The following is a 72,089-nucleotide window of genomic DNA, read 5'->3' as shown; positions in this document are numbered from 1 at the left end:
AAAATTATGTAAAACATTATATTTAATAACCTTACCTTGCATCAATGCTCTGCAGATAGTAACAAAATTTGGGTCAGCCACAGATATCAATTGACTACATAGCACATGATTCAATATTGCAAAAATTTCATTAACATTTTGGCAATCATACAGTAATTCACGAGCAATACAATATAACAATAATTCATATTTACTATGAGGATTTATTAAGAATGCAGAGTCTATATTAGCGACTAAATCCTGATGTTTCCAAAATAAATTTGGGGTATGCATGATTGTCATTTCAACTTTACCCATATCGCATTTAGGGTTCACATGAGGCTTAAAACTTTCTAATGGTTCACTGAAAAAAAATTCTAAGGATTCATTGACATAAATTTCCACAGACTCTCTAATACTAGAATTGAGCCTTTCAATTTCGACATTAGCCTAAAAATTGGGATTACTAATGAAAAGTGTGAAGTCATTGATGACATCCTCACACCCAAACGCTTTTTCATCAAGATCGCCATAAAGTGGATTATTAAACATGAAGTTGTCCTCGAACCAGCTTAGACAACCTTCATGATTCTTCATGAATAAAGAGTTGTCAGAAATGATGTGAGACAACTCTTTATGATTTTCTATATCAGAAAGTGAAGAAAGATCAGACAACTCGTCGATCTCTCTAATGAAGGTGGGTTCTGTATTTATCTCTTCAAAGATTGGATCAGAAATGAATGCACTCATAGGAACCTCAAATTCAGGTGAGGATTCTTTCACGATTTCCTCATTAATTTTAATGATAAGATCACTAACGAATTCATGAGAAGGGTTCGCTAGGGAATCCTTCATGACAGAATGGAATTTCCATAAATCCTATACTTCATGCCTCGCGATGAACACCACTGGGTCCCTTAATTTGAGATGCAACAATCTTAAGGGTATCATGAGGGGAAATGGGGATAACAGACGAAGATGAAGAAACTATAATCGAAATAGTGGATTTGCCAACGGATGATGAGGCAAAATATAATGGAGGCAGATCTTTTGAAGGAAGCAACTTGATCTTTTTGCCCTCAAAAGTGAAGGAATAAACATTGGTTTTACCATGATGTATGACATTTTGATCATATTGCCAAGGTCTTCCTAAAATTAAGTGACTTGCGTCCATAGGAAGCACATTACACCAAACTTGATCAAAGTAGGTGTTGCCTATCGAGAAATTGACTAAACACTGTTGGTCGACACCAACGTCGATACTCTTTTAGAGCCACAACATCTGATATGGACGAGGATGAGTTTTATAACTCAAGTTTAACTTGGTCATGGCTTCAATCAATATCACATTTTTATAACAACTGGAGTCAATGATAAATCGATATACATTTCCATTGATGGTACAAGCAGTCTCAAAGATGTGAGTTCTTAGCCATCAATCATTTGTTTCTTGTCGCGGTTCTAAACAAATCCACCTAGTGATGAGTGCTTCACCTCTATCAGACAACAACACTTCCTCGTCCACAAATTCCTCTTTTGGTTCTTCTACAAAGGATTCAATCTTCAGATCATAAATGGGGTCAAACTCAGGAATGAATTGAGCATCCTCTTCCTCATGAATTCCTTCAACGAATAAGGCTTTGCCACGACACTCAGTGGACTTATGATCATGTTTTTCACAAGTATAGCACTTTATGGGGGTACTCGAGCTAAAGGTTCTTGCCTGATTTCCTATCAAGCCATTCTGGTTTGTAACCCTAGGTGGGTTTGACACATTAGGGTGATGGTAAGGTGGGATATCTTTCACATTGAGGACCGTTGGGACCCGCGCTATTGGTCTAGTCACAAAACCAGGCCTAGCTAAGGTCTTTCTCTGGGTAGACCTTTCCCATTGGCTTGCTTTTTGATGTGCCTCAGACATAGTCCAACACTCTATAAAATTCAACTTATCTTGTAATTGGAAGTTCAGTCCTCCAATATACTTCAATACGAGCTGTTTTTCACTTTTACAAATGTCATTTTGTGCAACAAGATCATGAAAATCTTTGGTGTCTTAGTCCACCGAACGGGTTTCTTGTTTTAGGCTTTGGTATTTTTGATATAGTTCTCTATGATAGTTCAGAGGTAGGAATTGAGCATGGAGTTTCTGCTCCATGTGCACCCAATGCTCAATTGAGGCACGACCCTGATGTATGCGTATTTGCTTGAGCTGACGCCACCAGGCTGCAGCTTGACCCTTCAATTTGAGGGATATCAATCCCACACGACGATCCTCCGAGACTTCCTTAAATTCAAGGATTTTGCGAACTTCGCTAATCTAATCTAAGAATTCTTTGAGAGTTTTAGTCCCCTTTAATTATGGGATATCAAATCATAAGCCAAAATCTCAATAAGATCTCCTCAGTTGTGGGTTATCGCTTCTCTCTGGACTTCGTCGCTGTGACTCAAAGTCATCATTAGAATCATACGATTGAGTCTCATGAGTCCCTCAAGAACTGCGTGGACTTCGCTCAGTTCATCGATCTTGAACTCTAACATTTTTAGCCATCTGGCGAGTTAATTTTTTAACTCAGTGATTAGCCTCGATAAGTTGTCTTTATAAATCTTGCACCTCATATCGATGGTCACGATCATTATTTCCTCTATTAAAGTTATTTTGACCTTGATCACCCATTCGACCCGCCATGGTGAATGATATCTAAAATTTTTTTGGACTTCCCACTACATTAGAAATCATGTCAGATTGAGAAATCCAGCAACTCTCGCTCTAATACCAAAATGATGTGGACTCGGTAAGCACTGATCCATGATCTAAGATCCAAACGGATCTTAACACGTGCGGAAGCTTTTCATGAAAATGAGTCTGAATAGGACTCAAAAAATAGGGTTTTCATGACTCGTGCGCTTGTTTTTGACAGAAGTGGTCCAAAGAAAAGTTGTGCATGACTTGCATGCCTTTCTAACGAATCCAAAAGCACTGGATTCAGATCAAAGGTGTTTGTTCCATGGACTCAGGACTGGGATGGACAAACGAGCTTATGACAAACTTCCAAACTCCACGGATAGTCTGTTTGAAGAGGTTTTTGACCATTCAGACAGTGAAGTTTACAAAAACCACCAACAGAGAAAATGTAGGTCAGATCCAGACCTTTTCAATGAACTAAGATTTGAATTTTTATGAGTTTTCTATGAGTCTCTACAATTTTTTGAACTTTTGAAATGGTATATGATATTTGTTGTAAAATGTAATTTAGGATTCGTAACATACATTCACATCAACATAAATTTCAGACATACAAAAAAAAGATTCAGATGAAACTCAGAATAATAACTAGGCTCAACAGTATATCAACTAATTAATTCAAGTTTTAGATGCTCAAGTTATGGAGGAGAGATATCAGGAAAACTAGAAAACCCAAAAATATAAAATCAGGATGTTAACACATGTTTTAACTTCATGATTTTTTAACAGCAACAGAAAGATTGATATTTTTGATTCACCTAGATGAAGATTCAGCCACAACTTTAAACATAAAAGTTTTAGATATACATCTTAGATTTCCATAAAATTAAAGAAAATAAATTTTCATTAAGGTAGTCGAGAGGAATTAAGAAAATACGGAACACTATTCACAGTGTTCTGGATAGGACAGGGCTTACAAACTCTGTCCAATCGACTTCTTGATAGGGACTTTTCAAGACCCTGCCGACCGAATCAGGCTGCTACCTCAACAACAGTGTTGAAGGTCTGTGTTTTGGCTTTCTAGAAAACCCAAGAACACCAGAATTGGACTAGTATCTAAATAAATACAATTGAATCTTTGGAGTTGTCTCAAACAACTCGAGAATCAGGTAACTTGTTTTTTGACAGAAACCGAGTTAGATAAAACCAAGATGTTCTGAAATAAAATATGAATGTGAATCACACTCAGTAACAAAAAACACCTCAAAACATTCACTCAACCAATCATAAAATAATTTCTTAACTGGCCGCAATGAACAGGAACAACAATGAGGATAAGCAACAACAAGGAAACTTACAAAAAAAAAACTGGATTTGAGTTATCTTGTTTGTAGACAAATAAGAGGGTGCAACTATGAAGCAACAACCACTACCATATGATCACGAGCAGAAGGAAAGCACATGCTTCTCTGAATGTACCGCAACTTCGAACCAGAACCAACACCTGCCAAAGTTCGATCTTCACCAAAGGGATTCTAAAAAAAAAACTCACAAACTCGAGCTTTTCCATCAGCCAAAGGGCTTGATGTCGTCAGCAGGAAAATTGCTAAGAATTTTAGTGGCTTAACCAAGTTGAATCACGTAAAATAGTAAACAACAAACTTGTAGGACAAGATCTTAGCTTTCTAACAAGCTAAAGATAATGCAATTTGGACTGGTATCTAGAGAGATACGATCAAAATACTAAGACTATCTTCACCCTTCAAACAATTCTTCCCCACCAAGAAAATTTTGAAATTTCTAGAACAAAATTCACCTTCCCTTGGTCAACCTTCCTTTATTAATAAGCTTGGGGAGGAGACACAATAAAAAGGAGAATGACCTTCCCAAGCACAACACAACTCACAATTTTGATTAAGCTAATTTTGGCTAAGGACCATTAAGAAGTCCAACAACCATATTGACTTGGAATAGTCAAGGCTGGATTTGAATGAGGTCCAAAATGGTCTACTCCAAATGGTGCCAACTAGGGCTCCATTGAAATGGATCAAGATCCAGATCGAGCAGCGAATTGGATCCTGCATAAAACTGTATTAGAAAAATGCAATTATGAAAAATAAAAACTACTTGCATTCCCCATACACCCTCTAGTGCCACAAAAGAATCCTATAGGGCACCAGACCTATCCAGATCTGTAGAATCTGACTCCTGAAAAAATAAAAAAAAGATTACATGAAATAACATCTATAGACCAAATATCCCAAAAAAATATGACTTCATGAAGACGCAATAGAATCAAAGCATCTAACAAAGGAGCACTGCGAGCATCGACTAAACTATAGATCCACTAGGACAAGGGACGTCCTGCATGCATGTTGATCACCTCGGGTAGCGATGCTTAAACCGGGTATGGAGAGTTGGATTGGGATCCAACTCCACTTCTGAACTCTGAATCTTAGGATGCTCTGCATCAACTTTCTCAGTTAGTTTTTCGCTCTATTCTAACGTTTACCATTGTTTCAAAACTTTTTTCTTTTTCTTTAGATATTGGCAATTAATAGCCTTATAGTGTTTTTTTAGAAAGGCAAGCTAGGATTAGGCAGACCCCTACCAGTTATACCAATGTTTTAAAACCCGCTGACTCATCACTCAGCTCATCTTTGAGTGACTCATGAATCGGCGGAGTCATGTTAACTTTATTTTTTATATAAAATATATAAATATATGTATATATTATCTATATTTTATAATATTTTACCAATATATTATATATAATATACATTATATGACATTTTTTATATTATATTTGATGTATAATTTTTTTAATACATGTGTAATCATGTTTTTGTATATAATACACATAATATTTATATTATGTTTTATATAATATATGTAATTATATATAAAATATATTATATATGTATATTTATGCATGACTCGATTGAGTCAGCCCATCACTCTACCGAGTTTTGTTAAAGTTAGGTCACGCCTATTTTTTGAATCGTTGACTGGGCAATCCGGGTCGAGTCAACCGAGTCACTTAGTCAACTTGGTGAGTTTTTAAACTATGAGTTATACAACGATACCATTGAGATTCGAACTTGCAACATCCCAACATAAGGTGACATGCACTAGCTGCTCTTACCAAACAAACAGAGCCCTCATTGGTTTTTGTTTGGTTGTTGTTAATGTATCATGTATATTTCTCTGTTGTGAATGTTTCATTTAATATTTGGCACCAAATTTATTGCTTAGGGTTTACTATGTTTAGGCTTTTTTGCACACACACACACACACACACACACACACACACACACACACACACACACATATATATATATATATATATATATATATATATTATGTTGTATAGTCAAAACGTGGTTAGGTAGACCCCTACATGTTCATTGATCCAATACTTGTGATTTATATACAAAAAATCACCCTTCTGTCAATGGGTGTCAGTCTGAGTGTTGATCTTTCTAAATCATGATCATTTTCTTCACGCTAAGTGTGATACATTTTTAATAAAAAAGTGAGCTTTACAATAACTATAGGTAATGCTAACTCTATCAAAATTGTACAATATATGTAAGAGGTCTATAGACAACTTCCCTCTTGGATCCCTTCCTTCCAAGGCTTGTAATACTTGATGGTAGACTTTCATTTGAGTTGTTTCTATGGTGACTTTCCCTTTCACTCATGCATTTTTAAAATTTTTTTTACCATGTTGGTCATTCCATATCTTTTAACTTCTCATACTTTGGAAAAGTATTTAGCTAGTAGTTTTTAATGATTTGCTTCTTTGTAATTTATAGTATTTTTAATAAACTACTCAAATGTCTTATGCTTGTTGTGTATATCTTAATTATCTCATGAAGGGTATTATGTATAGATGTGATACAAGAAAGCTTGCAATCTTAAGTCACTAACCCCAATGCCTCCCCCATCCCTACCTCCAAGAAATGATGCAATTGAGGTAACTGAGGTATAATTATTAACATCCCAAATTATGTGTGTACAACTAATGGTACTTACATGTACATGTCAATATTCAATTTCAATTATTGATGAAAACATGGTGATGAGAATAGAAAAGGTATGTAGCAACCAAAATAGTGTAAAGTGCTTTTGTTTAGCGAAAAAACATTGATGGTCATTGAAGTGAGCATATCACATGTTATTTGGTTGTTATGTTTGTATATGGACTCAATTAAATATAACGTGAATGTATCACTTATTTTGATGATGCAATAACTAAAAAGATTCATAGAGTAACTTCAAAAGTACCCCATGCAAACTGCCAAAGACCATTTATTGTATCCCATATTTTTTGCATCTCAAAAATGATGTTTTTATTATTTTTGTACCGTTTAATAGAAACTAATCATTAAACATTGACATTCACAACAAATGCTCCAAATGACAAAACATCGAGAAGGGGCTCGCAATTGCTTGGAGACTGACCAATTATCATATCCATTATGTGAATATGAAAAGGTATGTTTAACGTTTACGTTTACATAACATAAATTTTCAACTGCACAACAACCTTAAACTCGATTTATGTTGTAGATCTTGATTCCTGATAATTAGAGCAATTACCATTTGGTTCTTTAAGAAATTGATATGAATGTGAAAGAGTTTATGTTGTACAATTTCATGGGGTCTATAGATCTTGCCGATCAAAATGTTGAAGATATGGTACAATAACATTACTTATTCAATAATGTGCTTGTTTTTTTAAGGTATGCTAAATATTATATTCTAAGTCTATTTTTTGCAGGATTATTTGGCTACAATATTTATATTGATTGGATGGACATTGTTGGGTAATATATTCCTAAGCAAACAAACTCATAATTACTTTGCATATGTTTGTCAATTCAATTCGTATATGTATATGTTCTTGACTTGGTATATGATCGTTACATGTATGATTGTATAATATTTGTCCTAATATAGATATAATACTTAGGCTTAGGTGAAGAATTAAATTTCATGCAAGTATGTTGCATGTCATGTTTTGTTATAGATATATGTATTTTTATGTAAGTTATTATTAATTGTTTAGTAATAATACTTTTTTTAAAACGATGTATCTATTTAAAGGAAGCGTATGCTAAAATTATATAAATGTGAGAAGAAGAAGGTTTGTTTGCAGTGGGCCATAGAGATGACTGAGGGGAAAGAAGAGAGGGCTAAGAGGGAGGAAGAGATGGCATCAGACAATGAGGTGTCAGATGCTGAGGAGAAGTTAGCTGAGCTCTAGACAATCATAGGGAGTATACATTGATAGTTATATATATATATATATATATTCTATTTTGACAATAAAAACATGAATGTAATTTTGACAAAATTAACAAAAACTTTGATGTCATTTGGATATAAAGTTTATTCATTATTGTATTTAAAATTTTGGTTTTAATTTTACATGTTAGGTTGACAGAATTTGTAGTTGTTTTGTTATGTTTGTGGGTGAATTTTAGTTGTTAACTTAAGTTATATTTGTATATATTGTTAAATTGTTAAACATGCAGATTTGTTATATAACAATAAAATTTAAAGCAAAAATATCTCATATTTGATAAAATTTTGCACATAAGTAGAAAATTCACATATATATGTGCAAATTTACATTAAAAAATTATATATTTAGTTAAAAATTTGCAAATTTAGGATAAATTCATATGTTTTGTATATTTGCGATATGTTCCTTTTGAAAAATTTCACACATACAAAGAAAATTCACTTACATGCAAATTTGCATAGAAAATTCACATATTTAGTTAGAAATTCATAAATTTAGAGAAAATTCACAAGTTTCATATACATGTGAATTGTTTTATATATGTGTGAATTTCTTATCATTTTGCAAAACTTTGTATATAAGGAAATCCACTTATTTTGAAAGAAACTCATGTATATGTAGGACTTTGCATAGAAAATTCACATATTTAGAGGAAATTTGCTCAATTCAATCTTCATTTCAAACTAAAAATTTTCCTATTATTGCACAATTCAATCTTCAACTGACATACACTTTAAACTGAGAAATTTTTTGTTACATTCAAAATTCAAACTTTATTTCAACACAGTCACCTGTCATATATACAATCCAATCTTCATTTCAAATTTTTACATAACACAATCACTTGTTTTATATACAATTTAGTCTTCAATTTAAACACATTTCAAATTTAATTAATAAAGTATCATATTTTATATACACAATTCGATCTTCAATTCAAACACATTTTAAGTTTTATTTCAACACAGTCACCAGTTATATATACAATTCAATCTTCATTTCAAACACATTTCAAACTTCAATTCAATGAAGTGTTACCTATTATATAAACAATTCAATCTTTATTTCAAACAACATAAAAAACAAATGCATATACAATTCAAACTAGTTAAATAATGATAAACACTAACTAAATTACAACTCCATTTATAATAATATACATAATAAAGTTTAATTTTGTTTCTATTTTACAAAACAAGTCAAAAATATACAATCACTCCTCACATTGTTTAAGGCATGACAGTAACTTCTTGTTGACCTTATCCATGTTTTTTATGAGGCCAACTTGACTTTGTAGCATAACATTATTTGCTTTAAGCAACTTCCTTAGCATGCCAACTTCTTTCCTTAAAAGGGTCACCTCTATATTTGCACCTGTAGTACTTTTTCTTGTATGCTTCTGACTTCTTACCCCAACTTCCTCCTCTATGGATGAGTTGTCAATGTTGTCCATGTCGTCGTACCAATCTTCAAGTTCAAATTCAAACAGTGTTGGGTAATCTTTCTATCAATCCTTGAATGTCTTGAAAAGTTTTGCTTACTACACCAGAGTGATGTGGTGGTTACTAAATAAAACCAAATTGTCAAACCACTCGTCTGGCTAGTTGGTACTCAACTTCATTCATGTTATGCAATCAAATATCGCTCCTCACGAGGCCCTTTAATGCCACAACTACATCCTGTTTATCCTCATCCACCGTATCTACATAGGGGCATCACATTACCTACAATATCATTTCATTCATGGTTTGTCCTATATCGAATTATAACAAAAAATGTATAAAATTGTTTCAAGAATACTTACATATGTCATGATCATCTTGTGCAATTTTGCAATGCAAGCTTTTCAGTTGATATGAGGACCCCACCCTCTTCGATTATCTATATCATCGTCATTGTGTACTATCTCAACATTGTAATATAGAGAAATTCAAAGAAAATGCCATGTCTTAGGGGCCTTCCAATGAATATATGTTCACATATTCAGACATGCAAGGATCAATACAAGGATTAATACAAATTAGCACACAATACAGTACATCAATAATTACTACATAATGTTTGAGTATAAATCAAAAGTTAAGAAAAAATGAAAGAATGAATACCTTCAATGACGCCAATATTCCGATTATGTTTTTGTTGCCATTCTTGCACTCATTCAAACTTGCTTATAGATGTGCAAGTGTGATAACTCTCCATGCGTATGCATCAACGTGATCCAATAAGTAACTTTTCAAGTATGGTCTATGGATTGTCTTCCTACTAATGTCGATGAATAAACATGTGCCAAAAAAATAAAACAAGAATGCACTCACCTCTATGTCCAAACTATAAATATCCTTCTTTCTAAAACTGGGCAGCTTCACACTTAAACTCTATAAAATGGTATGGTCATAGTAGCTTCTTAACCACCTTAACTTGAGCCTATCACCTTTGAACGCACACTCCTTTGCTTCTAGGGGCACTTGACCGAAGTGCTTAAAATCTCCCAATTGACGTCCAGTCATAGGCTCCCCCTAACACTTAAATTTGGTGATTCATGTCACGTTTTCCAATATAATGGCTATTTCAATATTTTCGAATTGGAATGTGTTTGTTGATGGACTCCAAAACTAGACAATAGATTTTAGGAAACAATGATCTCCAAGAATTTTTAAAAATGCATCTGATCCAGTCAATCCGCTGTGTTCTTTGTCAATGATCAAAACTAAAGTGTACATGAAACAAGTAGAATCGATGAATATGGGATGTTGGACCCCCTTAATCTTTTTTATGTAGATCCTGTATACACAAACCAATATAACATTTTCAAGATTGAAATGAAAGATTCAATCTTATCCGTAAACTAAAAACATGCTTAAACACACAAATAGAAAAAAAATAATTCTAGACACGCATCATACCTTGTTAGCCACTTTGATTTCTTTCTTAGAGCATGCACTTTCTTTGATCCCAGTGGAGGAGAAACCTCTTATGTACTCTCCAACTCAACTTCACTTTTTGCAGACCTTCCACCACTACCTCAACTTTGGGGCCCTCACTCTTTTCTACTTTCGGTCCCTTACTATCATCAATTCTTCAACCCACCCTTGCATCCTCCCATTGTCGAGGTAGCTCCTCCACCTATGTACATGATGTTTCACATCTATTCTCCATCTTGCCTCTCCCACTATAGGTGGCCTGGTCTCCAACTCGATCTAGTCAGCGATTGAGATTAGCAACAATCTTAGGATGAGCCATTCACTCAAACTTCTTCACCAACGGGTCCCCTCTCCCTTCTTTGATGCTTTGGGGATGAGAGATAATATTTTGGCCGCAATCTTGTTAGCATCTTTTGCAGCATCAACTATATCTTTGAGTCATTCTGAAATTGATAGTTGTTGTTTTATAAGAAGTGCTAGCAAGTGATGGGTTGAGGAAATATTTCTATGATTTAGCTTGGCGAGGGTATCTTTTTTATTCATTACATCTGGCACCCAGATTTTTGGCCATGGAGAAAGCTTATTGTATGTTTCATTTTAGGAAATTTGACCCACTGTGTAAGGACCATCAAGTACTTAGGTTGTATGTTTAAGGTCCTTTTATTCTTCTTTGGGAAGCATATTGTAGGTTGTATGTTTTTTATCTTATTTAATGCCATATTGCAATACGCAAAATAAAAAAATTTCTACAATAATACAAATGCAGAATGGTCTACTGAAAATGCATGACAAACAATATTCAAACTTTTGACAATGCAACAAAAAAACTTGACATTCACATTCAAATGTAAGAAACAAAATGACAAACAAACAATGTTTCCAAGTATAACCAAATTGAGGATAGATGCATATTAATGCTTAAGGAAACAAAGTGATAGATGGACACTCATATGTAAATGTGAGAAAATAATGAAAACAACAAACTACAATGTATAATATATATGCAATGATAATTTGAAACCATGCAAATTAGCTAACTCATGCCAATGTTTCATCATCTTTTTATATGCTCTTTGTCTCTCTCTCTCATATCCCATACACAAACACAATTCTAGCAATTGTGGATGAAGCACTAAGTGGCATAATAATTATTTATTAAGAAATTGGACAATAAAAATAATAATTTTTTCATCCATTCTTTACCCAATATGTGGAAAACAACCTTATTATAAGTTTAAAAAAATTTGATTTGCCGGTAAAAAATGACCTTATCGAAAAAACTCAAAGGATTGGCTCAAATAGTTACCAATGAGGTGTCGTCGATGTGTATTTTTCTCAAAATAGTTGCCAAAAATAGTTCTCAAAGATTTTGTCAGGGCGGAAGAGGTTTGGGGACCACAAGAACCATATGTTATACGAAAATAACCCTAGGTTACAGATAAAAGGTTTTAAGAAACAAAACATCACTTTTAATAATTGCTGAATTCTCGTGCTTACAAAGAATTTTGCATCACCTCATGCAAAACTTTATGATTTACACAGACCTTTCAGAATTTATGCAAATATTTCAAAAACTTTGCAACCACCAACATGAAACTCTTGACGAAATTCACACTCTAAACATGTATATATAGGTAAATTCACACGCTAAAACAAAATCTCGCATTGCTTAAAGTCGACAACATGCGAAAGTCCATGAATTTCATAGACTTTTCATGAATTTTGCATTGAAAGTAGACTTTCATAACCACCAATGTGAAACTTTTGATGAAATTTGTACTCTAATCGCCTACATATATATAAATTCACATGCTAAAATAGAATTTCACATCGCTATATGTTGACAACATGCAAAAGTTCATGAATTCCACAAACTTTTTATGAATTTTGCATAGAGGCAAACTTTCGCATAGCAATGCAAAACCATTGATAAAATTCACAAAAGATTTTTGCAATTTGTGTCACGATATTCTTACTATTTATGCAAAATTAATGATTTTGAAAGAAATATCATATGAATTTCCTTCTTAGTAAGATTTAGCAAGATTAGGAGAGCATTGCAATGCAACATGCTAAAATTGGAGGATTTGCTCATGCGAAGGATAAAAAGGTCCTAATAAGTTGAGAATATGGGCAAATTTCAAAATTTGTGAGATATTTGAAAAAGCACGTTAAATTTGTCATACAATACAATTATTTTTCACACACACACACACACACACACACATATATATATATATATATATATATATATATATATATATATATATATATATATAGAGAGAGAGAGAGAGAGAGAGAGAGAGAGAGAGAGTAGGGAGTAGGTGCCTGCCAAAGTGAGGAACCTACTGTAAGCAAACAAGGGTTTTGGGGGTGTTTTTTGCAAATATGAACCTACAAATGTTTTCAACATAGTTTATTTTTTAGATTTTGATACTTTTATCATGTTTTTTTAATGAAAATATGAAATTTTGAACATAAATATTTATAAAAATTATAGATCACCGACTTTCAAACCTTATAAAAACCTACTCACGTGTTGAAATTGGATGTTCAAAGAGTTCATCTATGAGTAGAGGGTAGTTATATGCTCTAATCGATGCCCACGGCTAGCTTACCATACTTTTGCAGGGTGTTTTCATGTTTTCCTCAAAAACAACCGAATAGGTGTGTTCTACATGCTTGATTTTATAGGAATAAAGTCATAGATCATTTGATTTCCAAATATGGATTGGTTTTTATAAGGTTTGAAAATAGATGGTTTACAATTTTAAAAAATATTCAAACTTAAAAGTCCACATTTTTTTCATAAAACAACAACAATCCAAGTATCATTTTCTAGAAAATCGATTTTGACGAACACATTTTTTGGTGTCAATTTTGCAAAATGAGAACCCCTGCTCGTTCACGATAGGCACCTAACTTTGGTATGCACCTGCTCACCACAATTTGGGTATGATTATATATATATATATATATATATAGAGAGAGAGAGAGAGAGAGAGAGAGAGAGAGAGCTGCCTACTTCGATATGTGCCTACCGAGCTTCTACTTTTTAAGATGTTTTTTCTCGGTGATAAATAAGAAGATTCGATTAAGACCTGGGTCTGGACTCGAAGGTTCGATTAATACATGAATCCGGGTATAGTTTGTGAAATTTATACCAAACCCGGACCTGACCCACAAAATTTTAATGTAAAAATAATAAAAAATATGGTTTTACAGGGTATGGTCCCGGTTTGGTTCTCGTAGTTCTTATGGGGTACAGGTATGGTTTTTCTTATAATTAACCTAATTAGACCCGAGTCTAGAACCGATACTATAACAGAAAATCTGGTCCAAGCCTGATTCCACCTGAGTCCGAACCAAGCTCGACCCGTTGACACCCGTAATTGTAGGGCCTTGATTTTTAAAGACTAAAAAATGTGTCATAATCGGGCGATCCAAAGGCCCATTCCTGCTAATCACAAACCATGTAGATGATGACATCTATACGGTTAATTTAACGAAAAACAATAAAAAAATGGAAAAAAGTGGGAAGTAAAACATGACTAAGACGACTTTGAAAATCCAGAAAAAAGGAAATTCCCGGAAACTGGTTTTCTTATAATATCCCAAAACGCGGGGACCCCGTCTCGCTCTCGCGCGACGCTCTATCCTCGACGTCCCTCGTTACTCCCCCTCGATTTTGCTTCCGCCGGCGTCCTGGTTCGCGGGGTTCGTGGGGCTTCCTGCTGCCATTTCCCACCAAGTAACTCTTTCTCTCTCTCTCTCATGTGCTTTTGAAAGAGACCGAATCCCCTTTTATTCTCCTTCTTTTCTTCATGTTTCCTTCATTACTGAACGTAGATTACCAAAGATTTCTAGGGTTTTAGCTAACGTCTGAATCCTCATCCAGGCAAATTAGTTCCCAACCCTCTGTCTTCTCCTTGTTCGTTAACCATTTGAACGCAAATTGTGGTTCGATTTGCTTTGGCATCACTGGATTAGGGTTTGGCGTTGGAGAGGAAGGAGTAGGCGAGTGAGTTTCACTCTTTTGACGTCCAAGACGGTTTGGTTTGGTGTCACGGTGTGTGCACGATCTACACAAGGTAATAAAACCGTGCATAATCTGTCCTTAATGAAATCCATCTTCTATTTTTTGTGTGGTTGGCTGGTATTTCATGTGATTTGTTAGTTTTTATTGCTGCATTCTCCTGATTAATCGGTTTGCTTTTAAGTTAGTTCATTTTCCTGCAGTTTTAAGTAGAAATTCTGCACAATATATTGTGAGTTGGTTGAGCTTTATGCTGTGAGGCCAGTTCATCTTCTCTGCAGTTGAGATGGACTCTGCACACGGTGTTTTGAGTGCTAAGAAGTGACTATTTGATTAAGACATAGTTATCTTAGTATACAAACAGTGATACATTATCAATGAACTCTTGACCATATGATTATTAGGTAAAGAATGCTAGCTTTACTTACCGCAATTTTGGTATTTGCTTGAAAATTGTTAAGGCGCATGTTTATAAATGCGGGTTTCCTTTGCATCTTGGTTCGTGCTAATTGGTACTTGGAGAAAATGAAGCATGAGTTTCTGAAGGTGACATTGGACTTCTTTTCTACCTAAGCTAGGCCTGGACAGATATTGAATTGGGCCTGACACCTCAACATCGAGATGGACTCGTTAGATTCCCTGCAGGTTTGGCCTGTTGACAACCCTAGTCTGCGAGTGTAATATGTATGAGAAAGAGGGGCAATTTTTTGGTGGAGACATGATCTCGAAAAGGGTTTCAAAACAATGCTTTTCTTGGAAAATCTTGACACAATTGAAAAGCAAAAGCAGGAAAGCAAATAATAAAAAACTGTTATCAATATTACGCCGAATATAAAAAGTAGAAGAATATAAAAAACATAGAAAGGGATTATGTAGATGCTATTCAAGTCACAATATGGAGAAAGAAAAGTATGGCAGGATCATGGTATTGAAGCTGCTAACAGTTTTAAAACGATATATTACCTCTAGTTTTAGTCATCAATTCTTTCCAAAATAGGTATTTTCTTTAAAATATTGCTGGTATTTCCATAGGCAATTCCTCTTTTTTGGCATGTTCTGAATGCTTTCTGGGTTCTGGTTACTGTTGGTTGCCAGTTCTAAACTTGCATCCTCTAGAATGCCAAAAAAACAACTATTGATGGAACCCAGAGGCAACATATTTGAAATTTTATTGTGTGACAGTCTTTTTTCATGTTTAAACTCTTGGTTACACAAGATATTTTTTTTCTTCTATCTTTTGATGGGCATTCCTGCTTTCCTTGCTGTCAACTTATGCAGAATTAGTTTTCACTCTTCAACATTCTATGATGTTATAGGAACATGAGGCGCCAGGATCATTATGCTCGTTCAGATGTGAACCCGTCGGTAGTTGCTCAGATGCAGCACATGGCTGCACAAAGGATGCATCAAAGTCCTGGGTTGGATCCTTATGCAGGAAGGTCAGATGCTCCACAACTAGATCCCGATCAACGTTATGCTTCTCTAAAATCAGAAACACAATGGCAGTGGGATGGGAAGGATCCCAAAGGAGTGCCTAGTTCTTTGGGATCTCACCTTTACAGAGATGGTGAGTACTGCTTTAATGGATTTGTTTTGACTTTGTTAGTTGATATTCTGATTCCCACACACTTTTGCTAATTTTTATTTTTTATTTGAGTTGTATTTAGAATGGAATAGTCAATGAAATAGGTTCATTTGCACACATGAGTTTAGTTTTTTATTTCAACTTAACAGAGGCTTGTCAATCAGTTCTCTGTGTTTTTCCGCAACCCCTAAGCTTCTATCCGGAATATGATCTTTGGCTTAGTAGAAGAGTGAAAGTATTTAATTCTTGAGAATTTTGTAATATTGCCTTGGTCTCTGAAGCTTTGCTAATGCATATTCTTTTGATGCATACACTTATTGTAGTGAATAACCAATTCAAGGATTTCAGATTTTGATTTTATTTTGATTTGAACATTGAAAAAATTGTATGTATGTCCTAAGCAGTCCTTATCTCCTAAACCATCCTAAACAATTTCAAGGGGCAAATTTTCGCGTTGTTTGCTTAATCAGAACTTACAACTGTGTTTTCTATAGCTTGGACATCAGAAAACATGTACTAGATTAGACATTTTTGATGTTTAGATGTTCTTTTAGAATGATAAAAAATCAATGGCTCATATTGCACTATATCAAATAAAAATCAGATGTTCTTAATTTGATTTGATCCAAATCATTGTTTTAGAAAATAAGCAATGATAAACACATCCAAAGGTTTGGATTAATCCAAAAGTACCTGCAGCTATGTTTTTAGAATGTTTAGGGCATAAACATGTTTAGGAGCTATTAATTTTCCTCTCTATATATACCACATTCAAAGCTGCATAATTATGCTACATCTTGCAAATTCCTAATTCCTACACACATGATGGACTGTTAATCATGAACTAAAAATCTAAAACATGTCACAGATATATAATTCACTGCCAACTAGTAATCAACAAAAATGTAGTTAATATGGGGCATCCTGTAGTGAAATAAGCAGAAATAAACACAATATCCTATAATGGACATTCACAACAAAATGCAAAGAACAAGTCCACAATCGACAAAACACAAAGCCAACAATGACTTGCTAAAAAGAAAGATCTTATAAAGCAAGAAATGGGCTTGTAAAAGCCACTCATTACAAAGGGGTTTACCCCTCTATTTATAAGCAAAAGAGTGTGTGTGTGTGAGAGAGAGGGAAAAGAGTGAGAGAGAGTGGGCATTGGGAGGCCCAACAAGGAGTCGTTGGGCCCCCAATGGTCACATATGTGACCGTTGGGGGTCCAACAACTCTTAGTTGGGACCCCCAATGCATTATGCATTTAATGCATTTACAATAAAAAAGAAAAAATAAAAATAGGAAAAAGAAAAAGAGGAAAGGAAAATAAAAGAAAAAGAAAAGACTAAAATGCCCTTATTGGGCAGAATTACAGAAATACCCTTTATCGGGTATGATGGGATATCAATTAGTATATATATACATGAATACATATATTTTAATACCCTCCCTCAAGCTTTACGGGGACATGAGCTGAAGCTTGTTGAGAAGAAATATAAAACGAGGAGCAACAAGAGCTTTGGTGAAGAAATGCGCTAACTGGTACTCAGATTTAACGTACGACAATGCTATAGTACCTCTTAGATATTCATCACGAACATAGTGACAGTCCATCTCAATGTGTTTAGTACGCTCATGGAAGGTGTGGTTGCTTGCGATATAAATTGCGCTTTTATTGTCACAACACATATTTGAAGGTGTAGAGATGATTATGCCCATATCACTGAGGAGACTTCTAAGCCACACAAGCTCCATAGTTGTAGTGGCCATTGCACGATATTCAGTTTTCGTTGTGGACAATGATACTTTGTGCTGCTTCTTGCATCTCCAAGAAATCATAGTCACCTAAAAATACACAGAAACCAGTAGTTGAGACTCTATAATTGAAATTTCCTCCCCAATCAACATCAGTATAAGCAATTAAGTCAAGTGATGAAGAAGAGGAAAGAAAAACTCCCTTAGTTATAGTATTTTTAATGTATCTGATGATTCTTAAGACTGCACTCATGTGCACAGTTGTAGGTGCATGTTGAAACTGACTAACCGAGTGAACTGCATGAGCTATGTTTGGCCGAGTGATGGATAAGTATGTCAGAGACCCAACAAGTTGGCAGTAGAGAGTGAGATCTTCAAGAAGAGTTTCATCTTCCAACCTCAACTTTGTATTGATAACTTTAGGGGTTTCCGTCTTCTTGTCATCTGCCAGACTTTAAACAAATGTCGGCTGCAAGTTTCATTTGCGAGAGAATGTACCTGCATGGAGAGTACGCTATTTCAATAGCTAAAATTTATCTTAAGAAACCAAGATTACAACAACAACAACAACAACAACAACAACAACAACTACGCCTTCATCCCAAAACAATTGGGGTCGGCGATATGAACCAACAAAGAAAATCATTCTGGGTCTTCCACATGAATCCTTCTCCTCCATTCATTTCTATCCAATGCCATGTCCTCGGTGAGGTTCAAAGCATTCATATCCTTTCCTATCACCTCCATCCATGTCTTCCTAAGCCTACCCCGACCTCTTTTAACTAATATATTTTCCCATTTCTCCATCCTTCTAACTGGAGCATCATTAGGCCTTCGTCGAATATGTCCAAACCACCGTAAACGATTCTCTCTCATCTTATTTTCAATGGGTGCAACGCCTACCTTCTTACGTATCTCCTCGTTCCGAATCTTATCTTTTATTGTATTTCCACACATCCATCTCAGCATACGCATCTCAGCTACACTCATTTTTTGAATATGATGTCTCTTGGCAGCCCAACATTCCGTACCATATAGTAAAGCGGGCCTAATAGTCGTCCTATTAAACTTTCCCTTCAACCGCAATGGCATTCTACGATCGCACAACACTCCAGTTGCACTCTTCCATTTCATCCACCCAACCTTTATCCTATGATTTACATCTCCATCAATTTCTCCATACTTTTGAATGATAGATCCCAAATATTTGAAAGAATCATCCACCAGTATTTCTTGCTCACCAAGCTTCACTACATTCCCATCTCTATTTCGTTGCTTACTAAATCGACATTCCATGTATTGTGTCTTACTCTTACTCAACTTAAAACCTCTTGCTTCCAATGTCTGTCTCCATAATTCTAACTTAGCATTAACCCCAGCTCTAGACTCATCAATCAAAACAATATCATCAGCAAACAACATACACCACGACACATTTTCTTGAATTCATCTCGTAAGCTCATCCATCACTATAGCAAATAGGAAAGGGCTTAAAGCAGATCCTTGATGTAACCCAACCGTTATAGGAAAATTGGTTGTCACCCCTCCACAAGTGCAGACATTGGTTACTACTCCTTCATACATATCTTTAATTATACTAATGTACTTGAGAGAAACACCTTTCTTCATCATTGTCCACCAGAGAATGTCCCTAGGTACTCTATCGTAAGCCTTCTCCAAATCAATAAAAACCATATGCAAATCTTTGTTCCTCTCTCTATTTCTCTCAATAAGTTGTCTAAGAAGATGTATAGCTTCCATAGTAGATCTTCCAGGCATAAAACCAAATTGATTCTCCGATATCATGACAACCTTCCTCAACCTAGACTCAATCACCTTCTCCCAAAGTTTCATAGTATGACTCATGAGTTTTATACCACGATAGTTTGTGCAATCTTGTATATCACCCTTATTCTTATATAGAGGCACCAAAGTACTCTTCCTCCACTTATTAGGCATCTTATTTGTCCGCCAAATCTTGTTAAAAAGATTTGTCAACCATTCTAAACCTTTCTCTTCCAAGCATTTCCAAGCCTCGATAGGTATACCATCTGGGCCAACTGCACTTCTTGATTTCATTTTCTTCAAAGCCTCTGCAATTTCTTTCTTTTGAATCTTGCGCATGAAGTCACGATTCATCTCATGAAAAGGAATGGAAAAGTCTCCAAGATCCTGAGCATGACTTTCATTAAATAGCTTATCAAAATAATCTTTCCATCTCTCCTTAATTTCCTCATCTTTGACTAAAACCCTTTGCGTTTCATCTTTGATACATCTAACCATACCCAGATCCCTCGATTTCCTATCTCTTATTTTTGCAATCTTATAAATATCCTTCTCACCCTCTTTGGTATCCAACTTGTCATAAACCTCCTTATATACCTTATCCCTCGCGTTCTGAACTACTTTTTTAGCTTCCTTCTTTGCTATCATATACTTCTCCAAATTCTCATTATCACGACTTTTACTTAGATTTCTATAACACTCTCTTTTAACCTTAATAACTAATTTGACATCCTCGTTCCACCACGATGTATCCTTACCTAGCGGTGCACCGCCTTTAGACTCACCCAATACCTCCTTAGCCACCTTTCTCATGCCACCCGCTATCTTATTCTACATAGATTCTGAATCCTCCTCGAGACAACAATCAATTTCCTTAACTACCCGCTCTACAAACATTCCTTGTTTAGCTCCTTTCAATGCCCACCACTTAATTCTAGGATCTATCTTATGTATATCCCTTTTGCGGCATTGTCTAATTCTAAGATCTAAAATTAAGACTCTTTGTTGTGTAGCTACACTTTCTCCCGGTATAACCTTACAATCGATGCAACAACCCCTATCTCTCTTTCTAAGTAGGAAAAAATCTATCTGACTCGTATTAACCCCACTTTTAAATGTTACTAGGTGAAACTCCCTCTTCCTAAACCAAGTGTTTGCTAAGATCATATCATAGGACAAACCAAAATCTAAAATCCTTTCTCCACTATCGTTTCTTTCTCCTATACCATAGCCTCCATGGATACTCTCAAATCCATCCCTACTAATGCCTATATGCCCATTAAGGTCATCGCCGATGAAAAACCTTTCTCCATAAGATATCCCTTGTACTACTCCATCTAAATCTTCCCAAAATTGACGCTTAGTGGAATCATCTAAACCTACTTGAGGCATAAACACTAATAATATTAATAATATCCGTACCTAATACTTATTTAATAAGTAAAATCCTATCACCCTTCCTACGGACCTCAACTACATTATCTATAAACTCATGACTCATAACAATCCCTACTCCATTCCTATTCCTATTTATTCCTGTATACCAAATCTTATATCCCCAAGGTTCTATCACTTTTGCTTTCTCACCTACCCATTTGGTCTCTTGTAGACATAAAATATCAATCTTTCTCCTACACATAATATCTAATAACTCTACCAACTTACCAGTTAAAGACCCTATGTTCCAAGTGGCTAACCTAATTTTTTGGTCTTGGATTAACTTCTTTACCCCCACCCGTCCAACAAAGTGAGGGAACCCTTGCCTATTTGACACCACACCCGGGCGCCGGTGTGACGCGTCGCTTCCGGGCGACGACCTAGCAACCCTTGCCCATTTATCACTGCCTCCGGGCCTATAGAGTACAACACATCGCTCAGTAGGGAGCGCCCCAACGAAATTCTCATATTGGTTCATATTCATAGGGTATGACTAAGTTTTTATGCTGGCTGTCACAGGCCTACCGCAACCCTCCTCCTTTATTCGGGCTTGGGACCGGCAATGTATAACTAATCTTGGTTTTTTTTTTTCCTTAAGAAACCAAGATTAGACATGTAAAAATTTTCTTTCAGAACTTTGTTAATATCATTAATTCCCTACTCATCACTTCCAGTGATGATCATGTTATCAACATAAAGCAAGAGAATAACTACTGACGACCCTGCACTTTTCACAAACAAAGTAGTGTGGGGCTTGTTTTAATCTATACAAGGCTTTGTTAAGTTTAAAAATTTTATCATTACCAATACACACTCCTGGCGGAGGGTCCATGTAAACCTCTTCATTTAGTTCTCCATTTAAGAATGCATTCTTAACATCTAATTGATAGATATGCCATTTTTTAACAGAAGCAACTTCAATGAGAGTCCTAACACTGGTCATCCTAGCTACGGGAGCGAAAGTTTTCTTATAGTCAATACCGTATTCTTGAGCATATCCTTTTGCTACTAGTCGAGCTTTGTAGCGTTTTAATGATCCATCGCTCTTAGTTTTCACTTTATAGACCCATCTACATGCAATCGATTTCTTTTCAGTTGGGCAATGAGGTTATTTCCCAAGTTTTTGCCTTTTCAAGAGCACTAAGTTCCAAGTTTATGGCTTCGACCCACTGAGGAATATTTTTGGCTTTATTATAGTGAGATGGTTCATGGAATGAGTGTAACACAATTAGGCATGACTTATATTTTGGCGTTAGAGACTCATAGGAGAGAAACCTATTAGGAGGATTGGAAACTCGATCGGATCTTCTCAAAGAGGTTTCTTCTATGTTGGACCCTTGGGAATATTTTTCTAAAGCGTTTATGGGAACTTGTTCTTGTTGACCACGCCGAACATAGGTTTGAATTGGTCTACTATCAATGACATCATTTTCATTTTCGTTTTCAACATTGTTGAGAGGAATGCCTTCTTGATCATTCAACAAATTATCATTAGAAATCACCTCTTCTTGAAGAGTCACTTCTTCTTGAGGAAGATGATCAAACAAGAAAGCATATTCGCTTTCATCAATATCTTTAGTTTTCTCAAACCCATTTTCATTTTCTAAAAAGGTTACATCTTTAGATTCATACAATTTGTTGCTTTTGGGGTCAAAGCATTTAAATCCTTTTTGATTTTCTCCATATCCTAAGAATACATACTCAATAGATTTTGGAGATAATTTATCTCTTTTATGTGAAAGAACAAAGCATTTGCACCAAAAAATTCTTAATCTATTAAAATCGGGAGTTCTTTCAAATAGTTTTTCATATGGAGATATATTTTCTAAGGATGAAGATATCATTCTATTTATCAAGTAGGTTGATGTTAAAGCGGCTTCAACCCAATAGCTTTTTAGATTTTTTTTTAGAAATAAGAAGTGTCCTAGTGGTTTCCATAATGTGTCTATGTTTTCTTTCGGCTAAACCATTTTGTTGAGGAGTTCTAGGACAAGATTTTTGATGGCAAATTCCATTTGTTTCGAAATAATTTTGAAATTCATTTGATAGGTACTCTCAACCCGAATCGGATCTAAGAATAGAGATATTACTTAAAAATTGATTTTTGACAATCATATGAAATTTCTTAAAAGAGGCGAAGACATCAGATTTAAGTTAAAAAAATAAATCCATACATATCTAGTAAAGTCATCAATGAAGGTAACATAATAGGAGTATCCACTTTTCGATATGATCAGAGAAGGACCCAAAATATCCGAATGAACTAACTCAAATGAGCTTTTAGTAAAAAATGTTCTATTTGGAAAAGGAATAGATTTCATCTTTCCAAAAATACAATTCTTGCAAACAAAATGTTTCTCATTACAAATTTTCTTTCCAAAAGGAAAAGAATACATTTTTGAGAAGCTTAGATATCCAAATCTTTGAAGCCAAGTTTCAATATTTTTATCTTGGACATAGTTACAAAAAGAGTTGGTAGAAAGTTTCAAGTTGCTCATGTAATAGAGATCTCCCCTTCTATTGCCTTGCCCAATCTGCTTCTCGGACCAAAGATCCTGTTTAGAGCAACCCTTAGTTGGGAATGAGATTTCACATCCATGATCACATATTTCAAAAACGAAAAGAAGGTTTAAATTTAGTTGAGGTACCACCCTCACATTTGGCACAAGGAAATTTTTGGAAAAACTTAAAGTTCCAAAACTTTTGATTTGTAAAGGCGTGCCATTGGCAGTTGAAACATAAGAGGTTTTTGAATTAGGACATAAATCTGATAACCCATTCTCATGAGCTGTCATATGAAAGGACGCTCCAGTGTCAAGGATTCAAGAGAACATACCTGGAGGAGAGGAGGAGGCAATGACGACACCCGATGTAGATGGAGTGGATGAAGATTTGATTAGCAATTGGAGTTCCTCGGATAGTTGAGCAAGAGAAAAGGAATCTTCCTTGGTGTGCTTTCCTCAACGGAAGCAACTCTTGGCTTTGGAGCTTCGGTTCTTGACAATGATGACATGACTTTCTTTTAGTTGCCATTATAGTTATTTTGTCTTCCAAAATGAGGAGACTGATAAGTCCTAACATGATTTTCGAGTTCGGAAACAGCTAAGACTTCATCTTCCCCCTTTACCTTGCCAAGACGGGTTTCTTCTTGGCATATTTCGGCAACAACATCTTCTAGGGAAAGAGGCTTAGATCTATGGAGGAGAGAAGATCTAACTTGCTCATACTTCGGTCTAAGCCCATGCAAAAATTGAAAAAGTGTTCTTTTTCCATTTGTTGCCTTCTAAGTTCAACATCCTCACTATCTACTCATTTGGGTTCTAGGAGGGATAGCTCATCCCATAAGAGACTAAGAGAGCTAAAGTAATCTCAGACACTCATGTCCCTTTGTTTAATGGTGCAAATCTTTTCTTGGAGAAAAAATTGCCTAGCGAGGTCTTTTTGAGTGTACATACCTTTCATGAAGAACCATGCCTTGTTAGCTTTGCGAAATTTGACAATGTTTGCACAAATTTTTAGCTCCATGTTGTTCATAAACCATGCAAGTATTTTTGCATGCTTACTCTCCCAATCTTCAATCAACAATTGGTGTTCTTCAATGACTTTAATTCGTGCTCCTCCTTCTAAAGCTTTCTCTTGTCCTCCTTCCATTTTGATGAGTTGTAGTTGAGGTTTTGGAATGGTGACCATCACATAACCCCAAAGTTTTTTGCCCTTGAGGTTGTTCTCCGTCGCAGATGCCCATACCAAGTAGTTGGTACCATTTAGCTTGAAGGTGAGGTCAATCTTTTGTTCACCTTCCATGGTGAAATAGAGATAGGAGAAGCTAGAAAAAATATGCTAACTTACAAGGAAACTCAAGTGAACAAGGGATTTGACAACAAGAGCAAAACCTTGCTCTGATAACATGTAATGAAATAAGCGAAAATAAACACAATGTCCTATAATGGACATTCACAAGTAAAATGCAAAGAACAAGTCCACAATGGACAAAACACAAAGCCAACACTGACTTGCTAAAAAGAAAGATCTTATAAAGCAAGAAATGGGTTTGTAAAAGCCACTCATTACAAAGGTGTTTACCCCTCTATTTATAAGCAAAAGAGTGAGAGAGAGTGGGCATTGGGAGGCCCAACAAGGAGTCATTGGGCCCCCAACGACTCTTAGTGGGGACCCCAATGCATTATGCATTTACAGTAAAAAAGAAAAAATAAAAATAGGAAAAAAAGAAAGAAAGAAAAAGACTAAAATGCCCATATTGGGCAGAATTACAGAAATACCCTTTATCGGGTTTGATGGGATATCAATTACTATATATATACACATGAATACATATATTTTAACACATCCGATCACATGGATATGGTTATGGGTATGTGGATATGGCCATTTTGTTGAAGTTTTCCAATATAACTAACATATAACAGGATATGACGCAAAAGTGAAACGGGAGTATCTGTGCGACATAGCTGAAAAGTGTCTCACAAATAATCAAGTTTACAAATAACTTATAAAACATTCACAACATGGGCTATAACAAAATATCACTTCAAGTGCTACGTGGCACAAACTTAAACAAAATGCATCAAATGCACTTATATTTTGTATTGACTTGAGGGTGAAAACCCTCTTTTATATATATATATATATATTACAGTTGACTGTATTTTCCTTATTTATAGCCACCATACAAGGTTGAAGAGTCGTTGGGCTGTTCTCAACGACTCTAATTAGAGCCGTTGGAAACAGCCCAACGACTCTTACTGACTGTGTCAGCAGGTACAACAGTCAATTAATGACTGTTGTACAAAAAAGACTGTACAGAAAAGGCAAAAAAGACTAACAGTCAGCAGGTACAACAGTCAATTAATGACTGTTGTACAAAAAATGCTGTATAAAAAAGACAAAAAAGACTAAAAACTATAAAAAAAAAATTTACAGAAATAAATAAAAGACAAATTACAAGTATATACATATATGTATTATTTTTCTAACAACCTCCCTCAAACTTATGGTGAAATTACCGAAAGTTTGTCAAGTAAAAAGTTGAATCTTGGTGAGCACAACGCCTTGGTGAAGAAATCCGCAAGTTGGTATTCTGATGTCACATAGGGAAGATCAATAGTCTTCTTTAGATATTCTTCACGAACAAAATGACAATCCATCTCTATATGCTTAGTTCTTTCATGAAACGCATGATTTTGAGCAATGTATATGGAACTTTTGTTGTCACGACACAATCTTGTAGGATTTTGAAGCTGAACTCCCATGTCTGAAATTAGTTGTTTAAGCTACACGATTTTCATGGTAGTAGTCGCCATTGCTCTATATTCAGCTTCTGTAGATGATAGTGACACCTTTTGTTGTTTCTTGCACCTCCATGAAATCAGAGATTCACCTAGAAACATACAAAAACCAGTTGTTGAGCGCCTATTATTTGGATCCCCTCCCCAATCAGCATCAGAGTATGCAATAAGATCAAGGGAGGAAGAAGAAGATAGAAAGACTCATTTATTTATTGTGCCTCTGATATATTTAATAATTCTCATGACTGCACTCATATGAGCTGATGTTGGAGCATCTTGAAATTGGCTGGCTATATGTACAACATGAGCTATGTCCGGTCTTGTAATACTTAGATACATAAGAGATCTCACGAGTTGTCTGAAGGGAGTTGAATTGTCCAAAGGGACTCCATCATCGGCTCACATCTTTATTCCAACAGTCTCTGGAGTGTCAACAATTTTGTCATTTGATAGATCTGACCTGTCAATAATATCTGAAGCAAACTTTGTTTGTGACAATATGTATCCACTGTTAGAATATGATACTTCTATACCAAGAAAGTATGTTAGGAACCAAAGATCTGTCATTTCAAAAGAAATTTTCAAAAACTGTTTTACTTTTTTGATTTCTTCTTTGTCACTACCTGTAATCAACATATCATCAACATATAAAAGTAAAATTATAATACCTGCAGAAGATTTCTTAATAAACAAGGCTGTATCAGTATAGCATGGTTTAAAACCATATTTTGTAATGACATTATTAAAAGTATCAAACCAAGCCTTAGGTGCTTGTTTGAGCCCATACAATGCCTTTTTTAATTTAAGCACTTTTCCTGAAAGAATTATTAATTCAGGTGGAATATCCATATATACTTCTTCATTGAGATTCTTATTTAAAAATGCATTTTTAACATCCATTTGAAATATATTTCAATTTTTAATAGCTGAAATAGCTACAAGCATTCGAACAATGGTCATCCTGGCAACATGAGCAAAAGTTTCTTCGTAATCTACTCCGTATTCTTGAGAGTATCCTTTGGCAACTAGCCTGACTTTATGTCTTTCAAAGGATCCATTACTTTTAGTTTTTACTTTAAAAATCCATCTACAACCTATGGTCTTCTTTCCAATGGGTAAAGTTAGAATTTCCCAAGTATTAGCTTCTTTAAGAGCGTCTAATTCTATATGCATGACTTTTATCCGTTCGGGTAAATTTTTTGCTTCATTATAACACGAGGGTTCAAAATATGAATGAATAGCTATAAGACATGCTCTATGTTTCAGAAAAAATGAGTCATAAGACACAAACTTATTTGAAATTCTTGAGATTCGTTCAGATCTATGAATAGTGTTTTGTTCTGAAGGAATTTCTAATGTTTCTTGGTTACTTTGATTTATACCTTCATTGGGTGCATTCTGATTTCTTCTACTGTATATTATTGGTTTAACTCTTGTTCTATTCTCAATAGGAGGTTCTACATAAATATTTTCATCATTAGACAACAGTTTAAACAAGAAAGATTAATCAAAATTTATGTCTTGCGACGTGTTTCCTTCAAATCCACTTTCATTTTCAATAAAATTAACATTTCTTGAGACAAGAAGTTTATCATTTTTGCTATCGTAACATTTAAATCCTTTTTGTGTTTCAAAATAACCAATGAACGCACAAGGGATAGCTTTAGAAGATAGTTTATCTTCTTTATAATTTAAAACATAACATTTACAACCAAAGATTCTCAGTCTTTGATGGTCAGGTTGATATTTGAATAATTTTTCAAAGGAAATTTCATTTGACAAAGTTTTTAAAAGGCATCCTATTTATGAGATATACTGAAGTTAATGCAGCTTCAACCCAAAGATTTTTAGGAATATTTTTAGCAATAAGAAGGGTTCTTGTAGTTTCCATAATATGTCAGTGTTTTCTTTCTGAAATTTCATTTTGTTGTGGGGTTTTAGGATATGATCTTTGATGTAAAATTCCTTCATTTTCTAAAAATTGTTTAAACTCATTTGATAAATATTCTCCTCCAGAGTCAGTTATGAGGATTTTGAGCTTACTTTCAAATTGATTTTTAATCATGTTGTAGAACGTTTTGAAGGTTGCAAATACATTTGATTTAAACTTAAGAAAGTAAATCCAACAATATCTAGTGAAGTCATCAATAAACACAACATAGTAGGAGAATCCTCTTTTAGAGGCAACAGGAGCAAGACCCCACACATCCGAATGAACTAATTCAAAAGGCATTGAAGAGTAAAAAGTTTTTTAACCATAAGGCAAAACTGTCATTTTACCAAGTAAATATTCTTTACATTCAAAATTATCTTTACAAAGATTCTTGGTAACAGGTACAAAATTTAATTTTCTTATATTTGGATGCCCAAGTCTATGATGCCAAGTCCGTATATCTTTTGTTTGGGCAGTGTTACAAAATGATTTCTTTTGAATACAAAGGAAATCCATATAATAGAGGTCTCCTTGCCTAGAACCTTCACCAATCAATTTCCCGGACTGGCGATCCTGCACCCAACATTTACTTGATGAGAAAATGACATCACATCCATGATCCGATATTTGAGAAACTGAAAGTAGGTTGAGATGAAGTTTTGGTATAAGTCTTATTTTTGGGATATAAAATTTGTTATGTTTTGACAAGTCATTTTTAAAAATTCCAACACCCTCTATTTCTAAGGCAGTGGAAACAAATGATGCATTTGAATTAGGTTGACATTCAGATAATATAGTCTTATGTAGGGTCATATGAAAAGAAGCTCCTGAGTCAAGAAGCCAAGAGCATGTACCAAGAGTAGAAGAAGATGCAATGACCGCTCCTGAGGTAGATCTCTAAGCAGTGGTTGCAATGTCTCCGTCAGTTGAGATAATAACATGGTGAGGTCTTTGAGATTCAGAGTATCCTCATCTTGTTTCGATGGTGCAACATCAACACGCTTTTCTTGAGGCCTATATTTGTATCTAGGACATTGAGGCCTAATATGACCAGGTTCATTACAGTTCTGGCAAATGATTTTTGATTCTCGTCTATTCTTACCAAAATGAGGAGGTTTATATGGCTTGATATAATGTCCTGGTTTTGATGCGGCAAGTACGCAATCCTCTTCTTGACTATTACTAGAGGTAGCGAGGACACTAACATTTTTACTCATGTTTACCCTAGTTTCTTCTCCACTAAGTTTAGTGAGAATCTCATGAATAGGAGGAGGAGATGAGGATGATAGCAAAGAGGCCCTTGTTTGTTCAAACTTGGGTCTCAAACCACAGAGAAAAGCGAAGAGCCTATCTTCTTCAACTTAGACTCTTAGCATTTCTATACACTTTCCTTCTCATTTGGGTTCGAATTGGGCAAGTTGGGTCCAAATGGAAGACAACTCCATAAAGTAATCTCTTACCTTCTTATCTCCTTGTTTAATATTTCTAACTTTTTCTTGGAGGTAATATTTGTGAGCCATATCTTTTTCAGTAAACATACCTCTAAGATATTCCCATGCTTCATTTGCCTTTTTGTAACATAAAAGGTTTGAGGCAATTTTTGTCTCAACTCCACTTAGCATCCAAGAAAGAATCTTGGCATTTTTCATTTCCCATTCATCCAACTTTTTATAGTATTCTTCCATGGCTTTGTTCATTTCTTCAAGGCTAGTCTCAACACCATTTTCACCTAAAGCAATTTTGGCAGTAGGTTCAAGAATAGTACCTCTTACTAATCCCCACAAACCTTGTCCCTTTATAAAAGTCTCCAAATGTCTCGCCCAACTGTTGTAGTTGCTTCCTTCAAGTTTAAATGGCGAAATAAAATTAGAGTTGCTTGTATTGTGTGAGAAAAATTCACTCATGATGAATCAAGAGATAACAACGAACCACCACCACGAAAGAGAGCAAGCACGCTTTACGAGGCAGCCCACCAATGCACGGTTGATAATACACCAAGCTTTGATACCATGAATAACTTGATAAAACATTCACTTCAAGTGCTACGTGACACAAATGTAAACAAAATGCATCAAATGCACTTATATTTTGTATTGACTTGAAGGTGAAAACCCTCTTTTATATATATATATATATATATATATATATATATTACAGTGGGCTGTATTGCCCTTATTTATAGCCACCATACAAGGTTGAAGAGTCGTTGGGCTGTTCCCAACGGCTCTAATTAGAGCCGTTCAGCAGGTACAACAGTCATTAATTGACTGTTGTACAGAAAAGGCAAAAAAGACTAACAACAGAAAAGACAAAAAAGACTAACAGTCAGCAGGTACAACAGTCAATTAATGACGGTTGTACAGAAAAGGCGGTACAGAAAAGACAAAAAAGACTAAAAACACTAAAAACTATAAAAAAAATTACAGAAATAAATAAAAGACAGATTACAAGTATATACATATATGTATTATTTTTCTAACAATAGCATGGGACACTTTTGATCCCACATGTTGACCACAAGTGGACTGGATTATAATATGAATAAAAGAGGTTGGTTCATGCAAAACTCTGACCCATATCCAAAGGTACCCAGTATCAATGCTCTTGTTGACACTATACTATAAGGTTTGACTTTGTAAATGAAAAGTCCATCTACGGACTAAAGCAAGCATCAAGTCGTGGTTTGAAAGTTTTGGTATTGCAGTCAACGCATATGGTTTTCACAAAAGCTAGGTAGACTACTCTCTTTTTGTCTTTAGAAAATATAAATGCATTGCCACTATTTTGTTGTATGCGGATGATATCGTTGTTGCATGAAATTCCAAACCACGTGTAAGAAATTTTTCAATTGCTTTATGGAAGGTTTCACATAAAGGAGCTTGGTCATTTAAGGTATCTTCTTGAGGTAGAGTTTGATTGAAGATCAGATGGGATGGTTCTGTCACAACATAACTTATGCTGCATAAGAATGCTCGAGATTTGTAAAAAGGATTGGATATGGCTAATTGCAAACCTGATCTTACTCCAGCAGCCATAGGTAAACATTTATATGAATTAAGGGGAACTTGTTGAACACCCAAAGAGCTATCATTGTAAAGCTAAGACTTTACAGTATTTGTCTTTCACGAGGTGTGACATTGTCTTTTCTGTGAATGAAGCCTCATAGTTCATGCCTGAGCCTACAACTGCCCACATGGAATTAGTGAAGAGAATTTTATGCTACATCAAAGTGATTGTGATGGATGAAATTGTATATAAAGTTAAAAATAAAAGTCTTGACTCGATGGATTTCAAAACAGTCACGAATGTTGGTCTCAGCTATATCTCGGCAAGGCAATTTCTCGCTATACTATAGGCTTAGTTGATAAATCTCGGGAGAAATTTGACACTTAAATTAAAAAAATAAAAATAAAAATAGCAGATATAAGTAAGAAAATAACATGTTTAGGTAATAAAATATGCATATAATTAATGAAATAAGTGAACAATATAAAAGAAAGAAGAAAAACATAGCTAAGATATAAAAACGTAGAAGTAACTGATAATATCATGGTATTATTGTGATAAAATGGCAATATATATATATATATATATATTGATATTTTGAAAATACCAGAATATTTTTCCTTTAATATCGTTCTATGAATTTACAATGATATTATCGTGATATTTTCAAAATACCATCAATATCTATGACTATGTTTCAAAATAGTTTCATATTCTGATGTAGACTGGCCAGGAGGCCAGCATCGGCATATTGCGTGTACCTTGGGAATCATCTTGTCTCCTAGATTGTTAAGACATAGAGTACTACTTCCTAGTCTAGTATAGAAGTAGAGTATAGGCCGATGGTTTCAGTTGCCTCAGAAATTACATGGGTAAATCTTTTGGACTACTATTGGCCTTCCAATTTCAAAAACTATTTATACTTTGACAACAAAGTAGTGGTGATATCACTTAATTCCATATAACATAACAAGTTGAAGCACTTGAGATAGATGCACACTTTGTGCATGGAAAGATTGAAGATCAAGAATTGGAGAATCTATTCGTGTAGGGGAAGATCAAGTTGCAGATTTGTTTACGGAAGCTCTTACAAGGGCATGACATTGAGAATTGAAGAACAAACTATTCGTGGTCAAGACCATGTATGGCTTGAAGGGTTGATAGTGTGAGTTAGATATGGATCTAGTGTATGACTCAGATCTAAGATCCATACCTAAACCCATGACAGGTTGTATGCCATAATAGGGGATGCATGATATATGAGGTCATAATAGAAGATGTGTGATATGTGCGGTTTTGGAAACTTTCCTTATTGCATAAAGATTCTTGTTTCACAGTTATCCTTTTGGGCGTATCCTTTTGGGCGTGTGTAAACACCCTAAATTTTCACCCTCGTCCAGTGTTTATATTTCATATGTCATTGCATATCATTGCATGCATTTGGCCTATGTCACAGGGATTCGGCTAGGAGGGTGCCGCACCCGCGTCGACGCGACTCGACGCGGGTGCGGTCAACTCGATCCTGGGTGCGTTGACCGCACCCAGGATCATTAATGTCCATTTTTTTTTAAAAAAAAATTGCCCAAATGGGCTTCGAATTTTTTTTAAAAAAAACTTTATGCTAGTCTGTCAGCTGCTGACAGACTAGCATAAAGTAAGTTTTTCATGCACAACTGCTGATAGCAGCAGCAGCTGTCAGCACAGCTGCTGAAAGCTGCAGCAGCTGTCTGTCAGCTGCTGACAGCAGCTGACAGCTGCAAAGTTTAAAAAAAAAACCCCGCCTATTCCCCAACCCCCTTTATATATATATATATATATATATATATATATATATATTACTTATTACATTTTTGCCCCTGCCGCACCCGGGTTTTTTGGAAGTGCCGAATCCCCGCACCCATGTGACATAGCATTTGGTATATCACCTCCTTGCATTGCATAACATTGCATGTCATTTCATATCATTATCGAGATCCAACACTTTTGTTTTCAAAATATTGAATCCAGATTCGAGTTTTAAAACTTTTTTTTTGAAATCAATTTCAAAATCTGGGTTTTGAATCGACATTTTGCCATTTACCAATCCCCAGGATCTTATATTTTAAAATATTTTTCTCAGAAAACAATTTGGATTCGTTTTAAACTCAATTTCAATTGATTTTTAATCCTCAGATAAGACCCATTTAGGTGGTGTATTTTGCATTTTGCATTCAGTTGCATATTCGCACTCACTTGCATTTGTTTGCATTCGCTTGCATCCATTTTGCATTTGCATCAAATTCCTTTTCAAGATAAGGGATAAATCCTGAGACCCCAGTAAATTATCCAAGTCATCACGAGGGTGAAGATTGAAAATCTCCCATCATAATCAACTGGTAGTTTTTCTGAACCCAGTGCTCGTACTGACAATTTTTTAAAACCCAGTGCTCGTACTGGTAATCATTCAAAATCTAGTGCTCGTACTAGGTAATTTTTAAAACCCAGTGCTCGTACTGGTAATCATTCAAAACTCGGCACTCGTACTAGGTAACTTTTCAAAGCTCAGTACTCGTACTGATAACCTTTCAAAATCCAGTGCTCGTACTGGTAATGTTTCAAAAGTCCGGTGCTCGTGCTGGTAATCTTTCAAAACCCAGTGCTCATGCTGGTAATCGTTCGAAATCTAGTGCTCGTACAAGTAATTTTTCAAAATCCGGTGCTCGTGCTGGTACTTTTTCAAAATCTTGTATTTATCGGTTAAACTATTCCAAAATTCATCAAGTCCCATACCAATTCTGTCAACCTGTCCTTTGGGTCAATCAATTGTTGTGTAATCGACCTTTGGGTCAACAATTTTGTTAATCGGAGCTTCAGGTCACTCAAGTCTATCAATCATACATTCGGGTCACCTATTTTGTTAGTCAGACCTCCGGTCATCAATTTTTATCAAGCAAAACCTTTTGGGTTATCAAATCCTATCAAAGACTATCATTATTTTTCGACCTTCGCGTCGCATTCGACAATCATAGTCTTTCAAGATTCGACCTTTGTGTCAGATTCGTTCGCTAATTAGCTCAAAATCACTTATCAATCATTTCTCTTGCGAGAGATCCTTTTTTCAAGGAGAGTTCGAGGAAGCTCGCTCTTTTTGCTTGTCTTTATTGTTCGTTCGTTGAACCCCTTTTAGGGAGAGTTTGAAGGGACTCGTGCTTCACGAACAGTTTGCAAAACAATCTTTATTGTCACACAAGGAACCCTTTTCCAGGGAGAGTTTCGACGGAAGCTCGTTCTCCTTGTAATCCTAAATGTCTTTTGTTAGGCTATCCCGTCATCGAGGACTCTTCTTCCAGGGAGAGTGTGATGGACTCGCTCCTCTATGATATCCTTTCCAACCTTTGTTATCGGCTCCCTTTCCGTAAGAGAAGGCTAGAAATAGGGAGTTTTGACGAAAACTTTATTTCTCTTCGAAAGGTTGTTTTGCAAACACCTTCTCTTTAAGGAAGAAAGGAATATATTTTATTACCTGTTCAGGTAAGGGTCAAGCCTGAGTCTCTCCTGTGGGGAAAGGAGAGGAGAATCTAGCTACGGATATATCATTTAGACCTTGAGCGATCTCTTTCATCAAGGATTTCAAGATTACTTTGTCAATTTGTCATGAAAAACAGTTGTTGATCTCAAAATCTTTATCGCATAAAATTTTACCTCATATTACCTTCAATATTCCCTCCAAAAGGACAAAGCTTTTGCAAAGAAAGATCCAAAATTCAAAGCTTTTCTGTTGGTCAACCAAAAGGATGAAGAAAATCCTTGATATGACCAGTAAAAGAAAAATTCAATGATGTTGAAAAGCCATAAGTGAACTGATATTGACCATAGCTATGACACATTTTTAAAGATCATTCTTCTGGTAATAAGGCAGTGAAAATATCTTGGGCGATATAAAAAAATTCACTCAATCTCAATTTTAATATCTCTCCGATCAAACAAGCTATAATCAACTATCTGCAAAAGGGATCTCTCAAATATCGTTAAGTTGAAAACGATGGATGAGTTAGACCCCCGGGTGCAAAGAAGACTCGGATCATCTCCAAGGTGAAGGAGCTTGTAACGTGTCCTTTCAGGGAAAGTTTAAATCATCGCCAAGTTGAAGGCTGATGCGATAAACCTCCCGCCAATCCCCAAAAGAAATTTAATCATTGTTATCATAAAGAGATTTTTCAATGAGACAATATTATCAATTCAATTCTTGGGATCAAAGAAGATGTGAAACATTTCCGAGTTGAAGGAGCATGTGACATGTCCTTCCAGGGAAAATCAGACCATAGCCGAGTTGAAGGCTGATGCGATGAAATTCTCGCCAAATCCCAAGAGAGCTTATTTTTCATGTCTCAAAAGAGCGCAAAAGATTATCAAGATACTTCAATTAAAGAGACAATATTACCAATATAATTCCTGGGACCAAAGAAGATTCAAAACATCTCCAAGTTGAAGGAGTTTGTGATGTGTCCTTCTAGAGAAAATCAGAACATCACCGAGTTGAAGGCTGGTGTGATGAAATTCTCGCCGAATCCCAAGAAAGCTCATTCTCTATGTCTCAAAAGAGTCCAAAAAGATCATCATGGGTAAACCCTAGGTATCAAAGCGGTAAACTCCCAAGAATTATCTTTATTCATGTGAAATTCCTTTATCAATATCTTTTCATCAATTGCTTTTATGATACTGAGAACAAATTTCTTTCTTTTCATATCAAGGAAATGGATAACTTCCTTAAAGAAACTCAACATTAATAATTTGATTTTGAATCCGGATTCTACGATGTTAGCCAGTTAGAGGTAATACTTTAGGTAGAAAGAAGAAATATTTTTCATATATATGTGCTTATTTTCAATCAATCTTGAATCAACTACAATTTTTATCTTATTGACAATATTTTAAGTTATCCCAACATGAAGTGAGAGCTTGATGTCCATTTTGATATATCCTGACGTTGTTTTTATCCCTTTTTAGGACTTGATAACGGGAGTTTTCAAGATCATTCCCTTCTTGTTTTGATCTGAGCGTCTGGGCTCTCAGATTCACACACTTCCCTGTGTACCCTACTGTCCCACCATAGACAGTCCCTGTTCAGGGTAAGGGTTAAACCTGAATTGTTTCTGCAAAAGGTCATCTATTTTAAAAGCCATTCAGTTTTAGCAATGAGACGCTCAAGATCAATCCCTTTTCAAGCTTTAGGGAACCCCTTTTCTTCCTTTTGCAAACCCCTCTCGGATTTATTGTGCAAAATTCGAAGGTTCCATCATGGTCTCTTCATTCGAGGATTCCGTTGTCCCCTTCAGGTTAAGGGTTAAACCTTAACCTTATTTTTCCACGAGGTATCTGTTAAATTATGTAAATCTAATTTATAATTTTGTATATATATTTTATATATATAAGGTAATACGTATACATATATTATATATATATATGTATATGTATCTACCTATTATATAATATATATATATATATATATTCCTATCTTTAGTCTTAGGGGTAGTTTAGACATTTTACATATTCTTTTTCGTGAATATGTTTGTACTTTTATTTTCATTTTCTTATTTTTTTTTCTTTTTAATAAAGTGTTGTACTTGCCTTGGGAGGGGCCCAACCCGAGTTACCAGTCGAGGAAGTGGGAGCAGGAAGCGAGAACGGGAAGCGAGGCACTTTCAAAAATTTAGGAAGCGGGGAAGCGTGGGACCACTTAGAAGAAAATTCTGAACCGTCTCGGAAGCGACCTAGGAAGCGAACCGGAAGCGACCTAGGAAGCGAGGGGGAAGCGAAAAAATGGGGAAGCGTGTGGGTGGGTGGGTGGGGGAAGCGTGCTTCCCATAAATGGGAAGCGAGTTTCCCATAAAAGGGAAACACGCTTCCCATAAAAGGGGGACGCTTCCCCTCACGCTTCCGGTAACTCTGGGCCCAACGCACTAGTCGTTGGACCCCTCCAGCGGTCACATTTGTGACCGTTGGAGGGGCTCCAACGACTATGAGGGGCTCCAACGACTATGTGGGGCCCCTTCCAAGGCCTCCCAAATGCCCTATAAATATGGGCACTATTTCTTGTATTCTCTCAAGGGTTTTGGGACTATTGCCCAGCCTTTTGTTGTTTATGAATCTTATGAGTGCATTTGCACATTTGTGAGTTTGTGTTTTGTGCTTTTTGTGCACAAGTGTTTCAAGTATTCTTGTTGTGCGTATGTGCACGTATTTATTTTCAAGAATATTGTTCTATTGGTTGTAGTATCTTGTTAAAGATACTTTCACATGGTATCAGAGCCAGGTTGAAGAAAAAAATTGCGAGTCTCCTCCGTTTGAGTGCCTCAAAAAATGTGCCTTCAAAATTTTGAAGTTTGAAGTGGATCACCTTCTTCGGGCAATATTTTAGAAGTCTCTTTTATCAAAAAAGACACAAAAAATATTTGAGGTACGTATTATTTCTTGCCTTCTTTCCTCTCTAATGGGCGAAAAAGACTCCCACTTCTCTCTTGGATTTAAACTTAATGGCTCAAACTATTATGTTTGGGCCGGTAATATGGAAGCCCATATTAAAGGAAAGGGGCTTTGGGTCACGTTCATGGCTCAATACCGGAACCAGAACCCAAAATCAACATCATTGAAAAAGGGGATATTAAGATCCTTGAAGGGGAAGAAAGACAAAGGGCTCTTGAAAAATATTCTAAAAAGCATGATGAATGGGAAATGAAGAACTTCAAGATCTTATCTTGGATTTTTTCATCCGTTGAGACCAAGATAAACACCAATATCATCAAGTTTAAAAAAGCTTCCGAAGCTTGGTTGTATCTTGAGAAAATGTACACTTCAAGAGACTTATCAAACAAGTACTATCTCCAAAAGATAACTTGGACTCTCCAACAAAATGAGATAACAATTCGGGAGTACCTCTATTTGGGACGAGGTTGCCATCCTTGAACCAAAATGGAGTGGAGAAGCTATCAAATTAAGGCACAAACAACTTGAGGAAGACCGATTCTTCAACTTTCTAAATGGTCGTAGACCCGAATTTGAACAAGTTCAATCTTCTCTTTTCTCCGCCTTCACATCTTCCTCACTTGAAGATGTAATCACTAAGTTAAGTGGTGAAGAAACCCGTATGGGGATTAGCAAGAATAATCCTAGCATTCTTGTTACCTTTTCTACTCAAGAAGATTGTGAAGTGGTTAATGCCGTGTCAAGACCGGGGAATAATGTGAAGACCTATAGACCTCCTCATTTCAAGAATCAAGGTCAAGGAGGAAATGATCGGTATGGCAAAAGAGACTATAGCAAATTGAATTGCCATTTTTGTAAAGAACCAGGGCATATCAAACCCATGTGCCCTAAATGGAAGAAATTAATTGCAACGACTATGGCATCCCAATTGGAGGAACGACCTTCATCATCAAGTGGGCCTCTTTCTCTTCAACAAATCGTAGAAGCATTACAACCTCTTCTCAAGGGAGACATTTCCGGAGCCGCTATGTCATCTTCCTCCCCCGGTAAGACATCTTGGATTTTAGATTCTGGGGCATCTTTTCACATGACCCCAAGTACTTGCTCTCTTTCAAATTTTTCTAAAAATTCTCTTCCATCATTTGTCTCAACCGCGGATGGAACACCTCTTGAAATAAAAGGAATAGGTGATTTTGAAAAAACAAGATTTCTTTGTTCCAAAAATTCGTCTTATCCCAAAACTAAATTTAAATCTTCTTTTCGTCTCCCAACTCTCTGACCATGGTTGCGATATAAAATTCTCTTCTAATAAATGTTGGATACAGGATCGCCAGTCCGGGAGATTGATTGGGGAATGCTCTAGGAGAGGAGACCTCTACTACGTTGATTTTCTTTAAGTTCCCAAGAGTCAATTTTGTAATGTTGTTCAAAACAAAGATATTCATGTATGGCATAAGAGATTGGGTCATCCCAATATTGTTAAAATCTCCTATTTGCCTTTTATTAAACATCTTTGTAAAAGTGATTTTTTGTGTAATGAATGTATTCTTGGGAAGATGAAGTGTTTGCCTTTTCCTCAAAGATGCATGTTTACGACAAAACCTTTTGAACTTCTCCATTTTGATGTATGGGGCTCGACTCCTGTGATATCTAATGAAGGATTTTCATACTATGTGATTTTTGTGGATGACTACACTAGGTTTTGTTGGATTTATTTCCTTAAATATAAACATGAAGAAGTTTTTTCAACTTTTAAAATTTTTCATATGATGATTTTGAATCAATTCAATGGAAGCTTAAAAATCCTTAGGTCGGACTTCGGAGGAGAATACCTCTCAAATGAATTCAAAAGTTATCTTGAAAGTTTTGGTATTCTTTACAAAAAAATCTTGTCCGAAAACCCCTCAACAAAATGGGTTAGCCGAATGAAAGTATAAACATATCATTGAAACAACTAAGAACGTTGCTCATTTTACAAAGCATCCAAAGAATCTTTGGGCTGAGGCAACCCTTACCTCTATCTATCTCATAAACAGACTTCCATCAAAAAATTTAAGCAAAATTTTTCCTTTGAAAAATTATACGAAAAGGAACCTGATTATAGTAGGTTAAGGGTCTTTGGGTGTAAATGTTTTGTTTTTACTGATAAAAATGACAAACTTTCTCCAAAGGCCATTCCTTGTGCTTTTCTTGGCTATTCTGAAACCCAAAAGGGTTTTCGTTGTTATGATGTCAAAAGTGATAAACTGTATGTTTCCAGAAATGTGAGTTTTTTGAAAAATCTTAGTAGCTTCGAAAATTGTGAATCTCATGATGAGAATGTAGATTATTCTTTTCTATTTGATCTACTAGATAAAAACGATGATACTAGTGATGATGAGTGAGATCAAAATGACTTAAGTGATGTTGAAACTGAGGAAAACATTCCCTTGCTCTCTTCATCTCATCAACCTATTGATGAAAGATTATTAAGAGATCCTATTACCTATAGTCATAGAGACCCAAACACCTTTAGAAGTGCTCTTGAAAGATATGATAATGCTAGTCCAGGAGCTCCTCAGAGTGAAGTGATCCCCTGTAGAATCGAAAGAAGTGGAAAAACTTCTTCTAGGTTCATTTCCTATGACTCTTTTTCACCTAAATATAGAGTCTGTCTTAGTACCATTCATTCTTATATAGAACCTAGAAACTTTAAAGAAGCACGAAATTGCCATGAATGAATTACTGCAATAGATAATGAACTTGAAGCTCTAAGAAAAGCTAAAACTTGGGAGTTTCAAAATCTTCTTAAAGGTAAGAAAACAACAGGGTGTAGATGGGTTTTTAAAGTAAAGACTAAAAGTGATGGATCTCTTAAGAGATATAAAGCTCGTTTGGTTGCAAAAGGATATAGTCAAGAGTATGATATTGACTATGAGGAAACTTTTGCTCCTGTAGCTCGTATGGTCACCGTCTGATGTCTTATAACTGTTGCCTCTATTAACAAGTGAAACATCTATCAAATGGATGTTAAAAATGCCTTTTTAAATGACGATTTAAATAAAGAAGTTTATATGGATGCTCCACCTGGAATGGAGTTTCCCAAGGAAAAAGTGCTTCGTCTTCAAAAAGCACTTTATGGTCTAAAATAAGCCCCCAAGGCTTGGTATGATAGGTTTAATTTTGTAATGATTGAAAATGTTTTTTCTTCTTGCTTTATTGACACCGCTCTATTTGTTAGAAAATCCAATGCAGGGATTGTGATCTTATTATTATATGTGGATGACATGCTCATCATTGGAAGTGATTCTCACGGGGTTAAGAGTATAAAATCTATTTTGAAAGTTAAATTTGAAATATCTGATTTGGGTTTTCTAACTTACTTTTTAGGGATTGAAGTAACATACTCTCTTAGAGGGTATTTTTTATCTCAAACTAAGCTTGCTTCTGAGATCATTGACAGGTCAGGTATTACAGATGAGAAGATTTGTGAAACTACTGCTGTGGTAGGGGCAAAGATGAAAATTGATGATGGTGTTCCTCTTTCGGATCCTACACCCTACAGACAGCTTGTAGGATCATTGATGCATCTGAGTATTACCAGACCAGATATATTTCATGTAGTCCATACTACAAGCCAGTTTCAGCATGCGCCTACTTCCATTCACATTAGTGCCATATTGCGAGTCATAAGATACATAAAGGGTACTCTAAATAAGGGAGTTTTTCTGTCCTTTTCTTCTGATTTAAAATTAATTGCTTATACTGACTCTGTTTGGGGAGGTGACCCAAATAACCGTCACTCCACCACTGGTTTTTGTGTATTTTTAGGAGACTCACTAATCGCGTGGAGATGCAAGAAGCAACAAAAGGTGTCGCTCTCCTCAACTGAAGCTGAATATCATGCCATGACGACTACTACCATGGAGATTGTATGGATTCATCAATTGCTAGAAGACATGGGGATCACAATAGAAGGGCCCATCAAGCTGTGTTGCGACAACAAGAGTGCAATCTACATTGCAAAAAATCACACCTTTCATGAATCGACTAAACACATCGAGATGGATTGTCACTATGTTCGTGAAGCGTATCTCAAAAGAGTCATTGACCTTCCTTATGTCACGTCGGAATATCAATTGGCAGATTTCTTTACTAAAGCTTTGTGTGCTCCGCGGTTCAACTTCCTCCGTGGCAAACTCTCAGTCATCTTGCCCTAAGTTTGAGGGGGGGGGTGTTAAATTATGTAAATCCAATTTGTAATTTTGTATATATATTTTATATATATAAGGTAATACATATACATATATTATATATATGTATATGTATCTACCTATTATATATATAAAATATATATATTCCTATCTTTAGTCTTAGGGGTACTTTAGACATTTTACACATTCTTTTTCATGAATATGTTTGTACTTTTATTTTCATTTTCTTAATTTCTTTTTTCTTTTTAATAAAGTGTTGTACTTGCCTTGGGAGGGGCCCAACCCACTAGTCGTTGGACCCCTCCAACGATTATGTGGAGCCCCTTCCAAGGCCTCACAAATGCCCTATAAATATGGGCACTATTTCTTGTATTCTCTCAAGGGTTTTGGGACTATTGCCCAGCCTTTGTTGTTTATGAATCTTATGAGTGCATTTGCACATTTATGAGTTCGTGTTTTGTGCTTTTTGTGCACAAGTGTTTCAAGTATTCTTGTTGTGCGTATGTGCATGTATTTATTTTCAAAAATATTGTTCTATTGGTTGTAGTATCTTGTTAAAGATACTTTCACAGTATCGTCCCTTTCAGGTTAAGGGTTAAGCCTGAACCTTGTTTTTTCACAAGGTATCGTCCCTTTCAAGTTAAGGGTTAAGCAAGCCTGAACCTCGTTTTTCCATGAGGTATCGTCTCTTTCAGGTTAAGGGTTAAGCCTGAACCTCGTTTTTCCACGAGGTATCGTCCCTTTCAGGTTAAGGGTTAAGCCTGAGCCTCATTCTTCCACGAGGTATTTTTCGTCCCATTCAGGTTAAGGGCTAAACCCGAGCCTCATTTCGATGAGGTGAATTTTCTTCTTTATTCTCCATTCTATATCTACCATTACCACCGGAGCTAATTCTTTCATACCCAGTCAGATTCTTCTAACTGGGGCATTTTTATAATCCAAATTGGTGTGTTTTTCTTTGCCACTAAGTTCGACTTTCAACCGGCTTAGTAGCAAAGAGGGGTATCTGTAAACACCCCAAATTTTCACCCTCATCCAGTGTTTATATTTCATATGTCATTGCATATCATTGCATGCATTTGTTATATCACCTCCTTGCATTGCATAGCATTGCATGCCATTTCATATCTATATCGAGATCCAACACTCTTGTTTTCAAAATATTGAATCCAAATTCGAGTTTTAAAACTTTTCTTTCGAAATCAATTTCAAAACCTGGGTTTTGAATCGACATTTGGCCATTTACCAACCCCCAGAATCTTATATTTTAAAATATTTTTCTCAGAAAACAATCTGGATTCATTTTAAACTCAATTTCAATTGATTTTTAATCCTCAGATGAGACCCATTTAGGTGGTGTTGCTTCTGGATTTCTTCATTTATCAGATTTATCAAAAATTTCATAGTATTAGTTGGATCATGACTCTGTCTTTTCATCTTTTTAAACCTTTTCAAAACTCCATTTTGATTTTAAACTAGATGTAGTATTATCCCTTACCCATTTCTGTCATTTTGGCCAAAATCTCAGAGTCCTAGTTGGATCAGGACTCTGTCTTTTCATCTTTTTAAACCTTTTCAAAACTCCATTTTGATTTTAAACTAGATGTAGTATTATCCCTTACCCATTTCTGTCATTTTGGCCAAAATCTCAGAGTTCTAGTTGGATCAGGACTCTTTTTCTAGAGTCCCAGTCGGATCAGGACTCTACCTTTCACTTCTATTTTTACCTATTTTCGAGAAAACCTTTAAAAATCTTTTGTTTTGGCTAAAATCTTAGAGTCTTAGTCGAATTAGAACTCTTTCCCAGAGTCCTAATTGGATCAGGACTCTATCCCGATTTCATCTTTTACTCTTGTTCTTCATTTGTTTTCAAAACCTTCTCATTTGATTTTCAAAAGAGCCAAAATTCTAGAGTTTCAATCGGATTAGGACTCTTCCTCAGAGTTTCAGTCAGATCAGGACTCTATCTTTTATTGCTATTTTACCTGTTTTCAACCAAATTCTTTCAAAATCTTTCAAAAGAAGTCAAAAACTCAGAGTTTTAGTTAAACCAGGACTCTATTCAAAGAGTTCCAGTTGGATCAGGACTTTGACCCTGGTTTCAATTTTGAGAAAACCTTTCAAAAATCTCTTTATTTATCCCTTCAGAAACCAAAGTTGTTACACCTTCATCACAGAGTTTCAAAATTCTGAGATTCTGTCCCAGAGTCCTGATCCGATCAGGACTCTATCTTGAGTTCATTTTCTCACTTCATTTTCATTGGTTTTCAAAAGTTCTTTTTAAAATCTCATCATTTGCTTTCTAGAAAACAAAGAATTCTCAGAGTTCTAATCGAATTAGGACTCTTCTTCAGAGTCCTAGTCAGATCAGGACTCTGATCTGAACTTCAATTTCTACTTTATTTTCATCTGTTTTTTAAAATCCTCTCGTTTGTTTTCTCAAAAAATCCAAAATTCTAAGAGTCTTAGTCAAATTAGGACTCTGCTCACAGGGTCCCAGTTGGATTAGAACTTTGTTCTGATTTTATTGTTTGTTGCTATCTTCACTGGTTTTCGGGAAATCCTTCATCTGTTTTTCAAAATTCTCAAAATCTAGAGTTTCAGTTCGATCAGGACTCTGTCTCGGAGTCCTAATCTGATCAGGACTATTCTGAATCTTGTTTTTACTTCCATCTTCATTTTCTCCATTTGTTTTTTGAAAATTGGTTCATTTTGCAGAGTTTTGGTTGATTCAGGACTCTATTTCATAGTTTCGATTGAGTTATGACTCTAACCCTGACTGTATTTTCTGACTTATTTTCATCAGTTTTGAGAAAATCCTTCAAAAACTCCTCGTTTGGTTTTCAAAACCCGAGAATCTCAGAGTCCTAATTGGTTCAGGACTCTGATCCAAAGTTTCAGTCCGCTTAAAACTCTATTTTCAAAACCTTTGAATTTCATCTGTTGATTTTAACCCCTTTTCAGTCTTTATTTCAACTTTTTCAAAACTTCGATGTGGGGCCCACTCAGTTGGCGCCATATCTGGAGGAGTTCTGAACTAGTCAGGACTCTGTGTCATTTCAAAACTTTCAATCTCAAGTCTACTTTTGAATCTATTTTGAAAACCCCCTCAGTTTCAAGTTTTAAATTTGTTTTTGAAAAATCAAACGGGGCCCACTCGGGGTGGTGCCACATTTGCAGAAGTCAGGGTTAGTCAATGTTCTAGTTAGGTTAGGGGTTTAGAAGAGTCAAAACCAACTTTGAAAATCCATTTTATTTAGGTTTTTAACTAGTGGTTTTTCAATTAAAGTTTTGAAAACCCAATGTGGGCCCACACTAGGTGGCGCCACATTTGGAGTCTTTTAGGTTAGTTGGGAGTCTAATTAGGTTTAGCTAGGTTAGCTAGAGTCAATTTAGGGTAGGTCTCTCCTAAAAAAATCGCCCCCTAGCAAACCCAATTAGGAAGGAGTTTAGTTTTTTTAGGACTCTTTAGTTAAACCTAAAAAACTTCTATAAATAGAACCCAATAGGGGGGTCGACCCCTGTCCTCTCTCTCTTGAAATCCTGGAGCTTCTCTCTCCTCTCCAACACCTCCTTTCTCCATTGCAGCTGCAGCCCCCAAGGTAATTTTCTATACTTTATTTCATGCTTTTTATTATTATTTTTATAATTTTTCAATTGATTTCACCATGGTCGCCCCCTTTGTTCATGGTTTTTAACCATGAATCTTATCCAAGAACCTCAAGTCCGGTCCAAAAAGATAATCTAACTCTGTTTAATGCTATTTTTCAGAATTTCAATCCATTAGAATCGTTTAGATTGTTGTTTTTTATATTCTTAACCAATGAAATATGAGATTTACCCGTTAAATGGGCTAAATCCATATTTTCAAAGGGTAAATCAATTCCATCCATGGATTCCCTATATATTTTTTTATTTTTTTATTATATTAATATTTATTTCATATATTCTAGCATTAAATTAAGTTTCGTTAGGCTGTTCATGTATTTTTTATTTGTTTCCATGTTTAAATTAGTTTTTTTAGTGTTTTATTAGATATTCGTATATTTTGATTCTAGGTATGTAGAAATCATGCTATTTCATGTTTAAATCTTCGGTAGAAAATTCTGATTTTTTTTATGGTTGATCTACGGATTTGTCAGTAAGTCCCTGTAAAAAAAATCAGACATTTTTGGGTTCGGGAACCCTGTCAGAAAAATACAAAGTCGAATCGTGATTCCTGTTACTTAAAATCGCTATTGATATTCAAGTATAAGTTGCAGATGTGATATTTTTGTCATCCGTGATCCGATTCATGATATGTAAATTGCACTAGCTTCGTATTAGAATCTATTATTTACTGTAATTTCCTTATAAATTTCTGTCACTGTCTGCTATTTTTCCTCTGTCAGAAAGTAGGACCAACTTCTTAGAACTCGTTATGCTTTATTCAAACCCTAAGTCAACTTGTGTCAATCGTATCTCCCTAACCGGAGATTCGATTGACGATCTGTAAAAAGGAAAAATCTTTATCTGAAAGTGCTATTCACTGCTAAAATTTTAGAATTTTCTGATGTGGTTTGCTATTTTTCTCTGTACCCGAAACCAGAAGCACTTGTTTTGATATATTTCATATTCGTTAAATTCAAGTACAGATTGCCAGAACGATATCTCCCTAACAGGAGATGATTTTTTCGATCTGTAAAATGAAGAATATTTGTTTTTCTGTCTATTATTCCTCTATAAAATTTTATGAATTTCCATGGTGATTTTACTCTTGATTCGGGTCTGACACTGTGATAGGTACGTGCCCGTGGGTAAAAATTGCATATTTTAGGGTTATTTTGCAATTTTCGTATGAAAACAATGTCAAAAAATGATCTTTTTGATTCTATTTTAATTTTAGTGTTATGATAGTTGTCCATGCTGATTTTGGTTAATTTTTGAATTCATTTGATGCTTGGATTGAGTAAATTGCAAAACAGGGTGCCCGTAGGATCTTGAAATACTGGCAAAACCGTGTTTTTCATGATATTTTTGATTTTCTTCATAAAATTTTATGTTTTTAGGGTTTGTTCATATTTAGAATCTTGCTAGGACTTTGCATAGTTGATTTGGCTTTGATTTGAGTCTTTTTAAACCCTAAACTCAAAGTTTTACTAAAATATTTTTTGAAAACCCTGATTTCGAGGCTATAGTTTTGTTTTCAGGGGTATTTTTGTCAAATTTTCTCAAATTTCGAATTTCAAAGTTATTTATCTTTATTATTTCTTCAATTTTACATTACTCTTTATTATGTTTATATCAGGGAAAACATGGAAAAGGCTTATGTCTGGATAAATTCAGTGATTTCCAAATATTATTGGGTAAATCCAGAAAAACTGACATATCTTCACTAACAAGTTTTTTAGTTTTGCAGGGACATTCGAGGCTATATTTCTCCTTTTATTTTTCTTTATTTAAATTCAATTAGTGATGTACCTTGTAAATAAATTTGGAATAAGAATTTCAATTCCTGCTTAGAATTAGGGTTTGCATTGTATATAGTTTAAACTTTGATATATAACTGTTATGTTTGTCATTCATGCACATATTTCAATTCCACCATTGTCTACACGAAAGGCACGTGCACTAGCTTCTAGGGAGTTGACAAACTTGATTGAGTTCGTATTTATGACCATTATCAGAATACGAACAAAATCTAGATTTGCCATCTTCTTTTAAGCCACAATCAGCCTACACTCTTAGGCTATCTTCAAAAACCAGTGCATATTTCAAAGCTTTATAAATGTTTTTCTCCTTTAAGAATCAAATGAGATATATTCAATCCATATCTGTGGCCATAGTCAGGGATATGAGGCGAATCTACTTCGTTAAAGTTCTATAAGGCACATAAATTCCTTTTTCAAACAATTTTATTAGAAATCTTCAAAAAATATTTTCTCAAAATCATATTCATGCATCATCTAGGTTTAGATTGCATCATGAATATATTTCACAGGGCCACACACCCATCTTTCTGATGTATTTTCCCAATTCCATCTAAAAAAAATGATTTTCTCAAATTTGCCCTAATTTTCCTCAAAAACGATTTTCTCAAAACTCCCTTCAGTCTTCCAAGGATATTTCAAGTATTTTTCAATCTCAAATAACGAATTTCCAAGTTATATCCTCAGTTCCAAAGATCAAATTCAGAGAAATTAACTTTCTCTAAGTCATTTTGAACTTTCTCAGAAATCGTTTTTCTAAAAAAATCTGTCTTTTTTCAGGATTCAACTTTCTCAAAAGATCTACTTTTCTTTAGAAATCGACTTTCTCTTTCTTCAAAGAGCATTTTCCAATGTGGTTCACGATTTTCAAAGTGTTCTCTTTTTCAAATATTTCAAATCTCTGAAGCATACATCATGTTTTCAAATTTGCATTTTCTGAAATTCATAACACATACCTGATTCTTTGTGCATTTAGGAAATAGAACATCGGTTTAGACAAGTTGAGCAAAACAAAGCACCAGATTGATCCTTGGTTCAATTACTCCTGGTAAAGGTGCCAGGAATGGTTGAACCTCGTACCGACAGGCGAGTCCCATTTTTCGGAATTATCCCGCATTTTAAAACAGAGGCGAGTTATTTTCAATTTTTTTTTCAAAGGTCAGTTTGACTTGCAAAAGTAAATTTTTGCAATGATAACAACGTGTAACTTCCAAAAGGCTTTATTGTAATTTATGCATGTATTTTGTTATAAATAGAACTTTAATGGAGCACCCAACGCTATTTCATTATTGAGTCTGGTTTTGACTGCACACATACACATTCTCTCTCTCTCTCTCTCCCCATCTTCTCTTAAAGTTTACAAGCACATGGCATATGCAACGGTTATTGGATAAAATATGCCCTTGAAGATCTTGGGGTCAAGATGAAGCTGCCCATAGATCTTCGTGACAGTCAAGCAAACATTTTGATTGCAATTAGCCTGGCGTACATTGAAAGAACAAAGTACATACATATTGATTTCCATTTTGTAGAAAAATATTATTTTGTATTCGATATGTGAAAACCAAATATCAACTAGCAGATGTCTCCACTAAAGTGGTTGGAAAATCTGTACTTGGAGAAATTTTAGGCAAGTTGGGTATATATAAAATACTTGCCCCAATGGGTCAAAGTGTGTTTAAGAGTGTTTTTGTTATTGTTAGCTCTTTCTGGGATTATTTTGTCATTAGTTTTTATTTCATGTATGCAGGAATATAGTCATCTAATTAGTGATGGGATAAGTTGTAATTTGTTTGTGTCTAGGTGAGTAAAAGTACAATGGCTCTTTTATGTATTACTCTTGTGTGGCTCTCCTTCTTTCCTCTTCTAGCTCATGCGTTTTCCTCCATCTTACATCTTCTTTCTTAGGGACTTCATTCTTCTTTCACACATGCTTACTTTTATCTTATGTTATCTTTTGTTCACTGATGGGGATTCTCCATGATCCTTTCTCCTTCTGTTAAATCCTTTTCATTTCCCTCGTTGTTTTATTGCATGACTCTCACTCTCCTTTTATCTTATGTAGGAAGGCCCTTATGTCTAGAAAATTGAAGAAATAAGGGCTTCTTTGATTCATTTTCCTCATAACTCCCTCTCTCATAAATCAACATCAGAATGACCTTTTTCATTCTTCCTTGATACAAGCAAATGGTTATGTTGCTTTTTCACAAGATTATTTTAAAATCATGGTGGGCTTATGGTATGAAGAAAAAGTTGAATCGGCGAGCGTAGGTACCCTATGGTGAGAGAATAAGTGCTATTTCCTCTTTGTATAGGCATCACTTTATCACTTCAGGTATATCCCCTATGATACATGCAAACCTGCCAAATACCATCACCCAATTGCAGAGTATGGTGTGTCAACAACCTGTTGCTTCTAAAGAATAGAGAACCTGGCCCTTTTAAGGGCAAGTTCCTTTTCAATACATTTTTTTATTGTTGATAAGCTCTTGTAATCCTCAAATCTTATGTAACTTGGCGCTTCAAAATGCCCAGCATATGAACATGCTTTTGGTTGGTAGTCCTGGCTACTTTTGGGTGCTGCCATATAAAAAATGATATGGTTATATACTGTATAAGATTCAATAGTTATGCATATTTTCCTGGATGTCTGTAGAAAGCAGCAATCAATATGATTTCCTTAATCTTCCCTTCTTGAAAACAGAAGTTCTGGACATGCCAGATCATGAATTAGTAGCTGCTGTTCTCTATTCTTTTCATCATGCTAAATTTTCTATTTCAGTGTTCATGGAGATGGACATGTATATGATACGGCTATGAGGCACAAATGCGTGATTTTTTTTATGAAAATTAGGGCATGGATACACATTTTTTACATATCTAATCTATAAAACTCTAATACCTATTATCTAAAGACACATTCATTGATCATTCTATGCATCTTCTCAAAATTAAAGACTATCACTACCACATATATCTTTGTTCATTTTAAATCTAAATTTCAGCAATGAATTTCAAGATTAGACAAATTAATCATGTCTGAAGAGGAAGAAGTAATCCAAATGCTTGAATGTTATTTGCAAACCACAAATGTGTTAGAGATGGCTCTCTTCTTCTTAAGAAGGGTGAGACCTTTATGTGTAATACTTAAAGGAGGGAATGGGAGAGGGTTTCCTTTTCTAAGGTTAATGAATGGGAGAGAAAATGTCTGGTCCCTCTATTAATGCTGTTTGAAATTGTATTAGTCGAAAAATAAGGAAGTTCCAACTTCGGCGAGTCTCATTCAGTCTATACACAATAAAGGAAGTTCGAACTGATAGGTTTAAATTCCTTCTCCAAATTCACTGAAGAAAGCTGGAGCCTTCATAGTATGTGTAAGTGAATTGCTTTCTTTGCGGTCTCTTTGTAATTGTGGATCCATCTATCTAGAATGAGCAGACATTGTGTTGGGGAAATACTATGTCACAAAGATACGGGTATGATCTGATTTGCGACATGAATTTGACACACAACTTCAAAATTTTGTTGCCAAATAAGTCACGAAGACATGGGTTTTTAATTTTTAATCAATGAAAACTATTTGTGATATTTTAATAATAAAAATATTTTATTGAAATATTATTTAAATGTTTAAAAGTAGTAAATAGCATTAAATAATATCCATAAGTGTCAGTGTCTGTGTCAGCATTGTGTCCTGTCGCAGGTACACAGCCAAAATGGCATGTTCCTATGACATAGGAGAAATGAGGTTCTTCAGTACTTGTCTTGAGGCCAAAGACTCTGACTTTTTGCCAAAACTTGTAAATGCTGCCTAATACTGATGTTGGTTGAGAAGTATCATCAGCCTTGAATTCCTTCAGAATTGGATTTTTGAGAGGCTACCATATGCATAACCTCCTTTATAAAAAGCACAATGCTGTCCTTCCGATCAAAATCCAAAAAGACAAATAACTCAATTGTAAAACTATCAGGTCCTAGGGCTTCAGAATTGCTAATAGGTGCATTATGTGCTGTGGGGGCTAATAAAAAACTTTTTTCTTTTTCTTCTACAAGAAAAAGGACTAGAATAAAATATTCTTATCTGAAATTTGAGAATAAAAAATACAAATCAGCATTATGACTCAATATTCCCAGTAGGTACATATTAAATTATTTTGATGCAAAATCTCAGATCATTATCTCTGTCAGTTACTTGCCAGTCCTGGTTATGGATGGGAAATGAAACGCATGCCTAGTGGAATGTTTGACTTTACCACTATTGCATTTATTCTTGACTTAATCCCACCCAGGAAAATTATAAAAAGAGAATGATGTGTTAATGATCACTTGCTTGCTTGGGGCTCAAATGCTTGGGCCGTGGTTCTACTTGGACTTATCAAATAGCTCATGATTTATGAGCATTAATGTGAACCCAATATATGCACCTGCTTACTTTAAGAAGTTTGAGGGATCCATATCTACTTCGAGGTTTAGTGGAACCCTGTATCTTCTTACTTTTTGCTTCTTTTAGTTTCCAATTTTTCTATAATTCTGTTGTTTTACAGCGAGGCATCGTCACAAGATCTAGAATTTAATGTCTGTTGTGTTTATGTGCACTAAGTTTATTGCTTGTGCTTGATAACATGATATATACAGGTCAAGGCCCTGAAACAGTGAACTCTTTCTATCAAGGACAAAAATCTGATCCAAAATCAGTAATGGAGAAAGCAGCCAATAACACTGATGCCAAAGCCTCTGATCATCATGAGCAAGACATGGAAATCGGCTATGGGGAATCACAATTGCCTGAGACTTTGGAAGCTCTTGACCAGAAGTTCATGGATGAAATTATGAGCCTAACCAATGAAGAACAAGATGCAGAAAATGAAGAAAATGCAAGGCATCTGAAGGTTTGGTTTACTTTGAAAATTGTCCATTAATAATGGTTCTTCCCCTCCTCCCCCCTTCAATCCTCCAGAGAATTCATATGTTCTAACTTCTAATGCTATAAATCTCTCTTATAGAGAATGAGGGAAATTGATGAACAATATCAAGAGAAATTATCTGCAATGCGGGCGAGACACAGGAACCATCTAGAAGATTTTCTGCGACGAGAAGCACAGATGCGCCAACAACAGTACCAACAGGCTACAAGGAGACAATATGAACATGGCAGTGTGGGAACTGGTGATCTTCATGGCTATGGGGGTTCACTGGGTGAAAGGCACCAGGGTTACCCTACAAGACCTTATGATGCTTATAGGGAGAGGATGCCATCATATGGCAACACTTCTCACCCTCATGCTAGGATTCCTGCATTTGATGCAAGGGGGCCTTATCCAAGTGGACGGGTTTATGACACTAATCCTCGTTACTACTAGTTAAACCTTCTGACTTGCAGGTGATAAAGCTTGAATGCCTGGTGTAAACCTTGAATCTCTGTGTTTCTTGATCTAATTTCTGGCATAATAAATAAGTTCCTGTAAGACTCAGTAATTTTTTGTGCATTATTTTCCAGTGTTTTCTTACGTGTGAGGCTCCAAATCTTTTATTTTACAATTTTTTTTGTCATGTTCGAACTATTTGCTTGTCTAAAGAGTAACAATGGTTTTTAAAAGGATTAGCTGTCTTAGACATACCGTGCTCAATGCTAACAGTTTCTAGGATGTCTATATTATTGGATGGAATATATATAAATATTTTCCCATTGTGATGCAGATCAAATACAATCTTTTAGAGCTCTTTCCTTTGTTAAAGCATCTGCAGTCATTGGTACAATGGAGCACTTTGTGAGTGATCATGTTAACAGTTGCGACAGAGTATTGCCCTTGTTCTGAGTTTAATTGAGGTCTTCTCTGCGCAATCATGTCAAAATCTCATACTTGGATGCATGACTTTTACTGATTTTCTTTTTATGCTTTTCTTCAGTGTTGCTGGTGGGTGGTTAAATGATTTGCCTTAATAGTAGAGATAAACAGATGATTCTTATTGGCACTCTTCTGAATTAATTGAGATATCTGTGTCAAATGCTTTAACGACATGAGTTTGAAAAAATAAAAAGAGAAAGTTTCCAGTGAATAGTTTGAGTGCTTTTCTTTGCATGATCTAGTATTTGCAATTACAAGATTTAACACTGGAGTTTTGGATGGTGAGTATCTGTAACGACCCCAACTCATACCCGTGAAAAAGTGGCAAATATTTTTTTTCCAAGTGCGGTAACATTTTCAGAAATTCGGGGCCTGTACAGTTAAATACAACCACCACCACAAGGGATCTTATACTCATCTTTCAAACCAAACTTTATTTATTCAAATGCATAGAGTTTGAGACATAAGTACATAAAATATAAAAAAAAAACAAAAAGAAGAGCCATGCTGTCCAAAAAAATGTCTACAAGGAAATCATGTAGTCTCCTCGTAGTTCCTCTTAAAAGCAAGTCACCCTACTAGGCACCTGGGGCTGCGAAAAACACAAAAATAAGGGTGTCAGAATCCAAAGAATCCTGTGTACGAATCTCTCTAATGAAACGAATAAGTAAAAGAACATAAATAAAATTCATGCAATATTTTAAATGAATGCCATTGTGACAATTTCATAACTCAATTAACTATTCAAACAATAGATTGTCATAACTCAATTAACTATTCAAACAATAGAGAACAATTACTAAGCATGAAAGAACATTTAACAAACAACAAAGATCACAAATTAAGCAATAAAAACATTTAACATACATTAAGAAACATCATGCATTTACCAATATATAACAACTAAGTAAACAAATAAATATGCATGATCTAATGCATAACAGGAATATGCATGATCTAATGCATAACAGGAATATGCATGATTTCAGTGCAATGCATGAATAAATTATTATCTTTTATCAAAGTTTTCTTTTCATATGCATATTCCTATTAAATGTACACAATTTAAGTTTCCCTTTTTAATTACCGTTGCCCTCAGATACTTCAAACGTGTAAGAATTCTTGAGGTCAAGTAGGGTTCTAAGGGTAACTTAACACACACGTATTTTATTATTGTGTTTCAAACTTAGCCCTAGAACGATATCAGGAATCAACACCATCCATCGGAACATTGAAAATCAACAACTAATGTCAGGACACTATAAAAATCAACAACCATAATGCCACTTTCTTGGTATACCAAAACAACAGCTGTCTACACATCACCCCAGACAAAGTAGCGATCTCTCTCTAAAACCGTGGCCAGGAGAAGAACATTAATATCGGGTTCAGGGGCAACAACAATGCACATAAAGTTTTAGTATCTTCACGGTTTTTCCAAAACTGCAATGTCCAAGATTTTCACACTATAGAAGGGACATCAAGAAAACATAGATTACACGGTTCTTTAATTTCTTTTATCTTATTATAAATTCATCTCTTTTAATTTTGTAATTCAACATGCAGAATTAATAACACAAGTTTGCAAATCAACATACGAAGCTCTTCACAGGACCACAACCCGTGACAACATAGAACAGTGCAATAAGAACATTAATATCATATTTGATTTTTGTAATGCATAAAACAACTAAAACAAAGAGCAACATATGCTCAAGGCTTACACAACCCATGATGATCCATTTTGATCATCGATGCATTCTTATGCAAAAATCTTGAATAACATGCCACTATGCATTACTTTTAAATGCTTCTCAATACACATTCATGTATGCAAATTTTAGAGATGTGCATGAAACAATAATATTCATATGCATGTGCATGAGTTCACATATCCAGGTTAAATGCATGCTTCTATTCAATGCTCATATTTATGTCCAATGCATGCTTTCATTTAATACACGTATTCATGTCAAATGCATGTTTTCAGTCATGAATTCTTTCAATTAAAACATGTAACCACTCATGCGATATTTACATGCAACAACGTATCAATTTTACGTATGCTCATGCATAAGAAAACAACCTTATATCAATACTTTAACTCAACATAGAATATCCAATTTGAGCATGTGAACATTTATGCGATTTCTTACATGCAAAACACATCAATTTCAAGAATGCACGTGCTTACAAGAATGATTGTGTACTAACACTTCGATTAAGCATGATTTACAAGTGTGCAACATGCAAAATTTTTATGCTTTTACATGAATACAACCAAGCCCAATTTGAAATAACAAATCTGGGAATTAACATGCACAACTGAAAATATTTTTTTATTATTTTTTGAATACCTTACCTAGATGACAAAGGGCTGGGCCTGTGAAGGTCACCGAGGCCTGGCAGGCCAGCTGAAACTGGGTTTGGCTAGCTGCCAACTGGCCCAAACACGCATGCCCAGCCGACTGGTAGTCGGCTGGGTTTATAAACCTTTTTAATAAAATCTTTTTTTTTTTTTTACAGATGGAGTCTGCCAGCACTTGGCAAGTGCTGCCAGACCCACAGGGACTGGGTATTGCCCAACCGACCCCAACTCGACTGGGCATGAGCACCCAAATACATATATAAAATTTATTTCCTCCAGAACGTGTATGCATATGCATGTTTCCAATTAATTTAGCATGCATATACCGGTCCATACTTCAAATATGTATATTCAAACTTCCTTAAGGAGGTATATGCAATTAAAAATTTAGGTACTCATGTGAATGCACCTAGAGACTCATCAATACATATATTACCAGTTCCACCATCAAGAAATAAACATATGTCGATATATATTTTTTTTCAAGTTTACCTTATTAAACACCCTGCCCAACCAACGAATGGCTGGCCCTAAATGAGATGCCCAGTTCTGATAGGCCAGCCGACTCTCAACATGGATATACATACCCATTCACAACCATACTTATGCAGATTTTTTATTTTAAGCATATATGAACAAATAAACTTACAAGTATGTATGCACATATCGATTTTACAATCATCTTTTACATAACCCCATTACACAACAATTTGTCATGAAACATGCCTTTAAACATACCGTCATATCATGGTAAAAATTCTGTTTTAATATAAAAATACTTTTACATATATTTTGTTCCAAATTAACTTTCAAAAAGAAGAAAATACATTCATTTTAACCATGGATCTTAGAGTAAATATTCAAATTTACTCTTTTCTCATGAATTTCACTAAAATCTTGCATGGAATACAAATCCATGCTCTTTTTTTCTCATTCAAAACAAGAGAAAGACCCGTACCTTTACCGTAAATTGAAAAAAAATATGGATTTAATGGTGGAAACGACGGATGATTGAAGAAGGTAGCCTTCTTCTTCCTCTTCCTCTCCTTTTCCCTCTTTCTCTCTTTTTCCTTCTCTTTCTTCTCCTTTTTTTTGACTTATTTATAGAGCTCTAGATGGGCTCGAGAAGTGAGTGCAGCCCCAACTAAAACTCTCTTCTCTCTTAGAGTTCCGAAAATTTTGAAATTCTCTAAGTTGACTTTTTCATAGTTTTATTTCATTTGGAACTCCATGTTTCTTAAACCTTCTTAGATGCTTATAGGTGTGTTTAAGGGCTCTACTAAGAGTCCTAAACACTCTAAAAAATAAATCTCGGAATGAATTAAAATTAATCAATTAATTAATTAATTATTATTTATTAATAAACAAATACTTAGAAGCTTCCAAAAAATTATATTATTGAACTAGAACACTTCTAAAGTGATTTTACATCGGTTTAAGGGCTCTACTTAGAGTCATAAACAATTGTCATTTTAAATTTTCGAAATTAAATTAATTAATTAATTAATTATTTGATATTAAATAATAAATAAAATTTCAGGAGCTTTCAAAAATTGCCAAATTAACTTGGAATGCTTCTTAAAATTAATTAACTTTAATTTAAAGGTTTCTAATGAATTTAAAGTTGGAAAAATCGTTGGGCATGGATTTGGATTTGGATCTGAATCCAAAATCCAAAATCCAAAATCCAAAATCCAAAATCCAAAATCCAAATCCATCTCCAAAAATCCAAATAAGTTTTGGGCTGGATCAAATCCAGATTAATATGGGTCTTGGATAGAGTTCAAATCCATATTAATTTGGATCAAATCCATCAGATCCAGTTGGATTCAAATCCAGATCCGAACCGACAAACTGCTCAATTTTTGAAAAAATATGATTTTCGGGCTAACTGTAGCCCAAATCGAGGAAAATAAAATATCATTACAGTTAAAATTCGCCCGAAAATAACTCGCATTTCACTCGTATTTCGCTTGAAATTAAAGGTTGAAAATAAAACTTTTTTATCAACTTTTAATTGGCTCGTTTAGGCCTTGGAAATGAGACCCGGGACAAGCCCAGACTCCAAAGCATCAGCCTAATTTCGAGGTTCAAATGATTTTTTTTTAAAACTTAGCCAAATTTTTGAAAATCTCAAATTTAACTAAGTGTGAAAATATGCGATATTACAGTATCTCAGAGTGCATGCTTTGCAAGCAAGAAGTATAATGCTTTTGCATAAACGTGATAGTCAAGTTATTGTGATATTAAGTTCGTGAATCCTGTTTTTAGCTCCTGGTTTTGTTTCGTATTGCAATGTCTGTAATAAGGGTATGAATTGTTATTGTGTCTTCCTTTGGAAACCTTGCTTTTATTAGCATCATTGTCCCACTGATGGAGTAAGATTGTAATATCTCATATTTTTTCATGATTTTTAAAGGCAAAAAATATAATTTTTAATTTTTTTATTTTTATTAAATTGCTGAAATTGATTAAACGTCAGCAGGGTCTGGGCATGGCCTAGATCCCGCTGACAAGAGTTAAAAGAGTTAATTATAACTTGAGAAATTTTTGGGGTTTAACCTTTAAATTCAAGCAAAATTTAGGTTAAATTCAAGCAAAATTTGAAAGAGAAATTCAGGTATGACAACCGTTAGATCCACCTTGGAATGTAGATCGCGTTGGTGACCTGTTTTTTCGAAATCGAATTACTGTTGGCCCAAAAAATGCATTTTTCAAAAAATGGCCAGTCTTTATTTTGATTTTTTTTGGATTGGATCGAACTGGATCCATTCTGTCTAATCCAAGTTAATATGAATCTAGACTTAGTCCAGGATCCATATTTAATAGGAACTGGTTTAGGTTGGATCCATGTAAATTTGGATATAGATTTGGATCTTGGATCCAAATCTAAATTCGAAATCCATTTATGGCAATTTTAAAATAGAATTGAATTTAAAGTTTTAAAAACACCTTTTAATTAAAATAAGGATGAGGCAGAGTTCTACCTAAGGTAGAACTCTACCCCACAACATCTTCCATAAGGGAGCTTCACCCTCTAGAATATCCTTTTACAATATTAAATACATAAAATAATAAAAATAATTAAAATAAAAATGTAGAAGATAAGTAGTAGAACTCTACTCTGTTAAGGGGTTTCTAGAGGGGACGTCACCCCTATCTAGAAACCATTAAACAAAATATAAAAGAGGTCCGTAGTCTCTCCCTCTCTAGAACTCGTGTTCTAGAGAGTGAGAGGGAGAAAAAGGTAGAGATAGATAGTAAGATAGAGAAAGAAAAACAAGGGAAATTGTGTAGGCTAGAAGAAAAGAAAGAAGAGGGAAAGAAAAGAGGAAAAAAAATATTTTTTTACAAGCATCCGTCGATTTTCTAATCTTTTTCGATCTTCGATTCAAGGTACGGGTTTCTCTCTAATTTCTTACAGGACAAGAATACATATAAATCGATTTGGGCATGGGTTTTGAGGGAAAAAAGATAATCTTATATCAAATATATATGTATATATAAAATGTTGAATTTATATATATATACAAAGAGAGAGAGAGAGAGAGAGAGAGAGAGAGAGAGAGAGAGAGAGAGAGAGAGAGAGAGAGATTTATTTTATTTGATTTTCTATTTTCCTTGTGCATCAAATATGAAAATATGCATATCGATTTTTAAACCATGCATTTGAATTCATATTGTCAATTTTCTCAAGTTCATGCAAATTTGAATATATATATATATATATATATATATATACTAGGCTGGTCGACTCTTATAAATTTGAATGTGTTTTCGTGATTCAGTTTTGTTGATTTTCTTGTTCATGAACCTGAATATAGATAGATAGATATATTTTCAGATTTTTTTTTAAAGATATTCTTGTAACTCAACATATCGATTTTGCTGTTTTGCATCTGAAAACACACTCATGATTCCGATATGTTGAGCCCCTATGTTCATACATGCTATATATATTCAGGTCTATCGACCTTTTTGTTCATGCATCTGAATGTAATTTTATGATTCAAATTTATTGATTGTTATTGTTCATGCAATCTGAATATATGTAAGTAAATAGATCTCAGGTTTTGTCTGCTTTCTTGAGCATGTACACGTGTTTTCAGATATGTTGATTTTATTGGTTATGTATCTGAAAAATAGGCATGTACTTTAGGTTTATCGAGTTCATACCCATGCATCCAAATATATTTTTCTAATTTAGATTTTCCGAGTTACCTGCTCATGCATCTAAATTATATATGTGATTCATATTTATTTTCACTGTTAAACAAGAAATATTTTTGTTTTTCAGCCTGCTGTTCATTATTGGAATAAGTGAATCATGTATGCAGCTGTATGTGTGTACAGATCTGGCCGACCCATGTACCTGATTATGATCAGGTACATGGATCAGCAAGCATGCTAATACGTATTATTTTTTGTCTGATCAACCCATGTACATGGATCAACCAGCATGATGTACATGCTGTTCCATGATTACTTGTTGGTTTGGCCGACACATGTACATGATTTTGATCATGTACATAGATCAACAAGCATGTTGTATATGTATTTATATAGGTTTGGCCGACCCATGTACATGATTATGATCTTGTACATGGATCAACCAACATGCTGTCAACATGTACATTTTAGCCTGGTCGACCCATGTACATGATTTTGATATATGGATCAACCTTAGCTATTGGCTTGATAATCAGATAAGCTATGATATGTTTATTGTTGAGTGGTCGATTCATCTACATGAATCTGATCATGTACATGAATCTGATCCGTAGATTGTATAATTATTGTTATGGTCGATACATGTACATAATTCTGAGTATGTACATGAATCAGACAAGCTGCAAATGGTTTTGTGATAGCAGATACACGTACATGAAGATGGTCACGTACCTGATTACGTCTGGAATATGTATTTTTTGAGTTGATACATCAATCTGGTCCTAAATTGATTAGTTTGCAATTGTGCATGTCATACACATGAATTTGAAAATAATTTGATGTTTGCATGACTATGATCATATATATGTTTGTTTGATTATATGCATGAAATTAATCATGAATGATTGGTCTACAAGCATTGCATTCATATGTGTATGTACTTGTCTTAATGTGCATTCATTTTATGTTTGAAATGCGCATTGAACATATTTGGAAACTGTGTGTTGCATGTTCATTGAATTTTTGCAATTTGCTTAAATTATTTTTGAGATGTGTAAGTGGTCAGATGTGAACCACTGCCGGCCGTGTAGACTAGGAGCATGTGTTGCTCTAGTGTTGATTTTATTTATGCATTGCAAAATTTAGTTATGAAAATTATTGATTTTTCAAATTTAATTACACTGTTAAATTATGAGGGCTAGGGCCTGAAATTATTTGTTTTGCATGTGAATTTGCAAAACGGTTCTTGCGTAAAGAACTTGATATTGTTTTGAAATGGTAAAAGAGACCAAACAATGTAATTAATCTTTTCTTTGATGTTCCTTCCACAGTGTGAGAATCTTCAATGGCGGTCATGGAGAACTGTAAGGATACTAAAACTCTCTGTGTGTGATTGTACCTTTGAACCTGATATGGTGGTTCACCTTCCGAACACAGCTTTAAGGAGATTTCAACCACTTTGCCTGAGGGTGATGGTGTTGATTCAACTATAGTTATTGGTATACCAAGAAAGTGATGTCAATGGTGGGATATTTTCATTGATGTCTCGACATTAGGTGATGATTCCTAATGTTTCGATGAAAGGTTAGGATTTCTGATATCAGTCGAGGAACAAGTGTGGAACCCAGTAATAAAATACAAATTGTGTTTTAAGCTACAAATGAGAACCTAACTCAGGAATTGTGCTCGTTTTGAGTATCCGCTAGTTTAAAGAAAAGTAAAAATTAAACTTGTGTGTATTTAAATAGGAACATGCATGCAAAAACAACTCTGATAATAACTTAATAAGTTATTCGTGCACGCACATTGAATCATATATTTTTTACTGTTCAACATTAGTTCATGCATCTATGCATATTTGGCTTTGCATGATATTTGGTTGAATGCTTGAATGATAAAGTATTTGTGATAAGTTATTGATTGTGATTCTTCTTAAATTTATGCATGAATTTGTTTATACTATTTTCCATGGTTTTAAAACTCTTCGAGTCAACTCGGTGACTCAGCTCGGCTCGGCCCTCCAGCAGGGTAAACTCGGCTTGCCTTGACTCGGTCTGACTCGTCCGAGTTCTGGGATATTTGAAATTTGTTTTTTTGGGTATTTCAAAATAACAGTTTAATAATAAATAATAAATTACAAGACAAACCAGTTCAAAGATACAATAATCTATCAATCTTTATGTGTTGATTAAACATAGTGGCAAAAAAATGATTCAAGGATCTAACAAAAAAGTGAAGCATACACATATCGGTGCTTGTACTTCATGTTCTGGTGTTGGGTGCCTTTGAGTGTTGTTTTATGAACACATATCATATCCTTCATTGTATATAAAAATACATTTTTGTACAAAGTCTGTATCACACCTGTGCATAACAATCTGTACCCTGGCATCCTTATTTTTTGACAGAAACACCCATATCATACCAGTTGTGCTGATCTTGTACAGTATGCTTGTACATGTATCCATGTGACAACATTTCCCTTGGTCATAACTGGAATTTCTTCTAGTGATTCATTCTTTTATTGTTGTTTTACCTTGTTACAACTAATTCAATCTGGTTTTTTATGCAAGATGATGTGTTGCTGTTCTCAATGAGGTGAGATCACTAGAAATGAAAGCTAACAAAAGCTAGGGTGTCTTCTGGAGAAGTTTAGCTGAAATTCCTAAACCATTCTATTTAGAAACTTGAGTTTAAGTATGTTTCTAGACTCAGTTACATGGGGCCGTCATTGAATACCAAAGACATGCAAATGAAAATTGCTCGGTCCCTCCTTTGTCTTGCCTCTTCTAACCATTTCTTCCAACCTAGAGGTTCTAGCTGGGGACAATCAATATTCATCTAGCTAAACCTGAGTCAAATATGAGAAACATGTAATGAAAGGAGGCAGAAGCACCAATAGAGCAAAGCACTCTTTAAGAGTGACCACAAGAGCGAATAACACAAACACCAAAGGTGTGCACACAAAACTCACAAAGTAGAAAATGACTTAAAGTCATAAGTTGAATATTATTGAAGAAAGGAAGAGAAGGGTGAAAACCCAATGCTTTACAAGAGGAAAGACCTCCTCTATTTATAGAGGAGGAAGACATAAGAAGGGGACCACAAGGGGCTCCCATGTAGTCGTTGAGAGCCCCAACAATCATAAATCTGACTGTTGGGGCCCCAACGACTACATGTGTGGGGCTCTTGTGGTCTTACAAAAAGCAAAAAATAAAAAAGAAAAAAGTAAAAAGAAAAGGGAAGAAAAGAAAAAAATAAAAAAGAAAAAAGATTACATGTGGTTTTACCCAAATACCCCTATTGGGTATTTTGAGGAAAGAAAGAGAAAAAACTATATATATACATATATATATATATATATATATATATATATATATATACACACACATAATTTAACACGCCTCCTCAAACTTTACGGGGAGAAGACCGAAAGTTTGCCAAGAAGAAACATAAATCGTGGAGTTGGGAGCGCTTTGGTGAAGAAGTCAGCTAGTTGATATTCTGAAGTGACGTATGGTAATGTGATAGTTCCTCTAAGGAATTCATCTTGAACGTAGTGGCAATCCATCTCGATATGCTTGGTCCATTCGTAAAACGTATGATTGCTTGCAATGTAGATCGCACTTTTGTTGTTACAACAGAGCTTGGTGGGTGAGAAGATGAGGACACCCATGTCCCCAAGGAGTCCTCTGAGCCACACGATTTTCATTGTTGTCATTGCCATAACCCAATATTCAGCTTCAGTGGATGATAGAGAGACCTTTTGCTGCTTCTTACATCTCCACGAGATGAGAGATTCACCTAAAAAAATACAAAGACCAGTAATTGAGATACGATCATTGGGATTTTCTCCCAGTCAGCATCAGTAAAAGCAGTTAATTCAAGAGATGAGGAAACAGATAAGAAGAGTCTCTTGTAGATGGTATTTTTGATGTATCGCACAATTCTCATTACGGCTGCCATATGAACCGAAGTAGGTGCATGCTGAAACTGACTTGCTGCATGAACCGCATGAGCTATATCTGGACGTGTGATGGATAGATAGGTGAGGGATCCAATTAATTGACGAAAGGGAGTTGAATCCTCTAGAAGAACACCATCTTCAAGTCTCAGTTTTGCATTGATAACTTCGGGAGTCTCAACCTTCTTTTCATCAGATATTCCTGATTTAGTACAAATTTCTGCAGCTAATTTCATTTGAGATAGGATGTATCATCGCGCAGAATAGGCCACTTTAATTCCTAAAAAATATCTCAAGTATCCAAGATCAGACATATCAAAAGTTTCTTTTAATATAGACTTTACATCATTTACCCCCTTTTTGTCATTCCCAGTGATGATCATATCATCAACATACAATAGAAGCATAACAATGGAGTCACCTGTCTTCTTAACAAAAAGAGCAGTGTCAGTATAGCAAGAAGAAAATCCTAAATTGATTAATACATTACTAAACCTGTCATACAAAGATTTAGGAGCTTGTTTAAGTCTATATAAGGCCTTTTTTAATTTCAAAATTTTTCCATTTAAATTCATACCTGGAGGAGGTTCCATATAAACTACTTCATTTAAATTTCCATTCAAAAAGGCATTTTTGACATCAAGTTGAAAGATAGGCTATTTTTTAACATAGGCTATAACAATAAGAGCTCGAACACTAGTCATTCGAGCAACAGGGGCAAAAGTTTCATCATAATCTACCCCATACTCTTGAGCATATCTCTTGGCTACTAACCTAGCCTTATACCTTTCTAATGAACCATCACTCTTAGTTTTTACTTTAAAAACCCATCTACATCCAATAGGTTTCTTGCCATTGGGAGGATCAATGATTTCCCAAGTTTGTGCCTTTTTAAGAGCATTAAGTTTTAATTCCATAGCTTCATTCCAATGAGCATATTGTTTAACATCATTGTAATGCGATGGTTCATGAAAGGAGTGAAGAACAAGTAGACATGCTCAAAAGTTAGGAGAAAAAGAATCATAAGAAACAAATCTATTTAGTACTTTGGAAATGCGATTTGATCTTCTTTGAGAGGTTTCTTCGATCGACTCACTTTGAGAGAATTTTTCAAGGGCACAAGGAGGATTTCTTTCATTCCTTCTAGAGTAGACTTGTATTTGTCTTGAAACATTTTCTTCTAAGTTTTGATCATCATTTGGATGTTCAAAATGATCTTCAATAAGAGGTTCACTAGGATCAATATGATCATCTATTATGTTTTCTTGAGGTAACAAGTCAAATAAAAAGGAATAATCAATATTTTCATTTGGTTGGTGCGAAAAAACATTTTCTTCTTCTAGGAATGTGACATTTTTTGAGATATAAAGTTTATTTTTGAGTATGTCAAAACATCGATAACCTTTTTGTTTTTCGCCATATCCTAAGAAAATACATTCAATAGCCCTAGGAGAAAGTTTATCGTTTTTGTGAGTTAGAACAAAGCATTTACATCCAAAAATTCTTAGTCTTTTATAATCAGGAGACATATTGTAAACTTTTTCAAATGGAGAAAGATTTTTCAAAGAAGATGAAGGGGTTCTATTGATAATGTATGTTGAGATTAGAACCGCTTCGGCCCAAAAGGATTTTGGAATATTTTTTGAAATTAATAACGTTCTTGTGGTTTCTATTATGTGTCTATGCTTTCTTTCCGCAAGACCATTTTATTGCGGAGTGTTGGAACAAGAACATTGATGACAAATTCCATTTTCTTTTAAATAGCTTTGAAAATCATTGGACATATATTCGCCTCCCGAATCGGACCTAAGAATAGATAGATTTCCCAAAAAATGATTTTTAACCATCGCATGAAATTCTTTAAGAATGAGAAAACTTCGGATTTGCGACTTAGGAAGTAAATCCAAGTAAATCGAGTGAAGTCATCAATAAAGACCACATAATACGAAAATCCTCTTTTAGACAAAATAGGGGAAGGTCCCCATACATCGGAATGAACAAGTTCAAAAGGCCGAGTGGTGAAGTAACTTCTTTGAGGAAATGGAGTAACTTTAGATTTCCCCAAAATGCAATCTTTACAAGTCATGTGATTGTCACTAGAATACAGAACTAATGTGTGAACCGCGATTTTCATGCTTTTTTTTTCTTTTCTTGAATTTAACCATATGGATGTGATCTACATGATTGATATTTTAAGATCCCGCTCTTGAATAATCTGATTTTGATGCATAAATGATTTAAAAAAAAATCAATGCCTCATAATCTTCATAAATATTCAAGCATTCAAAAATCACATTTTTATCAAAAAATACACAATCCAATGGTTGATTCTTATCAAATTCACCATGCCAAGCACATGGATTTGCAAAAACACTTGTTGAAATGTCCATATTTCTAGTTCTCATATTCTCATGACTATATATATATATATATATATATATATATATATATATATATATATATATGAGGGCGTGTCTGTTTTCTTTTTCTTTTCACTTTATTGACCTTTAAAAGTAATGACCGCCACTAAAGGTTTGGGTGGAAAATGATCATTTAGCGGCAGTTGTGACCACTAAACGGTCCTTTTACAAAAAATGACATTTTCCAGCACTGTGTGATCAGCTGCGGAAAACCAGATGATATACATTCGTCTCTCTCTCTCTCAATATATATATATATATATATATATATATATATATATATATATATATATATATATATATAGAGAGAGAGAGAGAGAGAGAGAGAGAGAGAGAGAGAGAGAGAGAGAGAGAGGTAATTGCTAAATGGGTTTTTCTGCTCTTTTGGAGTTTTTTTTTTTGCAGTTTTGACCCCATAAATGTGTTGGGCATGGTCAATTTACAAGGAATCAACACTTGAATAGTGTGTTTTTGATTAAAAAATGATATTTTGAGCCTAAAAAATTTATAAAGGTTTTAGACAATTGTTTTTTCGAACATTATAAAAACCCACCCATGTGTTGGAATCGAACACTTCGACAACTGATCCTTATAAAATCCAGGACATAGATGACATATGTATGGTCAGAATTTAAAAATATAACAAACAAACCCTGTAAAACTCATTTAACCCGTTTCACTCAGCATATTTCAATTAGCACGTACACATTACTCTCTCTCTCTCTCTCTATATGCCTATTGTTGAGAAACTCTGTTTTGATGTCACATAATATGATACACTGTCTTATTTGATTTCATATAATATGATAATATGTCTTTTTGAAAAATGTTATATAATGACTGGATATGTTTTGCCATATATCTAACGAGTATTTGATGCAAGGATATCTCACTCAAAAAGGATGAAGACCTCTTGTTCAAGTACAACTATGCTGCAATCATACTCCTTGAAGAAAAAGCTTGTTGAGCCATGCACTCCTAAAGACCATCTAAAGAGATCGGCTTCCACAAGTTGAAGATTTTTTCTTCTTTAGAGTCATTTGTAACAGAACCTTCAGAAGCATGCATATTGCATATTACATACTCACTCATAAAAGCTATTTCATAAAAGTATACGATAGTTTCAAAAAGCTCCTTTTTGAAAACAAATAATTGTACCTTCTTACAACCCTTTATGAAAAAGGTATTTTGACATGATTTCAAAATGTAATAATTGTACCTTACATCATATACAAGACAACTTGAAAAGTAATGATTTTAAAAGTAGGAAAAAGACAAAACATGAAATCGGCTACACAAAGAAAACAAATATAATATTGGTTTTGAAAAGACTCTAGTTACCTTCTTTAAAGAAATGATTTCAAATATAGGAAAAAGACAAAACATGAAATCGGCTACACAAAGAAAACAAATATAATATGTTTTGAAAAGACTCTAGTTACCTTCTTTAAAGAAATGATTTCAAATATAGGAAAAAGACAAAACATGAAATCGGCTACACAAAGAAAACAAATATAATATTGGTTTTGAAAAGACTCTAGTTACCTTTTTACAAACCCATAGAATGTCGACTTACTTGAAGTCATCATTCTCTTTGTATAGCATTAAATACCTCCTGTAAGAAATCCTTGTTAAATATCCTTCTCAAGAATGTCGACTTACTTGTAGTCTTCATTCTCTCTGTAGACTTTGAAAAACACAAAGAAAACTCTTGACATGACTATGTACAAATAAATATCTCAAAGCATTTATTGTACTTACACTCATTTAAAGTAAAGAAGTACTTATGTACCACAAATCATTAATTAGGATAAAGACAAAACTACATGACAACCTACAATCCAACGTTCAATGTACTATTGTAAGAAATAGACTTTTTACATAAAATATATATTACCTAAAATATTACAACGACTAGTGTACCCTATATTTTACTTTTATGGAAAGAAGACTTTCTCGAATTTCTCTAAAGATATTTTTTGAAATGACATGACATTTCACATCTCAAAAAGGCTACGATTTAAAAAAGTAACGACTACTTTTTTAAAGCTATATAAACACACTCAAATGAACTATTCAACACAAGAAAAAGGAATGGATATGTGAGCTTACAACGAGAAAAATACCTATTCGATATTTGAAAGAGAGCCTAGAAAAAGAAAGAGAAAAGAAAGAGAAAAAGTAAAAAATAACTCTTTGACAAAGAGTATCTTCTGAGTGATAAACAGAACATTCTGAGAATCCTTCATTCATGCATTCATATCATCCTGAAGGTTCTATAGGAAGTATTGTAACTTTCTGTTATTCATTGTATTCCTTCTTTGTTGAAAGAAGTAGACCTCTGAGAAAGAGGGTGTTGCCCTTCTCTGTTGAGAGAAGAAGACCTCTGTGTAAGAGGGTGTTGTCCTTCTCTATTGAGAGAAGAAGACCTCTGTGGAAGAGGGTGTGCCCCTTCTTTGTTGAGAGAAGAAGACCTCTGAGGAAGAGGGTGTTGTACTATTTATCCGGTGACTCGGATGTTATAGTGGAAAGCTCAAGTGGTTTGCTTGGGGACTGGATGTAGGTCAGGGTTTTGACCAAACCAGTATAAATCCTGTGTTTATTGTGTTGTGCCTTATTGCTTTATTTTTTTATTATATCAACTTGCATCGTATTTCACTATTCACCCCCCTCTAGTGGAATTTCATTTGGTATCAGAGCAGGTTTGCTGGTTTCGACATAACAAGTCTTCCAGTACATATGGCATCTACCTCTTATGCTCGTGATATTGAAGGTCAACACACATCTCGTCCTCCTTTCTTCAACGACTCCAACTATGGATACTGAAAGTGCAGAATGACTATATTTCTCAAATCCATAGATTTTGCTGTATGGAAAATTGTTGAGCATCCATACACATCTCCTTCCGGAGACTATAACTTATGGTCTGCTGAAGAAAAGAAAATGGCAAACCTAAATGCAAAGGCTATGAATGCCTTATATTGTGCCATCGATCAGAATGAATTCAATAGAATATCTATATGTGAATCTGCATATGATATTTGGCATTCTTTGGAGGTTACTCATGAAGGAACCAACAAAGTGAAAGAAGCCAAAATCTCATCTCTTGTCAAAAAATATGAGTTGTTCAAAATGAACAAAGATGAGCCCATCACAGAGATGTTCACCAGATTCACCAACATCACCAACGATCTGAAATCTCTAGGTGTAACCCACTCTTAAACAGAAAAGGTGAAGAAAATCTTGAGATCTCTCACAACTGATTGGGAGAAAAAGACTATTGCTATTGAAGAAGCTCAAGATTTGTCCAAACTTACCCTGGACGATTTAATAGGCAATCTTATGGCCTATGAAGTCTATATGAAGGAAAGAAGGGAAGATGAACAACCTTTGAAGAAAACTCTAGCCTTCCCAACCCTTTCTGAGGATGAGGACTCAGAAAAAGAAACTGAGATTGCGTTACTCACCAGAAAATTCCAGCGCTATATGACAAGGAACCGACTTCCAAATAAGCACAAAAAAAGAAAAGATCCAAAAGAAGATTCTATGTGCTACCAGTGTAATAAGCTAGGTCACCTGAGACGCGACTGTCCTCTTCTCAAAAGAAAATCCAAGACTGAGGAACCAAAGAAAAGGTTCTTCAAGAAAAAGGCTTTGCATGCTCAATGGGATGATTCAGAACCATCCACCAGTGAAGAGTCAAATGATGATAAAGCAGAAATCGCCAACATGTGCTTCATGGCAGAAAGCTCTGTAAGTGAATCTCTTGATTTCTCCTTTGAAGAACTTCAAAATGCTTTTCAGGAACTTTTTGAAGAATCAAGGAAAACGATTCTCAAAAATAAACATTTGAAATCTGAGAATCTAGAGCTCATTTTGAAAAATGAAAAACTCAGTATTGAAAATTCTGAGTTACAAAAGAAAAATCTTCTTATTACTTCTGAAATCTCTTCTACCAGCTCCAAGACTAAAAATCTGCAAGTAGAAATTTCAGAATTAAAAAGTAAAACTGAGAACCTTATGAAAACGGTTTTCAAGTTTACTAAAGAAAAATAGAACTTGGATAAACTCCTATCCTCTCAAAAAGTGTCTTTTTACAAGAATGGTATTGGCTACTCTCATTTCAACAAGCCTTCTTGTATGAATCAAAAGACCACGTTTGTGAAAAGTTCTTTTGAACCTAAAAAGGAGCATTATAATTTTAACTTCTTGAACTCCTCTAAGGCTGTAGACAAACCCAAATCTAAATGGATATGGGTTCCAAAGTCTAACAAAAAGGGACCCGACTGGGTACCAAAAAGAAATTTTACTTAATGTTTTGCAGGCTCCACACAAGAAGAACAGATGGATACTAGACAGTGGATGTTCAAAACACATGACTGGACATTCAGACCTCTTTGCTGTTCTTCATAAAAAAGGAGGAACCGTCACCTTTGGAGATAACAACAAAGGTTTGATAATAGGTATTGGTAATATTGGAAATATAGATAAACCTCTTATCAAAGACGTTCTCCTGGTTAAAGGCTTAAAAGATAACCTTCTAAGTATTAGTCAAATGTGTGATACAGGTTATAATGTTAGCTTTAATCATAATGCGTGTCTTATAGCAGACACCAACGAAAATATTATCTTAAAAGGTATAAGAAAAAATAATATATATGAACTATACCTAGAAAACATCACAGAACATTGCCTCATAGCTAATAATGACTCTCAACATTTATGGCACATGAGAATGGGTCATGTCAATTCTAAGTACATGTCTAAATTAGCTAAAGATAAGTTAGTACGTGGGTTACCCAAAATATCTTTTAAAAAAGATTATTTTTGTGATGCATGTCAATTAGGAAAACTGTCTAAATCATCTTTTAAATAAAAAAATATCATTTCAAGCAAAAGACCTCTAGAGCTTCTCCACCTGGATCTCTTTGGTCCTTCTAGAGTAGCTAGTCATAATCACAATAAATACGTTTTTGTCATTGTAGATGACTACTCAAGATTTACTTGGGTAATATTTCTGAAAAACAAAAGTGATACGTTTTGTAAATTTGAAATTTTATGTAAAAAATTACAAAATGAAAAAACTTGTTCTATTGTTAAAATCCGTAGTGACCATGGAGGAGAATTTGAAAATGATTTTTTTGTAAAATTTTGTAACTTGTATGGTATTTCTCATAACTTTGCCTTTCCTAGAGCTGCACCTCAAAATGGTGTAGTAGAAAGAAAGAATAGAACCCTTCAGGAATCTGTTAGAACTATGCTTCAACACAATAATCTTGCTAAATCTTTTTGGGCAGAAGCTGTTAATACTGCATGCTACATAACAAATAGAGTTCTCATTAGACCCTTATTAAATAAAACTCTCTATGAATTATTCTATGACAGGACTCAAAGAATAGACTATTTCAAAGTCTTTGGATGTAAATGCTTTATCCTAAACACAAAAGATAGCCTA

At 34.8% G+C, this 72,089-nt stretch overlaps 1 protein-coding gene across 1 annotated transcript; it reads left to right on the top strand.

Annotated features, from left to right (window-relative positions):
- The first annotated feature begins 14,537 nt into the window (after nt 1-14,537).
- LOC149828836 (uncharacterized) lies at nt 14,538-53,839 on the top strand. Its single transcript, XM_090017754.1, has 5 exons — nt 14,538-14,648; nt 16,250-16,500; nt 52,502-52,755; nt 52,870-53,246; nt 53,564-53,839. Exons 2-4 carry the CDS (start codon nt 16,254-16,256, stop codon nt 53,224-53,226), a joined length of 858 nt encoding a protein of 285 aa, XP_089873880.1. The 5' UTR covers nt 14,538-14,648; nt 16,250-16,253; the 3' UTR covers nt 53,227-53,246; nt 53,564-53,839.
- Nucleotides 53,840-72,089: the final 18,250 nt, after the last annotated feature.

Source organism: Nuphar pumila, chromosome 9, assembly GCF_984573655.1.
Source record: "Nuphar pumila chromosome 9, dmNupPumi1.hap1.1, whole genome shotgun sequence".
Classification (NCBI taxonomy): Eukaryota; Viridiplantae; Streptophyta; class Magnoliopsida; order Nymphaeales; family Nymphaeaceae; genus Nuphar; species Nuphar pumila.
The sequence above is the reverse complement of the archived record's forward strand: the minus strand, read 5'-3'. Positions and strand labels throughout refer to the sequence as shown.

What these genes read in the sequence shown, in the direction of transcription:
- LOC149828836 (XM_090017754.1), top strand. Translation starts at nt 16,254, where the DNA reads ATGAGGCGCCAGGATCATTATGCTCGTTCAGATGTGAACCCGTCGGTA. An exon ending in ATCTCACCTTTACAGAGATG is followed by an intron (nt 16,501 to 52,501) that starts GTGAGTACTGCT and finishes TGATATATACAG; the next exon opens with GTCAAGGCCCTGAAACAGTG. An exon ending in AAAATGCAAGGCATCTGAAG is followed by an intron (nt 52,756 to 52,869) that starts GTTTGGTTTACT and finishes TCTCTCTTATAG; the next exon opens with AGAATGAGGGAAATTGATGA.